General features: G+C 35.9%; 3 protein-coding genes and 1 pseudogene across 7 annotated transcripts; 1 reads left to right on the top strand and 3 right to left on the bottom strand.

Annotated features, from left to right (window-relative positions):
• The first annotated feature begins 7,867 nt into the window (after positions 1–7,867).
• LOC104904073 (RNA pseudouridine synthase 4, mitochondrial) lies at positions 7,868–18,859 on the top strand. Of its 3 annotated transcripts, none has more exons than XR_008967613.1 (5): positions 7,868–8,220; positions 10,851–10,939; positions 12,851–12,964; positions 13,080–13,227; positions 13,997–14,311. XR_008967613.1 is itself a non-coding variant. In XM_057391897.1 (4 exons), the coding sequence occupies exons 1-4, from the start codon at positions 12,890–12,892 to the stop codon at positions 18,048–18,050; spliced, it is 300 nt and encodes a 99-aa protein (XP_057247880.1). In that variant the 5' UTR covers positions 11,375–12,889; the 3' UTR covers positions 18,051–18,859. The 3 variants fall into 3 exon arrangements, 1 of the variants encoding a protein (XP_057247880.1); XR_007269686.2 differs by having other exon boundaries at positions 7,873–8,220; positions 13,123–13,227; XM_057391897.1 differs by lacking the exons at positions 7,868–8,220; positions 10,851–10,939 and adding an exon at positions 18,020–18,859 and having other exon boundaries at positions 11,375–12,964; positions 13,123–13,227; positions 13,997–14,085.
• LOC109136141 (uncharacterized) lies at positions 17,566–22,548 on the bottom strand. The gene is made up of 2 exons (XM_057391896.1): positions 18,334–22,548; positions 17,566–18,044 (listed from the first exon to the last, which is right to left on the bottom strand). The coding sequence occupies exon 1, from the start codon at positions 22,288–22,290 to the stop codon at positions 20,323–20,325; it is 1,968 nt and encodes a 655-aa protein (XP_057247879.1). The 5' UTR covers positions 22,291–22,548; the 3' UTR covers positions 17,566–18,044; positions 18,334–20,322.
• Positions 22,549–43,457: 20,909 nt separating this feature from the next.
• LOC109136140 (splicing factor 3B subunit 6-like protein) lies at positions 43,458–44,332 on the bottom strand (annotated as a pseudogene).
• A 10,377-nt stretch (positions 44,333–54,709) lies between these two features.
• Positions 54,710–70,334, bottom strand: LOC104904071 (glutamate receptor 3.2). 3 transcript variants are annotated; one of them, XM_019251982.3, is made up of 8 exons: positions 69,864–70,334; positions 65,530–65,607; positions 65,212–65,433; positions 62,692–64,028; positions 62,314–62,591; positions 62,176–62,207; positions 61,684–62,078; positions 54,710–55,294 (listed from the first exon to the last, which is right to left on the bottom strand). In XM_019251982.3, exons 3-8 carry the CDS (start codon positions 65,417–65,419, stop codon positions 54,875–54,877), a joined length of 2,670 nt encoding a protein of 889 aa, XP_019107527.2. In that variant the 5' UTR covers positions 65,420–65,433; positions 65,530–65,607; positions 69,864–70,334; the 3' UTR covers positions 54,710–54,874. The 3 variants fall into 3 exon arrangements, with proteins under 3 accessions (XP_019107527.2, XP_048492196.1, XP_010690551.2); XM_048636239.2 differs by having other exon boundaries at positions 69,871–70,334; XM_010692249.4 differs by having other exon boundaries at positions 65,212–65,607.
• Between the last annotated feature and the right edge of the window lie 1,755 nt (positions 70,335–72,089).

Below are 72,089 nucleotides of genomic sequence, written 5' to 3'. Positions count from 1 at the left end.
TCGGACTGGATAGATGAACGACTCGACAAAGGGGGAGGGGTCTCCATTGGCCGAGTGGGTAGGACATCACTCGGATGAGGGGCTAATGAGCCCCATGCTGTCCGAGTGGGTGCCTTTTGATACTTAATCATTTTTTACTAAGTATGAAAGTGGCTCGGTCCATGAGAGGGGCCTCCCTTGGCCGAGTGGGTAGGATTCCACTCGGATGAGGGGCCAATGAGCCCCAGGCTGTCCGATTGGTGCCTTTTGATACTTAGTTATTTTTTACTAAGTATGGAAGCGGGTCGGTCAAGGAGAAGGGACTCCCTTGGCCGAGTGGGTAGGACGCCACTGGGATGAGTGTTGTTAGTTTTCCTTCCCTGCGAATCTAGTTACCTTCCTCCATCTTCCCCCATCCCAGTCATTCTAGCTCTTCCTTCGCATCTATCGACGGTAGTAGTCCTGCCTATTCGTGGTTGCCGGCAGCAAACTCCAGTTGTGTTAGTCCCCTTTTCCCAGTTTGAAGTCGCCGACCAAGCGATTCCACCCTATTAATTGTGTCAGTCTCCCCTTTCCCCTTGATTGTCGGGCTACCCCTCCCCCTCCCCTGTGTAGCGTCAGTTTTTCTCTTCCTCGTTAATTTTAGGTCTTACTGGTAAGTCGGTCCCCCTCCCCTTTCCGTTTTCCTTTGTTGTGGTCCTACCTCCTTGGTCAGTCCCTTTTTGCAAACCCTCATAATGAGTTAGTGTAACACCCCCAAATTACTCACTTTTAAATAAATAATTTGATAAATAATATTTGAGTAATTTAGGAGTATTACCGCCACGTGACTAACACGCTTTCGGCAACCAACTACTAACTAACCAAAATAACTTGCAGCGGAAGACTTTAACCAAAAATAATAATACTTCTTTATTAATAAAAGTAAATATTGTCTCAATACTCAAAATAAATAAACACTCTAATCTAGGTGAAGATCCCCTTCCTAGTATGCTCCCATGCACATCCAAAATTCACCTGCAAATCTGCTACCAAAAAGGTAAACAAGGCAAAGCCAAATAGGAAAAAAGAAATTAGCGTCAGTATAAAACTGAGTACGAAATGTACTAGATAAGTAACACACTTGTTAGTTCGTAACGATTTCTCATTTCCAAAACTCCATCTCAGTAATTCAAGAATAACTCTTTAAGAATAAACTTTTTCAAACACTTAATAATAATTCAAGAATAACATTTTAAGAACAAACTCTTCCAAACACTTGAATAATAATTCAAGAACAACAAGAACAAACTCTTTCCAAACACTTGAATAGTAATTCAAGAATAACCTTTTTAAGAATAAACTCTTTCCAAACAACTTGGATTAAAAATAATCCTGAAAACAATTCCTCTTCTTATCTCCCCTTCTATTTTGCTAAGTGTGCACACCCCCCAAGCTAGTCATCCCATCACGGAGCTATATCAAGGGGTAACTATAATTGCCAACAAGTGGACTTTGAATCTCTTGATATTAATCAAGCGGAAATAATAATAATATGACTTGTAAGTCATGAATAAACCTCCTTTCCTCATAAACAACTTTTTGAACATTCAAAGTTCATAAAAACCAATCAACCTTTCCTTGTAAAAATAATTTAAGTTTCCAAAAAGGATAACAAAACTTCTATATAAAATGATTGATAAAATCATTCCTTCTTTCACTTTCAAGAGTGAATAATAAAACATTGTAACCATTTTAAACCAAATTTCTAAACCAATCCAACCAATAAAATCAATAAACAACTTTATCATATAAACCACATTTTAAAAGATCTAGCACATAACGACCTTGATCTTGCACAAAAATATACTAGTATCTCCACTTAGTCTTAATCTTGAACGACTCCTAACAAACCAATAATAAAAATCTAATAAGTAACTTATCACATGAACTTAATCATGAATGTAAACATGAATAACCTATCATGAGCATAATATTTTTGAGTAAGAAACATGGAAAATCTTTTTCTTTTCTTAACCCAAAGAGAATTAGAACTTGAATAAGAAATATAAAACTAGAATAGATAAGAAGAGAAAGAAGAACCTTGAAGTATGGATTCTCCAAAGTTTTTGTGTGGAAAAGATGGCTAAAGTGTGGGGTATTTATAGGAGTAGAATAGGTAGAGTACTTAATTTTGAAAATTAAAGAGTTTGTAACCTTCACCATAAATTAGGAGATTAAACCAAGATTTGTAACCTTCATCATAAATTTGAAAAAACAAAACTCCCCCATTTACTTCACAATCCCGTCAAAAATAATGGCCTAAAAAAAAATTTTTTTTTTTTTTGTTTTTTTTTGAATAATTTTGACTAGGATTTAAAACCAAAAGTTTAACAAATCCAATTTTGGCGCCATCTTCCGCCAAAATAATTTTAAACGAGTGAAACTGCTAAAATACCCTTTGCTTAAAATATTTATTTTAGAAAATAAATATTTTAATTAATAAATAAATACTTGAAAATATGGGGTATTACAGTTAGGGACGAAAATCCAACGAGTTTGATGTAGTGGCAAAAATTACAGCATTTCAGCAGCAATGGAATGAAACTGTTAGTTTTTGGGATGGTTCACGGGTTAATTCAAGAATCGAAGTCGATTTGCTAATTTGGATCAATCTCTCCTCAACAAATAAGTGCTTAGGCCACAAAAATCTTACCTAATAGAGAGATAGTTGGAAAGATGACAAAACCTTATACTTTTCATTACAAAACCAATAAAACAAAAAAAGAATGGATTATTTTGTGAAAGAATTTTCGGGCCTATAATTTCTTTTCCATCGATACGACCTGCAATTTGGATTGTAATTCCTTTTGTATCATCTCGTTCGGTTCTTCGATAGCTTTTTTCATTGCTTTTCGAAATGATACCCTACTCTTTAGTTGTCCAGCTATTAATTCAACAAGAATAGTAGTAGGGTGTTCATAAGGTTTTGCAATTCTTGTAATAGCAATGTTGAGTTTTTAGTTCACACAATTCAATTCTTTTTGTACATTTAGTTTTAGGTCTTCCACCCTTAGTTCTATTTTATATCCTAACGGACCGATAGACTTGAACCTTAGCTTGTTCCTACATGACCTGATCAATTTGATCAGGCACTCGCCATCCATTTTCATTGTTTAATTCTTTGACAACACGAAAAAAACCATTGTTCAACTCTTTGACAATCCCTTAGGAGTTCTAACCAGGGAGCGCGCAAATCCCAAAAACACATAGTTTCTCCCGCAAAAATCGCCTTTTCAAGTCGGAGAATCTAATATTGCTTAGAAGCAATATCAATCAAACAGATCAAAGAGTTATGATGTTGGATCGTGGAATATTTATCTTGACAAGAAATTATCTACGTGCTAAAATATGAACGCAACATACAACTCTCTGTTCTAGAGCGCTCTCCAAGTGTGCTCGTTCCCCCCTTCTTCCTTCTTACCATGGCAAGTCTTTGTGAATAACTCCGATGAGAAGAAAAAGAAGGCACTAAGAGACTCATATTGCAAATCCCGGGTATTTGTTATCAATCCAAATTGGACCATAAAGAAATTTCAGTTTATAACGGCACCATAATATTAGATTGGGGAGGAAGATCAGAATTAGAGATTGATAGAAAAACAAGGATATGGGCTCGGGTGAGTAGGAAACATATTCGTTTCCTATTTGATCCCTTTGAACTCCATATTCAAATCTATGATCGGATCTATGCATTAAAAAGAATCGATTCAATATATTTATGGAGATCCGAACCCATTTTTTCGGATCCTAGTTGAATTGAATCTGAATTTGATTGTCACGTCGTAAGATAATATAAAAATTGGGAATCTTTTTTGAATGATTTTTTTTGATTTTTTTTATTTATCGTATTATATCAGACATATTTCTACTCTATGCTCCCGGAGTTTAATCAAGAGAGAATATTACTACTGTGTAAACAAAATGTTTGAGAGTAAGCATTACACAATCTCCAAGATAATTATATCATCTACCAAGATATTTATTGAGGAGGCCGAGACCCTTTTAAAAGAAGCTATTCAAGAACATATGGAACGCTTTCTAGTTCAGGAACACGTATGAAGAAATGGCTGCTATTAATGAGATAGCTAAGATGCCGATTCGGTCTATTGATCTTGATTCACCTCCTATTCCACCTCCTATTCAGTTGACGGTCAGTATTTGCATCATGATACTGTTATTGTGTGTTTTTCTCTGTTTTCCTTTGTGTTGTTATGCTAAGTATTATTACTAAATGGGTGACTGGAATATGGGTTGATGAATATTAAACCATTTACTCATTTAGCCATTTAGGTAAGATGGTTTTGCGATAAGAGAGGTGAGACCCATCTATTCTAGAGTTTCAGAGTTATATATGTTCACTTGTATTTGGAGGTGGATTTTATGACAGTATACGCATGTAGGTCATGTGGCTGATTTGTTGATGGTTATGTGGAACTGGAAGTCGAAGAACTTAGCCTGAGATGTTTGCCGCCACAAGGCAAATTTGATGAGTTTATTGAGTAGTTAGGATGGAATCCCATGTAGGTTTCAGGCTCAAATTATTGGGTAAGCACTTTGTCTGTAGGTCAAGAGGTTCTTTTTTCCCCTTGGTTGGATCATGAGTGATCGTTTGATTGATATTTATAAAAGAAGAGAAGGCGGAATCCTTGATGTCTGCTAGTCAGTTGCTATTTGAGAGAAGCAGCATATAAGATTCTCCTTCATTGACATAATTGCCGTTGTTTTCCTCTTTTAACTTTTCACTCTTCCTGTATTCATGGAGCTTAACAATCTCCAAAGCAAATAACTGAATAAGCATAGGTTCATATTATACTCACTCCATTCTATATTAATTAACGCAATTCGACTGCCACAAAGTTTTAGTAGTTTTATTTGACTGTTATTTTATTCTTGGTGGCAGTATAGCTTTGTTTTCTATTGAATGTCTTACCGTAATTACGGTTTTGTAGATGGAAGTTGGAATTCAGAATTGCCTACATATTGAGCTTGAATACAATAAAAGCAAGTAAGTTGACATTTTTAATACTTTGTAAGTGTAACCTTTAGGTTATTAGGTATCGTTTTGAGATGTGCTTTTGAGGTAAAAGCAAGCATTATATTGTGCTTGATACATGCCCCAGTTTCATGTGAATTGATAGTGCTTTTGATTCAATTAGTTTGCCTATTTTCGGGGTTGTTGGAGCCTGTGTTTGTAATGATATACCTCTATGATCTTTTTATCTTTTCCCAAACAAAAGTTGGCAATGAAGTTTAGATAATTTAGTAAGTTTAATCCCAAAATTAGCTTACTATATGAAAGTCTTAACTGTGTTTTATCATAATGATTTTAAGCTTGAGAATCCTACCTTGAGCTCGTAGATATACAAGCATTTTAGGGATCGTTTGGTTCAAGATATGAAATGGAAATGGAATAGATACAAATAGAGGAGGGAAATGGTAACAAAAATGATTACCTTTATTGAGTGTTTGGTTCAAGCAAAGGAATGGAAATGAAAGGTAACCATTAATTTCAAGTAATGGATTTTGTTACTTGAGGGGGGAAAGAAGCTAAGGTAACAAATTAGGGAAATCCATTACCATCAAGTAATGGTAAGAGATTGATGAGGGGTTGAACCAAACAAGACGAAAGGGATTTGGTAATTGATTCCGTTTCTTGAGATCCAAAAATAGTGATCGAAACAACCCCTTATTCTTTTCAAGGCTCAAGGTGTAATGAAACATAAAGCTTATAATTCCCTCCTCATGAAGGGAATACCTAAAGCATCAATGTTTAGGATTTGACAACTATTTGTTTAATATATGAGTAATTGAGGTTCGTTTTGAAGGATTAAGGGTGTGTTCTATTCAACTTATTGGCCCTGAACTTATTGGACCTTATCTGAACTGAACTTATTGAACCTGAACTGAACTTATTGGAACTTATTAAACCTGATTCAACTTATTGGACCTGATTGAACCTGATTGGAACTTATTGATCTTATTGAAATTTATTAGACCTTATTGACCCTGGTTGAAACTTATTAGACCTTATTAAACCTGATTGAAACTTATTTGACCTTATTAGACAAAAACATTGACCATGAATAACATAAATATTACCACTAACGTAAATACTACTCCTCAAATTTTTTTATGAAGTAATAATTATTATAATCCGTCCTTTAAAAAATAATGATTATGAATTATCTCTTATGATAATTAATTTAACAAAAAAATTTACTATTTATATATTTGCCTATACATAACTTTCACCACTAATATATCTAATAGTCTTGTTTTGATTTTATAAAACACTAGTAGAAAATCATGTTATCTCTAGTTATTTAAAGACGAATTGCAAAATATTATAATTATAATTATAATTATTATTGTTAACCTTAATTATTTGACCATGATTATAATATTATTTAATAGCAATATAAATAATCAAATAATAGACAATAATACAAGTATAATACTATACATTGTGGTACTTTAATAAAAAATTCTAATAATAACATAATCAACTAATAGTAATATGAATAATAAAATAATAGACATAATACAAATAAATAATAAAATAATAGACATAATACAAATAAATAATAAAATAATAGACACTAATACAAGTATAATACTATATAATCATTGTGGTACTTTAATTAAAATTCTAATAATAACATAATCAGCTAATAGTGATATGAAATTATGAATAACAAAATAATGGACAATAATACAAATGTTTATTAAACATTGACTATTTGGACCTTATTGGACCTTATTAGACCTGATTGGAACTTATTGGAACTTATTGTACCTGATTGAAACTTATTGCACCTGATTGAAACTTATTGAACCTTATTAGACCTTATTGGAACTTATTGCCCTTATTAGACCTTATTACAACTTATCTGAACTTATCTGAACTTATTGGACCTGAAACTTAAATTTTTAAGTTGAGCAGAACGCACCCTAAGTATCAAAATTTTGTTATCGAAGTAGAATGAGGGCTTTACTTTTATTAAGCTAAACTTGATCCTCGTTTAATATATTACAAATGGCTAAACTCTTTAGGTAATACTGTAATATGTGACTAATGAAATAGATATTTATTGGTTAAATTCCAATATAAGCTTGAGAAGACTTGGAAGGAGGAACTAGATTTGTTTGATTTCACTTCTTTTAGAATAATTTATATATAATATTATTAACTAGATGATTATATATCATTTTTGCATCGATCAATCATACTAGCATAGTCCTACCTATTTAATAGAGGTCAATTGTGATTCACTTATACCCAATTAGTTTGGTCAAAGCTTGTTTAAGACTGGTCCGAGTGAGGTTGAATCTTGAATTGTAATATTCGTTCTATTCACGTGTTGTGATTCATGAGCAATTTTAAATTCTCTTATATACTTTTTGATCATCATATAGACCTTTTGATCATTTTGTTCCTTATTGTAGTAAGTGGTAAAGGTTTCGAGACCTTTTTTAAAACTTATGATAATTTTATTGAGATTTGCTGTGTAAAACATGAAATGACACCATTCATTATGTGACTGATAATAAATGACAACTTGGAGTTCTTGACTATGCTTCTCATAATAGCTCAATTTATTATATACTAGTAATAGAGTTGAAATTTTGTTACAAGTTGAACTTGTAATTAGTGTTTGGACAACAACTTACAAAGCGAATAGTAATACTTCGTAGTAGATATAATACCTAAACGTTCAATTATGTCAAATTTCTACTTCAACCTCTCCCGTAAAAAACAAAGTACATCTTATATTATACGCTACTACTGTATATTTACCATCATATTTTGTTGGTACAAAAATTAAAAACTCTCAAATAAACAAAGATGTGTAAAAAAAAAAATATTGAATGTGCCGTATATATATAGTTGAGACAAACCCCCAAATTTCTCTTACGGTATCCCACAATCTTAACAAAGACTCAAAGAGAAAGAAACATACAAAAAAATAACCGTTACACAATTTGCCCTAACCCTCGATTACATTTTCCATGTCTCTCTCTAACATTTAGATTCATCCATTTTAGTTACATACGTCAAAACTTGAGATGAAAATCAACACATAATTTCATTTCGTATTTTCAGCATCGAAGATAAGAAGAGTGAGAGAAAATAAATTGAACATCTGGTTTTTCGGCGACATCTGAAATTTGGATCTCCCAAAAAAATAAACTTTGAAGGTTTGTTTACGATTAAATTTTTATTATTAGTTTTAAGATTTAAATTATGTAGGTTATATGCCCATAAATTAGATTTCAGAAATTTGTATATGATATAATTTTATTTACTTGGTAACGTAAGATTATTAGAGAGATATTTGGATTTTGGGGGTTCAGTGTGGGATACGTTATTGCGTTTTGATTGAACATATCTCTTAGGGCCTGTTCTCTTCGGCATAAAACAGCTGAACTGAATTGAATTGAATTGAACTGAACTGAATTGAACTGATCTGAACTGAACTGATCTGAACTGAACTGAACTGAATTGAACTGAACTAAAATGAATAGTGATATGTGAGAGTAAAAGTATTGTCAAGAGCTGAACTGAACTGGTCTGAACTGAACTGAACTGATCTGAATTGAACTGAATTGAACTGAACTGAACTGAATTGAACTGAATTGAACTGAATTGAAAATAAGCTGGGGAGAACAGGCCCTTAATTTTAGTGAATTGTTGAGGATTTGGGTTTAAGCTTTTATGTGATTTTGCTCAATTCTTGATAATTTGGGTTATGATTGTATGTGATTTTGTTCAATTCTTGATCGTTTGGGTTATGATTGTATGTGATTTTGTTCTCTTAACATTGCCTCTGTTCATTGAACCTTTATATCTTAACATTGCCTCTGTTCATTGAACCTTTATGTTTCCTCCTCTTCTTGCTATTTTAGTACTCCTTTCCTGTGGTCAAAGTTGATTAAGCTGTAATGAATATGATGATTCTCTGGGTTGATCTTTGAGTTGGAATCTCCTAGTAAGAACACTCTAATTCTTATGTAATTTATCTGCCTTCTTCAGGTGTACAAAAAATATACTATATGTTGTTGCTTATCGGACTAGCATTCCGCGCCTGTAAATTTCTTGTATCAATTTAAGTACTTACTAGAACTTGTTGAAACTTAGGTGGTTTCTTTAGCTTATATATATTGAACTTCTACGGCTCGTCTGGTCGTTGGTTATAAATGGTGGTAATGGGAATGAATATGTGTAAAGTTGTGAAGAATATCATTGCCCTTTCCCATGGTAATGCTAATTTATCCTAAAATACCTACTTTTCATCTAAAATTTCCATTCCCATCCAATACCACCTTGTAGGTGGTAATGAGTTGTAATAAAAATTGCTTCCCCTTGGAGACAAAAACACAAGTTTAGGGGTGAGATTGCTTGCCCATAGAGAAAAATGCATCCCTATGGAGATTTTAAGGGTGCTTCCCTAATAACATTACACTTAAATTTCATTTACATTACCACAATTTATCAACGATTACCAAACGCGCCGCTAAATGTTTGTTCACTTCAACATATATTTCTATATTTTTCTGAACTTTCTGAACTTATTTTGTTCTTTAGTGCATTTTTTTGACTCTCTCTATCTGAATGTCTTTTATTTTTTCTGAAAATGTAAGATAAGTTGAAAAGAATAAACTTTTAGGCCTTAATTATTCAAATTTAACTTGTCTGAATTTCTCTTTAATTATCTGTACTTTAATTTTCTAAAACTTCTCTGAAATTGAATTAAGTTGAGGAGAATTACACCCTTAGTTTGCCTGTTCATGCATAGTTTTTAATTGTGTGCGTCGTTTATGTGAAACTGCCATTACTAAGGATGTAAAGTTGTAAACGTACTGTTTTTGATATTTTTCTAAGATCTCTGGACCCTATGGAATACGATCTTGGTACAATGTCACTTGTTCTCTGGTTGACGTTGATTTCACATTTTCTTTTTTGCCTGTGCTGAGTGTTCATGCTAATACTTGTTCTTACTCAATTATGAGTAAGTTTCTGTGGGAGGAGAAGGATGTTTGATCCAATTGGTAGAAAAGGAACTTGTTGGGTGGTGAACTAGGTTTAGAATAAGATTTATTTCCTTGAAGAGGTTTAGACTTTAAAGATCAAAGCTCTTTTGACTGTTAGTCTGTTCTGTCTTGAAGCTACAACTACTCTTTGTTCTCTTGAAGCTTGACTTGTCATTGATTTACGTAAAGTACTTATCCAATGTGGTGATGATTTAATTCTGTTTTGTATTGTTTAGCTTAGCTACTTACATGCTTATTTCTAACAGTAATACACTGCAATATTTACTATAGCCTATAAATGTATAAAATTATATCTATTATAACCTCAGAATATTTGCTTGCAACCTATTCTAAAATTAGGTCTAGATAACTATTTTATCTCAATTTATACACAAAAATATTCGTGCTAATTTAAATCGTCATTAATATTCTACTCTAAAATGATCCAAATCCATAAGGGAAAAACCGGATTATAAAAACATTGAAGTTAAAGAACGAGAATATATGAGGTATCTTATGCGTTCATGACTTTTGCTCTGTATCTTCTCATTATTTCTGAATATTTCACTTAATTAGGGTTCGGTTTCAAGAAAAAATTGCCGTATTTTCCCGATCTAACTTCCCTTTTGAATATTTAACTTGTTTCCTCTAATCTCTATCTCCGACCTTACCTGGGGTGTCTGCAATTTTCATCTGATTTGAGAAAATGGCATTTTAGTCCCATTTGTGATTGGTCATCTAGATGTGACAGTTGGTTCTCTCTTGAAATGGAACCTGATCTACTGATGTATGCACAGATTTTAGGACACCAAGATGAAGTGTGCGTCTTGCAATTTTCTCATAATGGTAAATATCTAGCATCAGCATATCAGCTATTATATGGGAGGTATACACACTATCTCTCTTCCTTTTTCTCTTTTTCCTATATTCCAAGCAAGGGGTCTACACACAATATCAACTGGAATTTTTTTTCATTCTTTAATACTTAGTAACTAGGCCATTAAGGGAGAAGCTGCATAAGTTTGCTTTCAAAAGCCTTTAGTCCATTGCCCTCGTTTGTCTCTGATGATCCCACCAAGGCCCACTGGTGAGGAGATATCCCCGAAAGAGGCATCCGTTTTGATCATGGAGGAGAGAATCCCATTTGAATTAAGTTGGGGAGATGTTTGAGGGGGGGGGGGGGTTAGGTGTTTGCATTTGAGGTTGGAGGACATGCTTTGCAAAATCCCAAAAATCCCAAGCCAATAATGGCTTTTGGTGATTTAACATCAAAGCTAATGTGTACAAATTTTCTGATGATATGTAAAATTTGGGATAGAGTTCTGTGCTTTACTATTATAGTTTATGCTACTTGGGTTCCTCTGCATGTAGTAAATTAGAATGTGGGGAGAAACTGTGTGAGAGAAGAGTAAATATAGTTGGCTGGGGTAACAAAAAGTGAGAGCTGGAATTAACTTTTGTCTAATTTCTATAACAAATATTATTGCTTGCTTCTTCCCATTTTTAGCAATGCGGAAAAAGTCACTAAGGTGTTTACAGTTCTAAAAAAAATGGAATTTATTAAAATCTTTAATTGTGAGTTAGTAAGTTTGTTACATCCTTTCCTGTTATAACAGAAACAACCTCTTTGCCATCTTCCAGCGCAGGGGTGAACTAAGCTCTTTACGTTAAAGCTCCTTTGTTACCCTGCGGTTTTTGTTGTTAGGATTAATGGGGGTGATGGTATCGTAAGTCGTCATGTGCATTGCTGCTTGCTGATGCTCTTGGTTGGCTAGAAGCCTAGAACACTTGGTGGATTCAGTGGTTGTTGTGTGAACAATAATTTCAGTATGGAACTCATGAACTATTGTGTCAACCTTGTGAGTTGTGACTAGTGGCAAGTGCTGAAATGTATGAACCTTTCTGGAGAATGTCAAGAATACATTCTGTATATCTCTCAATTTTTTTTCTCTATTTGGTTCTTCGACCTGACTTCTTAAATCCTTTATCCCACTAAAGTTTTACCCATAGAGCTATTGTTAGCTAACTGAATTGGTATTCTTTAGGCGGAGTTGCAAATTTCTGTACATTCAGACTTTTCCGGTGAACCCAGGTGGGGGGTAAGAAGTAGCCTTTTGAAAAGGAATGATGAGAAAACTATATATTTATTTATGAAAGAACTTGGTCTCTTTTGGAAGATGTCGAAATATATACTACTATTTCATGTGCACTGTTGTAAGAACTCACTAGAATTTGTAAGAAACAGCAAGTTATTTGCAGAATTGGATTAGTTTAAGGCAGAATAGAAGAGATATGGTTGTATTGATAGAAAAAGCTGATGATTTAGGATCAAATACAACCTACTTACATTTGGGAGGTAGAAACTGGAAACTTCCCTAAGGTGAAATTCTCCCGCTAACTTTCTGAATGACCTCAAATACAAACCTCCCCTTACCACTGATCATCTCAATTTCCCTTCCTCACCTCTGCTAACTTACCCATTTCATCATTTTCCAAACTACCCCTTTCTACTTCTTTTGTAAATCATTTCTTTTTGCACTTTCATCGCTGCCCCATTTTACTTTGCTTTGCATGTGTCATCAAGGGTGATGGATTATGCAAATCGAACCACTGAATGACTTTATGATGACATGGTGCATGAAAATTTCTGAAGCTTATTGAATATGCAAGGTTGAGTAGAAGCAAACTCTGAGCAATTATCAGTATTTAAAAGTGTGAGAACAAGGTTGAAACATCTTCAGTGTCTTGCTTTCATGTTTACGTAAGCCTGTTGTTGAACAGTTCATGTTTCTTTAAGGTCCACAGACTCGATAGCGATAGTAGTGGAGTCTTGGTGATGGGAAGAACACAAACAAGCGCAACAATTCTTCACTCAATTTTTCGCGAGAAAACTATTGGTATATCAGAAGATGTAAGTTGCTGTATGTTTCAGTTTTAGTAATGTCTGCTTGACAGTCATCAGATAATATCTAATTCAAGAGCTGTTTCTGTTTCCTGAGGATTTTTTTTTGTCTTCATTGCTTTAGGATTAACCGTGATAATGAAGCTAAAGTTATTTGTTATTTTCAGCGAGAGATTGACTGGGGAAAGAAAATCCTACAGAAAAGATACTTGGCCCTTGTCTTTGGGGTTCCTAAACAGTCCAAAGGATTGATCTCAGTACCACTGGCAAAGGTGCTTGCTCTTGCCCTTAACCTCTTACATCAACTATTGATCTTATGCCTACTCAGTTTCCTTATTTAACTTTTATACTCTTAACACGTAACCAGAAGTACTTGGTACTAGTTAGTAGTTAGTCTTGGATCAGGTGTACACAGCCTGTGTTGCTCTGTTACTTTTTCCCACTCTTTGAAGCTGTCTCAAGTATAATAAATTTGCAGTGATGCTTTGGATTAATTTTTAAGCTGGTCACTAAACATCCGATCTTCATAAAATGTTCTCCCTTCAATCCTAATTAATCTACACACTTTGCTTTTCATTATAATCAAGGAAAAATGACAATGTATGAGAGATGGAGAGGAAAAGTATGAGACCGAAGAGTAAGTTACTAGAAAGTAGATCACATGGGGTTCGATTGGCAAAAGGTGTGTGGGCCCACATTCTAGAAAGTTATAATAACACTTTGTAATATAAAAGGAAGCGATTCCCAAAAAGGAAAGTATGTAGAATAAAAAGAAACGGAGGGAGTATCAACTAAATACTTAGAATAAAAATTAGTTACCCTTATGCAATTTACATCTGATTGCCGTATTTTCCCGATCTAACTTCCCTTTTGAATATTTAACTTGTTTCCTCTAATCTCTATCTCCGACCTTACCTGGGGTGTCTGTAATTTTCATCTGATTTGAGAAAATGGCATTTTAGTCCCATTTGTGATTGGTCATCTAGATGTGATAGTTGGTTCTCTCTTGAAATGGAACCCGATCTACTGATGTATGCACAGATTTTAGGACACCAAGATGAAGTGTGGTACTTGCAATTTTCTCATAATGGTAAATATCTAGCATCAGCAGATCAGCTATTATATGGGAGGTATACACACTCTCTCTCTTCCTTTTTCTCTTTTTCCTATGTTCCAAGCAAGGGGTCTGATAGTCACAATATCAACTAGAATTTTTTTTCATTCTTTTAGAATAGGGTCCCTGTTTTGGGGGCCCAAATTACAGAAGACCTCACTTTGTCTCATGGTGACATTTAGAATAGGGTCCCTGTTTTGGGGGCCCAAATTATTAAAATACATTTAAAAATCTAAACTGAAGCTTGGATAATGGCAGCTCCATGCCTCATGGTGATATTTAAAATACGTTTTTTTCCCCATAACCCTATTCACTTGTTCCGCCAGCAAAACCCAACTCACAGTCATGACAGATTTTGACATATTCTATCTTCCCCCTAAATTTACGAGATTTTCTCCTTTCTCTTTCTGTAATTGGAGCTTTTATACTTTACTGTCTACCCGAAAAATAATTTAATTAATTTCACTCCCTCAAGAAATCCCTTTTTAATCAGTATTCAATAAACAAGAGGCTCCAATCTTCTTTATTTGGGCAAGAAGAAGAGTACCCATTAGTAATCTCTCATGAATATTGCAATAAATCGACAATGTAAAAATAATTCAAGATGCAACATTCTCTTTTGTTTAGCATTTCCTTGACCTCTTCTAATTTATCTTAAGCAAAAGTTGGGTTATCGACAATGTAAACATAGTAGCTCAATTTTGGTGAATAAAAATAATTCAAGTAGCTCAGTTTTAGGGGGTAGGTAGGGAGGTAAGGAGGTAGGGGTAGGAGGGGATAAGGGGTAGGGGGTAGGTAGGAGGGTAGGGGGTAGGTAGGAGAGTAGGTAGGAGGAGGTAAGGGGTAGAGGTAGGTAGGGGGTATGGGGAGGGGGTAGGTGGGGGTAAGTTGGGGTAAGGGGTGGGGGGTAAGTTGGGTAAGGGGTGGGTAGGGGTAGGACGAGGGGGTAGGGGGAAGGGGGGTAGGAGGGGTAGGGTAGAGGGTAGGACGGGCGGTAGGGTAGAGGAGTAGGACGGGGGTAGGAGGGTAGAGGGGTAGGGGTAGGGGTAGAGGGGATAGGTGGGGTAGAGGAGTAGGACGGGGGTAGGGGTAGAGGGGATAAGTGGGGTAGAGGGGTAGGACGGGGGTAAAGGTAGAGGGGAAGGAGGGTAGGACGAGGGTGGGGGTAGGTGGGGGGTAAGGGTAGAGGGTAGGACGGGGGTGGGGTAGGAGGGGTAGATGGGTAGGAGGGGGGTAGGGTAGAGGGGAAGGAGGGTAGAGGGGTAGGGGTAGGGTAGGGGTAGGGGTAGGGTAGGGGTAGGGTAGAGGGTAGGACGGGTTAGAGGGGTAGGACGGGTTAGAGGGGTAAGACGGGGAGGGGGTAGGGGTAGAGGGTAGGATGGGGGTAGGGGTAGAGGTAGGACGGGGGTAAGGGACGGGGTAGAGGGGTAGGACGGGTTAGAGGTAAGACGGGGAGGGGGTAGGGTAGAGGGGTAGGATGGGGGTAGGGGTAGAGGGTAGGACGGGGGTAGGACAGGGTAAAGGGGTAGGACGGGGTAAGGGGGGTGGGGTAGGGGGTAGAGGGTGGACGGGGTAGGGGTAGGGGGTAGAGGGGTAGGACGAGGTAGGAGGGGGTGGGGTAGGAGGGGGTAGGACGGGGTGTAGGGGTAGGGGGTAGGACGGGAGTAGGGGTAGGATGGGGTAGGGTAGAGGGGTAGGATGGGGATTGGAGAGGGTAGGAGGGGGTAGGGTAGGAGGGGTAGGATGGGGGTAGGGGTAGGGTAGAGGGATAGGTGGGTAGAGGGTAGGACGGGGGGTAGGGGTAGAGGGGGTGGGGATAGAAGGGTAGGACATGGGTAAGGGTAGAGGGTAGGATGGGGGGTAGGGGTAGAGGGGGAAGGAGGGTAGACAGGGAGTGGGATAGGACGGGGTAGGAGGGGGGTAGGGGTAGACGGGTAGGGTAGGACGAGGTATGGGGTAGAGGGGTAGGACGGCGGTAAGGGTAGAGGGGTAGGAGGGAGGGTAGGAAGGGGGTAGGACGGGAGGGTAGGACGGGGGGGTAGGGGGGTAGAGGGGTAGGAGGGGGTAGGGTAGGAGGGGGTAGGGGGTAGAGGGGTAGGAGGAGGGTAGGGGGTAGGGGGTAGAGGGGTAGGAGGGGGGTAGGAGGGGTAGGAGGGGGTAGGAGGGGTAGAGGGGTAGGAGGGGGTAGGGTAGGAGGGGGTAGGGGGTAGAGGGGTAGGACAAGGGTAGGGTAGAGGGGTAGGAGGGGAGGGGTAGGAAGGGGTAGGACGGGGGTGGGGGGTAGAGGGGTAGGAGGTAGGGGTAGGAGGGTGGGGGTAGAGGGTAGGAGGAGGTAGGGGGTAGGGGTAGAGGGTAGGAGGGGGTAGAGGGGTAGGAGGGGGTAGGGGTAGAGGGGTAGGACAAGGGGTAGGGTAGAGGGGTAGGAGGGGAGGGGTAGGAAGGGTAGGATGGGGGTAGGAGGGGTAGGAGGAGGAGGGGTTGGGTGTAGGACGGGGTAGGGTAGGATGGGGGGTAGGAGAGGTGGGTAGGGGTAGGGTGAGGGGTAGGGTAGGATGGGGTAGGAGAGGGGGGTAGGGGTAGGATGGGGTAGAGGTAGGAGGGGGTAGGGGTAGAGGGGTAGGAGGGGGGGGGAGAGGGGTAGGAGGGGGGTAGGGGTAGGGGTAGGAGGGGTAGGGGGGTAGAGGGTAGGAGGGGGTAGGGGGTAGAGGGCTAGGAGGGGGTAGGGGGTAGGAGAGGGGGGGGTAGGAGGGTAGGTAGAGGGGTAGGGTAGAGGGGTAGGAGGGAGGGGTAGGAGGGGTAGGACGGGGTTAGAGGGTAGACGGGGGTAGGAGGGGAGGGGTAGGGTGTAGGACGGGTGGGTAGGGTAGGGGTAGGGGTAGGGGTGTAGGACGGGGTAGGAGGGAGGGGTAGGGGTGTAGGACGGGGTAGGAGGGGTAGGGTAGGATGGGGGTAGGAGAGGGGGTAGGGGTAGGGTAGGGTGGGTAGAGGGTGGGTAGGATGGGGGTAGAGGGGATAGGTGGGATAGAGGGGTAGGACGGGGGGGTAAGGGTAGAGGGGTAGGAGAGGAGAGGGCTAGGTAGAGGGGGAAAGAGGGGTAGAAGGGTAGGACGGGGGTGGACGAGGTAGAAGGGGGGTTAGGGGTAGATGGGGTAGGACGGGGGTAGGGGTAGAGGGGTAGGACGGGCAGGGGGGTAGGGGTAGGTAGGAGGGGGTAGGGGTTACCACTCAAATACACCCAAGTGTACATTTCAAAAAATAATATACCATGCTCATGGTACAAATATTCTCATCCTCTTAACCAACAACAAAAAAAATCATCCCAACGTTTTTTCTCTTTCTCTCTTACTTTTTGACCCATCCAACTATATTTCTCTCTCTTATTCTTTACTTTTTATTTTTTTGAAATGTAAAAATGAAATATATTTCATATAAAATAAGCAAAATTAGAGAAAATTAATAAATAGTTGGAATTTTTTTTAACGAGCTATTGGTGTAATAAAAGATATCTCACTTTGTATTTTCTAAAATAAAATCGTTGCAATATTTTAAAATCCACTCAAAATGTGACACTTGGCATCTCTCATCCTAAAATCTTATTCATCATTTCACTCATCCCATGTATTTTTTTTCTCCCAATCCACTCACCTCACAATCTTTTTTTCAATTGTGACTAAGAGCACTTTTTTCATGATCATCAACTTGATCTTTATTCTCAATCATGAATAAGAATGCTCTTATACCACATACCACACACGCAATACGTAATTAACAATACACACACATACTCATACCCTATACCTAATACATTTACAGAAAGAGAGAAGATTATCTACAACACTATCATGACATGTAGATGGAATAGAGAACAAAATAGAAGTCTGCTGTAGCAGTTGTTATTCTCTTAATGGCCTCCAATCCCTCTTGAAAAAGGCGTAATTTTTTATGACCAGGATTAAGTTCCGGACAATGGGAAACCTGTAAAATAGAGACCAATGTCAACACCGAATAGTTCATGCCTGACTACTACCTAATGATATCTACTTGTCTACATTGCCTAAACTTGCTGCAAAACAGCATAGGTATGAGAATCATAATAACAAGCCTTGCATCACTGCATGGACAATATATCTTTTGTCTAAATTTTCTCTCCACCATTGAAAACTAGTTCAGGGCCCGAGCCATGCTCAGTTGTTCATACTAGTCATCTACTAATCAAATTTTAGTTACATATGCAATAAATTAAAAATGTAACATAGATCAATACCTCATTTTCATCATAACAATATGTTATAACAATAGTTGCAGATTCATGAAGATCGTTGGTTGCAATAATGCAGTCATCATTAGTGGGTGTCTGCATGATATGTTTCAGACGAAATTTTAGGAGCAAAAACAAGATATAGTGGTTACTGCTTCACTACATTATATAGATAAATCAAATTAGAAATAATTATAAGGTGACACTAAGAAAAGCAATAAGAACTATTTCACAGTATATTTCAGAAGAAATGAATAGCATGAATGAGGATAAATTGCTATCAAACTTGTAGTGAAAAAAGAGCAAACATCATAGAAAAATCATTCATGATTGCAAAAACCAAATCTTCCTTTTTCCTTGGAGGTGAAAAAACACCTTGAACCCAAACTGTGACGAACAATCATATGAATATAAGGCATGAGGGAAGCAACATAATATAAAACATCCATGAAACTTTACAACTGTTTTGATAACCTGTAGGACTTAGTAGCATAACTCTGACATAAACTTAACCATCTCGCTTCTTCTAACACCCAGGGCCAGAAAAAAAACAGCACAAGCACCGAATTTTGAGGCACTATGACTCATATTCTAGGAGTAATTTCAAGACAATAGATTATTGTGACTAAGAAAAATTACTTGTTACTTATTAAGTGCTAGAGGTCTAATAAGTAATCCGACTTCTACATGTTAAAGGTTACAACCAAAATCCTTGTATTGATGCAGTACATGTGTCTATAATTGTTGATACAGTGATACCTCTATTTGTTTACAAGCATTTCACAACATAAAAGTTTCGACGCTTCTACATCGAGAGAACAGGAACACTGAATCAATGCAGATTCAGTTAGGGATGACTGATAGAAAATAAGAGCAGTTCAATTGAAGCCATAAGACATGACTGTATCTACTTGAAGTTATAAAGAAGATTGTCTTGACACTCAGAATAAATACTACCATATACCTCCAGTCCTCTACCTTTGTCACTTGCATTCATGAACTTCCTAATATCTTCAACTACATACACTGGATAGGGATAATCCAAGTTGTACTTACTCTCCATCTAGAAATAATTGTGATATAGTCCCAACTCCTCAATCCTCATTTTTATAGATATAACAGGATGTTACTAATCCTCAATTATTACTGAACTATTATCACTCTCTTTCCATCACCCAACCAAAAGTAAGATGTTCTTCATTACATACTCGGACGCCAATGCTTTAACTTTTACTAAATATACCATACAAAAAAAATATGGATCTGCCAAGCTAACATTAAGCTTAACAATACACCAAAGCATAAAATAGAAGCTCAAAATTTTTATAGATATAACAAGATGTTACTAATCCTCAATTATTACTGAACTATATTATCACTCTCTTTCCATCACTCAACCAAAAGTAAGATGTTCTTCATTACATACTCGGACGCCAATGCTTTAACTTTTACTAAATATACCATACAAAAAAAATATGGATTTGCCAAGCTAGCTTAACAATACACCAAAGCATAAAATTAGCATAAACTAGAGGCTCAAAATTTACAACAAGATGGGAGCTTGAATATACACATTTACTCCTTTCTATACCTTGTTCGTACTCTCTTTTTAGTGCCAAACTAAGTTCTTGGTAATACATAGAAAGTCACACTAATCAATCCCACTGGCATTGCATTGCTCTAGTAAGATACTGCTATGAACTGACATAGCTTGGACACTTTAATGGCAGAAATTAAGGAAGAAAATGAGTATTTGATTGAAAAACAGAAAATTACAGCAATATAAAATGATAGTTACAAGCTTTCGAGAGGCTTGTTCTCTCCCATTGAACTTCAAAAGCTCACCCAATATTTCCTTAACAATTTTCAGCATACTTTCTTCTCTCTCCTTAACCCTATATATAGAGTAATTTTCTTAACAAAACTACCTAGATTACCCTTACCCTAAAATATCAGTTCATAGCATTACCGGCCGCCCAAACTTCCACCTTGTCCTCAAGGTGGATAGTAATCAGCGCTGAATTCCCGACCTCGGCAGCAGTTGACATTGTTTTGTTGGAAATTGATGCCCGGCTTCCATTGGCGTTCAAGCTCCTCTTTGGTGAGTGTTGTAGGTAAATGAAAGCTGTCTTGAAAGAGTATAAAGTTATGGTTGAGGTGGGAGGAAAAGATGGATACGTAACTTTGAATTTGGTGCGGGAAAGTTGGGTTTGGTGGTTTGGGTGTGGAAATATAAGCGGGAGGGGTGAGGTTAGTTTTAGACGTAAGGCTCTCAAAAGTGGGTTTGCAATTTGGTGGCAGATTGGGCTTAAGGGAAGGAAAATGGAAAATGAAAAACTGGGAAGAGAGATTGGGTTTGGGCTGAGTAAAATTATAGGTGTAAATGGGTTTCAGACTTGGTGGGAGGAAAGTGGGTTTAGAAATAAAATATCCACATGGGCCGCTAGGTTCTGGGTTGGAGGAGTGAGGGTGGTCTTTTTTTAAAACTTGGATAGAGTGACATAACAGAAAGTTGGACTTAGATTTTATAAGCCCATTTATAATTTTGACCTCATGAACTGAATAATGAGGTGGCTGTAAAGGGTAGAGCCCAACTTCAGACTTTGCTTTACTAAATAAAATAAATTTGTTGTCTTTTTGACAGAAAAAAGGAAGCACGTGCCTAGCATTAGGGGTGATGTCAACTTTTTGGGTTTTGACCAAATTATCCTTACCTTCCTCATTTTGATTTTTTTCTACCGTGAAGCTTCTCCCATACACCTCTTCCTCTGTAAACTTCTTGTGCAATCTCCACTGTACTCCATACACTCCACCTCCAGAATTTTCGCCGGCGAAGACATAGAGAGCACCGCCGGTGCTCTTACCCGAGTAGTGTCCAGTTCCACCACCAGACCCACTTACTTCCGATCCACCCTTCACAAACTCCTCTTCTGCCGTCTTCAAGTCACCACAAGTTCCACAGCCGACGAAGGTTAGCCCATCGCCGGAACTTACTCCGGCAAAATAACCGGGTCCACCGCCTGACCCACTCGCTGCAGCAGCCCCTTTTGAAAAGCACTCTCCTCTATTCCAGCCACCGAAATTTTTTCTCAGGCCACCATATGAGGCGGTTCCAACACCGAACTTACCAGATCCGGCAGAATTACCCGGACCACCGCCAGATCCACATTCTGCCGCCCCACCACGCTCGAATTTCCCTCCATGTGGTTCACCTGCAACCTTATCAAACCCACCACCGCACCTGCCACCGGTGAAGCAGCTTGGTGTCGTTCCATTTTTGCAGCCCTTGAGCCCTCCTTCATCTACTGTTCCCTTTTGCTCTGAGACTTCTTTTGTTGTTAACCCCACCATGAAACTTCCCTTCGGTTTTGATTCAGGTGAGATCGCGATGAACATGGTGTGACAGTCCACATTGGAGGTTGCCTGAATCTCTTTTGTTCCTTCCACAACCTTCTCTTGCCACACCAGATTTTCTTGGTTGCTTTTTGGCACCACCAGTTTACCATTACCCTTGGTACAACAACCCGTAATATCACTCATTCCACCATGACTGTAACTCGGGGAGATATTCTGGTGCTTGACCATACCATCCCAACCCCTCTGAGTTGTCATCGAAGAATTGAAGCTCCTCAACAAGTGCTTCTTCATTTCCTGCCACCCATTGAACGGCCATCGCCGATGTTCTTCTTCGAACCATTGTTGTGCGTCGCCTGCAAATGCGATTATGGCCGCCTTAAACTTCGACTCCTCATTTAATCGGAAGAAATGGACAAAATCTTCCAAATCCTCAATCCATTCATCCAGGTTTTTTCCATTAAACTCAGGGAGTTGAAGCTCCCGTCGGATTCTCGCTTCTTCGTCGAGATTCGAGATACCTCGATCCCTTTTGCGTGTCATGTCTGCAAACTCCTCTCGGATCCATATTTCCATCTGTTTCGCTGCACCTTTTCCGGCGAACTCCATTGACGATTTTTTTTTTTTTTTTTTTTTTTTTTTGAAAACTCGAAAATCAACACTCTATTCTCCCAGAATTGTTCTGCTCTGATACCATTTGCTATGAACTGACATAGCTTGGATACTTTAATGGCAGAAATTAAGGAAGAAAATGAGTATTTGATTGAAAAACAGAAAATTACAGCAATATAAAATGATAGTTACAAGCTTTCGAGAGGCTTGTTCTCTCCCATTGAACTTCAAAAGCTCACCCAATATTTCCTTAAACAATTTTCAGCAACTTTCTTCTCTCTCCTTAACCCTATATATAGAGTAATTTTCTTAACAAAACTACCTAGCTTATTTCCTAAGCTACTCATTAAGATAATACCTAGATTACCCTTACCCTAAAATATCAGTTCATAGCAGATACTGTCTAAATCTAATCGATCTTTGCTCAGCCCACCGCTCAGCCACAGTTATCACACAGCAAAAGCATGATCAACTATAATGTTAACATGTTATCTCTACAATCACCACTTTGTTATACTCTCCATTTATATAGTCAAGCATCTAAAATCCACTTTAAACTTCAACTACTACTCCTACAATGTAGCTGCTCATTCAAATGAAACATAACCCAGATGCAAAGCATACACATACATGCAAAAGCAATGATAAAAAAAAAAACACCCAAATCACAATTGAAGCAGCAATTATCTAAAACTTCCACATTGTACAACAAAATTTCAGTCAAAAACTACCCAATAACAATAGATTAATCAAACAACACATTAAATTTTATTTTAAAAAACCAAGAATCTTTATGAAAGAAAAGGAATAAATTAGCATATACACTTGATGAAAATCATCAATTAATGAAAGATTGAAATGCAAAAACTGATAAAAGGAGCCGAAAGCACCAAAACCCAGCTCAAAATCTTCATCATTTCTTGAATCAGAATTGAAACACAATGCAATTTTTTCTCTGAGATCCCAGGTGGATTCAGTCAAGAACCCAACATTTGAATTGATAATAATAACAACCCAGAAAACCCAGTTCAATTAAAAAGGCATCAAATTTCTCAAATTTTTGCAACTGCGTATTATTATTATTACTAGTTTACTATTATTGCATTTAGAATTCCTTGCCTTGCACCCCACACTTCCCCTAGAAAAAATAATGAAAATAAATTAAGGACTCAATCAAAAACTCTTCGATAATATAATTAGTGAGATACGACTTTAACAGAGCAAATCGAAAAATTACCATGAGTACTGCAATATGCACCCCCTTGCAAACATAATTGAAAAACAAAGCTTAAAATCCTGCTAGGGGGAAAAAAAATCAAATTTTTTCGAGAAATACCATAAAAAATGCCTCAGCTAACTCTTCTCAAATGATCAAATCTCAAATTTAGGTGAATAGCTAAATGCATCCTTCAACTACCTTCCTTAACAAAGTTATGTGGAATAGAAAAAGGAACAAACACCCAATATCAATAGCACCTTAAGTACATGATGGGGTTCATATGTAACACACACCCACATATTTCCCGTTAGATAGTAAATCCGAGTTTGAAGATAAACAAGAAATTGTACAACTCTTCCTCAAATCAATTTGGACTAAAAAATACAACCTTGTAGTTGCTCCATATTTTAATCACACTCCAACATATAAAGCACCAGTTTTCTCACTTCGATAAACAATCACTCAAACCCACAAATTTAATACTAGAAAAGAAGCACCCAGGAATCAAGTGACGTACAACACGCACTGAAACACAAGTATATGTTCTACATAATGTCATACTCCTCAAACTTACATATTTTCAAGGTATTGCCAAAGGCCTAAAACTTCACAATTAAACATATAATAGAGTACATTGCTTTTCATTCGAACTCTGACTCATCTCCGTTGACAACTATTTTGCATAATGCCTCTTACAAGCAATAGAGTAGTCCACACAATAATTTATCCTCAAACATACTATTATAACAAATCCACTTAGAACTAATTCCTTTCATTTCTCAAAATCTACCTCCCTTTAGCATCATATACCAACTTTTAATAATCCATGTATGCAGCAAACTAGAGAGACATACGCTCGCTTCAATAAAAACCCCAAGGACCTCGACATAAGGAAAAAAAATAGTAACATATAATCCAAAACCCGCCACAGAAAAGCTTTGTTGATTTTATCATGCTACCATAAAAATGAACATCTCGCGTTGAAGAACAACTGAACACACTAAAGATGTCTCTAACAAAGCTTATCCTAGCATTGCTTACCTCCGAACAAAAAAATGATCATTTAAAGATTAATGTAGCAGTAAACCCATAATACATAATACTCTAACATTTAAACAAAATATATCCATAGTTCCAAAACAGATTACTTAATCATACAAAATGCTCCACAACTACACGATTCATAATTTGTGTTCCATCAACACAAATGAAGCCAGTGCTCTTTGAATTAATATTTTAGCCCAAATCACGTCTTACTAGTCTCTTAATATATTACCATCAAAAGCCATAGGAGAGATATAGTTTCAAATCCCAAAGACCCGCAAATCTCTACTCCAACTAGCTTTCGAGCCTCTAACAATTACAAAATTTACCATAAGTCAAAAAACACATTACTTCCAAACAATAATTTATCCTCAAAACAGCATGTTATAACAGCTCCACATAGAACCTCTTCCTTTCATTTCTCAAAAACTATCTCATCTAACATCATTCAAGATCCGAAGACACTAAAGATCGTCTCTCAAAAAGCTTACCCATAAAGAGAAAATGTCCATTTAAATATCAATGAAGACCACAATAAATACATAGTACATCATGTTGAACACTTAAACAAAATATATTCATAGTTCCAAAACAAATTTCTCAATCATCCAAATGCTCCATAGATTCATAATTTATATTCCATCAAACACAACCAAAGTTAGTTTTCTTTGAATTGATACTTATCCCAAATCACTTTCTACTAAAATTAACATATTTCCATCAAACCCATATAAGAGATATACTTCCAAATCTCAAAGACATGCAAAATCACTACACCTACTAGCTTTCAAAGTTCAAACCTCTAACAACTACAAAACTCACCATAAGTCACATAACACATTACTTCCTCACAATTATTTATCCTCAAAACATCTCATTACAACAGCTCCACTTAGAAGAGATTCTTTTCATTTCCCATAAACTACAATCCACAACAAATTTCTCAATCATGCAACATGCTCAATAACTACACGATCCATTGTTTGCGATTCATCAACACAATCAAAGTCGTTTTCTTTTAATCAATACTTATCCCAAATCACTTCTTACTATTCTCCAACTAGCTTTCAAACTTCTAACAACTACAAAATTCACCATATGTAAAAAAAAACACACATTACTTCCTCACAACAATTTATCCTCAAAACATACAATTATAACCGCTCCACATAGAATAGGTTCCTTTCGTTTCTCATAGACTACCTCATTTAACATTATACTTAACTCTTAACAATCCACGTGTCTAGCAAACTAGAGACATACGCTTCAAATCCCTTCCAGTTCTCAAAAATATACAACTCTATCAACTCACAACACATAAAAAACCAAGGACCTTACCTACTTAAGAAGAAAAAAGCAGTAACATATGATCCAAAATCCACCACAAAGAGCCATTGATGATTCGCTATGATACCATATAAATGAACGACTCACATTATTCAAGAACCCAATGTTCATGAACAACTCAACACACTAATGACGATCTCTCAAAAAGCTTATCCAAGCATTGCTTGACCCCGCAAAGGATAATGTCCATTAAAATATCAATGAAGGTCATAATAAACCCACATCATGTAGACCATTTAAACAAAATATAACCATTGTTCCAAAACAAATTTCTCAATATTGGAAAATGCTCCATAACTACACGATTTATAATTTATGCCCCATTAACACAACTATCCTGAACATAATACCATCAAAAGCCATTGAAGAAATATACTTCCAAATCTCAAAGACCCCCAAACTCTACTCCAACTAGCTTTCCAACAACTAACCATTACAAAATTCACTATAAGTCAAAACACATATGTGACACATCACAATATTATCCTCGGGACAACCTATTAAAACAACTCCACATAAAATAAATTCCTTCATTTCTCATAAATTGTCTCATTTAACATCACATACCAACTCCTAACAATCCACGTATCTAGCAAAGTAGAGAGACATACGCTCTCATCAAAACCTACTTCTTAGATATAAAATCCTATCAAATGACAACGAATTAAAATCACGAAGGACCACGACATCCTTCAGAGGAAAAAAAAAGTAACATATATTCCAAAATCCACCACAAAAAGGCCTTATATGATTCCGTAACGATACTATATCACGTTATTCAAGATCCTACGTTGAAGAACTAAACACACTAAAGATGGTCCCTCCAAAAGCTTATCCTAGCATTACTTATCCCCACACACGAAAAAGTCTATCAAAAGATTAATGTAAACCACCATAAACCCATAGAACATCATGTTCAACATTAAAACAAAATATATTCATAATTCCACAAAAAAATCTCAATCTTGCAAAATGCACTATACGTACACGAATCATAATTTGTGTTCCATCAACACAACTAAAGTCAGCTTATTTGAAATAATACTTATCCCAAATCACGTCTTACAATTCTCAACATATTACCATCAAAAGACATAGGAGATACATACTTCCAACTAGCTTAGGCCCACAAATCTCTATTCCAACTAGCTTTCAAATCTAACGGTTACAAAATTCACCATAAGCCAAAACACACATTACTTCCTTAGAAAAATTTATACACAAAACTGCTTATTGTAACATCTCTACTTAGAACATATAACTTTTATTTCTCATAAATTACCTCATTTAACATCATATACTTCCTCTATTTTGAAATAAAATAATTCACTCAAAAAGCTCACATAAAAAAGAGAAGTGTTTGAAAGAAGTACTAACTCTTTAACAATCCATGAATCTATCATACGATCGCTTCAAAGCCCTTCCAATTTTCAGAAATTTTATCAACTCACACAAAATCCTAAGGACCTTGACATGTCTAAAAGGGAAAGAAACAATACTATATAATCTTAAACCCAACACAAAAAGACCTTGATGATTCTATCATGATATCATAAAAATGAACCCATTTTATTCAAGATCCCAAAGTTGAAGAACATCTTAACACACTAAAGATTGTCTCCCGAAAAGCTTATCCTAACATTGCTTATCCCGGCACAGGAAAATATCCATTTAAATATTAATATAGACACAAAAAACTCATGTACAAAATATATCCATAGTTCCAAAAAAATATCCAATAATCCAAAATGCTCCATAAACACACGATTCATAACTTTTGTTCCATCAACAAAACAAAACCCAATGTTCTTCAATTAATACCTATCCCAAATCACTTCTAACTATTCTTTACATATTTCCATCAAAAAGCCACAAAAGAAAGATACCTCAAAATCTTAAAAACCAGCAAACCACTACACCTACTAGCTTTCAAACCTCTAACAAATACAAAACTCACAATAAGTCAAAACAAACATTACCTCCTCACAATAATTTATCCTCATAATATCCTACTATAACAACTTCACTTAGAACAAATGCTTTTCGTTTCTCATTCTACCTCATTTACATCATTTACATCACTTAACAATCCATGTATCCAGAAAACTAGAGAGACATACACTCGCTTCCAAGGCCTTGGGATTGTCAGAAATATACATATCTAAAAACTAGCACCAAAAAATCCCAAGGACCTCGACATGCCTATATATATATATATATATATATATAAATAATATCCTAAACCCACCATATAATATAATATCCAATTACGTCTTACTATTCTTAACATATTTCCATCAAAAGCCATAGGTCAGATATACTTCCAAATCTACTTCCAAATCTCAAAGACCCGCAAATCTCTACTCCAACTAGCTTTCAAACCTCTAACAATTACAAAATTCACCATAAGTCATAACACATATTACTTCCTCGTAATATTTTATCCACTTACAACAGAATCCTTTCATTTCTCATAAAGTACCTAATTTAATATCATATACGAACTCTTAACAATCCACGTATCTAGCAAATTAGAGAAATACGCTAGCTACACAAAACCCCAAGGACTTTGACACGTCTAAGAGAGAAAACACAGTAACATTTAATCCAAAACCCACCACAAAAAGGCCTTGATGATTCTGTCACAATGTCGTATAAAGGAACAACTCACATTATTCAAGATCCCAATGTCGAAGAACATCTGAGACTAGAGATCATCCCTCAAAAAGCTTATCTTAGCATTCTTATCCTTGCAAAGGAGAATGTAAATTTAAATATCAATGAAGACCATGATAAACCCATAATACATCATGTTCAACGATTAAACAAAATATAACCATTGTTCCAAAACAAATTTCTCAATATTGGAAAATGCTCCATAACTACACGATTTATAATTTATGCCCCATTAACACAACTATCCTGAACATAATACCATCAAAAGCCATTGAAGAAATATACTTCCAAATCTCAAAGACCCCCAAATCTCTACTCCAACTAGCTTTCCAACAACTAACCATTACAAAATTCACTATAAGTCAAAACACATATGTGACACATCACAATATTATCCTCGGGACAACCTATTAAAACAACTCCACATAAAATAAATTCCTTTCATTTCTCATAAATTGTCTCATTTAACATCATATACCAACTCCTAACAATCCACGTATCTAGCAAAGTAGAGAGACATACGCTCTCATCAAAACCTACTTCTTAGAAATAAAATCCTATCAAATGACAACGAATTAAAATCACGAAGGACCACGGCCTCCCTCAGAGGAAAAAAAAAAGTAACATATATTCTAAAATCCACCACAAAAAGGCCTTATATGATTCCGTAACGATACTATATCACGTTATTCAAGATCCTACGTTGAAGAACTAAACACACTAAAGATGGTCTCTCCAAAAGCTTATCCTAGCATTACTTATCCCCACACACGAAAAAGTCTATCAAAAGATTAATGTAAACCACCATAAACCCATAGAACATCATGTTCAACATTAAAACAAAATATATTCATAATTCCACAAAAAAATCTCAATCATGCAAAATGCACTATACGTACACGAATCATAATTTGTGTTCCATCAACACAACTAAAGTCAGCTTATTTGAAATAATACTTATCCCAAATCACGTCTTACAATTCTCAACATATTACCATCAAAAGACATAGGAGATACATACTTCCAACTAGCTTAGGCCCACAAATCTCTATTCCAACTAGCTTTCAAACCTCTAACGGTTACAAAATTCACCATAAGCCAAAACACACATTACTTCCTTAGAAAAATTTATCCACAAAACTGCTTATTGTAACATCTCTACTTAGAACATATAACTTTTATTTCTCATAAATTACCTCATTTAACATCATATACTTCCTCTATTTTGAAATAAAATAATTCACTCAAAAAGCTCACATAAAAAAGAGAAAGTGTTTGAAAGAAGTACTAACTCTTTAACAATCCATGAATCTATCATACGATCGCTTCAAAGCCCTTCCAATTTTCAGAAATTTTATCAACTCACACAAAATCCTAAGGACCTTGACATGTCTAAAAGGGAAAGAAACAATACTATATAATCCTAAACCCAACACAAAAAGACCTTGATGATTCTATCATGATATCATAAAAATGAACCCATTTTATTCAAGATCCCAAAGTTGAAGAACATCTTAACACACTAAAGATTGTCTCCCGAAAAGCTTATCCTAACATTTCTTATCCCGGCACAGGAAAATATCCATTTAAATATTTATATAGACACAAAAAACTCATGTACAAAATATATCCATAGTTCCAAAAAAATATCCAATAATCCAAAATGCTCCATAAACACACGATTCATAACTTTTGTTCCATCAACAAAACAAAACCCAATTTTCTTCAATTAATACCTATCCCAAATCACTTCTAACTATTCTTTACATATTTCCATCAAAAAGCCACAAAAGAAAGATACCTCAAAATCTTAAAAACCAGCAAACCACTACACCTACTAGCTTTCAAACCTCTAACAAATACAAAACTCACAATAAGTCAAAACAAACATTACCTCCTCACAATAATTTATCCTCATAATATCCTACTATAACAACTTCACTTAGAACAAATGCTTTTCGTTTCTCATTCTACCTCATTTACATCATTTACATCACTTAACAATCCATGTATCCAGAAAACTAGAGAGACATACACTCGCTTCAAAGCCCTTCCGATTGTCAGAAATATACATATCTAAAAATAGCACCAAAAAATCCCAAGGACCTCGACATGCCTATATATATATAATAATATATAATATATATCCTAAACCCACTATATAATATAATATCCAATTACGTCTTACTATTCTTAACATATTTCCATCAAAAGCCATAGGTCAGATATACTTCCAAATCTACTTCCAAATCTCAAAGACCCGCAAATCTCTACTCCAACTAGCTTTCAAACCTCTAACAATTACAAAATTCACCATAAGTCATAACACATATTACTTCCTCGTAATATTTTATCCACTTACAACAGAATCCTTTCGTTTCGCATAAAGCACCTTATTTAATATCATATAAGAACTCTTAACAATCCACGTATCTAGCAAATTAGAGAAATACGCTAGCTACACAAAACCCCAAGGACTTTGACACGTCTAAGAGAGAAAACACAGTAACATTTAATCCAAAACCCACCACAAAAAGGCCTTGATGATTCTGTCACAATGTCGTATAAAGGAACAACTCACATTATTCAAGATCCCAATGTCGAAGAACATCTGAGACTAGAGATCATCCCTCAAAAAGCTTATCTTAGCATTCTTATCCTTGCAAAGGAGAATGTAAATTTAAATATCAATGAAGACCATGATAAACCCATAATACATCATGTTCAACGATTAAACAAAATATAACCATTGTTCCAAAACAAATTTCTCAATATTGGAAAATGCTCCATAACTACACGATTTATAATTTATGCCCCATTAACACAACTATCGTGAACATAATACCATCAAAAGCCATTGAAGAAATATACTTCCAAATCTCAAAGACCCCCAAATCTCTACTCCAACTAGCTTTCCAACAACTAACCATTACAAAATTCACTATAAGTCAAAACACATATGTGACACATCACAATATTATCCTCGGGACAACCTATTAAAACAACTCCACATAAAATAAATTCCTTCATTTCTCATAAATTGTCTCATTTAACATCACATACCAACTCCTAACAATCCACGTATCTAGCAAAGTAGAGAGACATACGCTCTCATCAAAACCTACTTCTTAGATATAAAATCCTATCAAATGACAACGAATTAAAATCACGAAGGACCACGACATCCTTCAGAGGAAAAAAAAAGTAACATATATTCCAAAATCCACCACAAAAAGGCCTTATATGATTCCGTAACGATACTATATCACGTTATTCAAGATCCTACGTTGAAGAACTAAACACACTAAAGATGGTCCCTCCAAAAGCTTATCCTAGCATTACTTATCCCCACACACGAAAAAGTCTATCAAAAGATTAATGTAAACCACCATAAACCCATAGAACATCATGTTCAACATTAAAACAAAATATATTCATAATTCCACAAAAAAATCTCAATCTTGCAAAATGCACTATACGTACACGAATCATCCATCAACACAACTAAAGTCAGCTTATTTGAAATAATACTTATCCCAAATCACGTCTTACAATTCTCAACATATTACCATCAAAAGACATAGGAGATACATACTTCCAACTAGCTTAGGCCCACAAATCTCTATTCCAACTAGCTTTCAAACCTCTAACGGTTACAAAATTCACCATAAGCCAAAACACACATTACTTCCTTAGAAAAATTTATCCACAAAAACTGCTTATTGTAACATCTCTACTTAGAACATATAACTTTTATTTCTCATAAATTACCTCATTTAACATCATATACTTCCTCTATTTTGAAATAAAATAATTCACTCAAAAAGCTCACATAAAAAAGAGAAGTGTTTGAAAGAAGTACTAACTCTTTAACAATCCATGAATCTATCATACGATCGCTTCAAAGCCCTTCCAATTTTCAGAAATTTTATCAACTCACACAAAATCCTAAGGACCTTGACATGTCTAAAAGGGAAAGAAACAATACTATATAATCCTAAACCCAACACAAAAAGACCTTGATGATTCTATCATGATATCATAAAAATGAACCCATTTTATTCAAGATCCCAAAGTTGAAGAACATCTTAACACACTAAAGATTGTCTCCCGAAAAGCTTATCCTAACATTGCTTATCCCGGCACAGGAAAATATGCATTTAAATATTAACATAGACACAAAAAACTCATGTACAAAATATATACATAGTTCCAAAAAAATATCCAATAATCCAAAATGCTCCATAAACACACGATTCATAACTTTTGTTCCATCAACAAAACAAAACCCAATTTTCTTCAATTAATACCTATCCCAAATCACTTCTAACTATTCTTTACATATTTCCATCAAAAAGCCACAAAAGAAAGATACCTCAAAATCTTAAAAACCAGCAAACCACTACACCTACTAGCTTTCAAACCTCTAACAAATACAAAACTCACAATAAGTCAAAACAAACATTACCTCCTCACAATAATTTATCCTCATAATATCCTACTATAACAACTTCACTTAGAACAAATGCTTTTCGTTTCTCATTCTACCTCATTTACATCATTTACATCACTTAACAATCCATGTATCCAGAAAACTAGAGAGACATACACTCGCTTCAAAGCCCTTCCGATTGTCAGAAATATACATATCTAAAAACTAGCACCAAAAAATCCCAAGGACCTCGACATGCCTATATATATATATATATATATATATATCCTAAACCCACTATATAATATAATATCCAATTACGTCTTACTATTCTTAACATATTTCCATCAAAAGCCATAGGTCAGATATACTTCCAAATCTACTTCCAAATCTCAAAGACCCGCAAATCTCTACTCCAACTAGCTTTCAAACCTCTAACAATTACAAAATTCACCATAAGTCATAACACATATTACTTCCTCGTAATATTTTATCCACTTACAACAGAATCCTTTCATTTCTCATAAAGTACCTTATTTAATATCATATACAAACTCTTAACAATCCACGTATCTAGCAAATTAGAGAAATACGCTAGCTACACAAAACCCCAAGGACTTTGACACGTCTAAGAGAGAAAACACAGTAACATTTAATCCAAAACCCACCACAAAAAGGCCTTGATGATTCTGTCACAATGTCGTATAAAGGAACAACTCACATTATTCAAGATCACAATGTCGAAGAACATCTGAGACTAGAGATCATCCCTCAAAAAGCTTATCTTAGCATTCTTATCCTTGCAAAGGAGAATGTAAATTTAAATATCAATGAAGACCATGATAAACCCATAATACATTAAACAAAATATATCCATAGTTCAAAAATAAATTTCTCAATCATGCTAAATGCTACACATTGACACGATTCATAATTGTGTTCCATCAATACAACCAAAGTCAGTTTCTTTTGAATTAATACTTATCCCAAATCACTTCTAACTATTCTTAACATATTTCCATCAAATGCCACAAAAGAGATATACTTCTAAATCTCAAAGACCCACAAATCACTAAAACCTACTAACTTTCTACCTCTAACAACTACAAAACTCACCATAAATCAAAACACACATTACTTCCTCTCAATAATTTATCCTCAAAACATCCTATTATAACAGCTCCACTAAGAATAGATTCCCTTCATTTCTCATAAACTACCTCAATTAACATCATGAACCTACTCGTAATAACCCACGTATCTAGCAAACTAGAGACATACACTTGATTCACAGCCCTTCCAACTCTAGGAATATACTTTTCTATTAACTTATAACACCTAAAACTCCAAGAAACTCGACATGCCTAAGAAGAAAAAAAATGACTTCATTATTCTATCATGATACCATATAAATGAACAACTCACCTTATTCGGATCCTAATGTTGAAGAACAACTGAACAAACTAAAGACGGTCTTTCAAAAAGCATATCCACGCATTGCTTAACCTAGGCCACGAAAATGACTATCAATGTAGGTCACAATAAACCCATTGTACATTATGCTGAACATTTTTTTAAAAAAATATCCATTGTCCAAACCAAATCTATCAATGATCCATATACACGTTTCATAATTTGTGCTCCATCAACACAACTAGTCAGTTTTCTTTGAATAATACTAATCCTAAATCATGGCTTAGTATCCTTAACATATTTCCATCAAAAGTCATAGAAGAAACATACTTCCAAATCTCAAAGACCCGCAAATCTGTACTCCAACTAACAATTACAAAATCCACCATAAGTCAAAACACACATCATTGCATCGTAATAATTTATCCTCAAAACATCCTATTATAACATCTCCACTTAGAATAGATTCCTTTCATTTCTCATAAACATCCTCATTTAACATCATATACTCCAAACAATCCACATATCTAGCAAACTAGAGAGACATGCTCGCTTCAATGTCCTGCCGGTTTTCAGAAACATACAAATCAACTATCAATGTAGACCACAATAAACCAATAATACATCATGTTCAACATTTGAACAAAATCTATCCATAGTTCCAAAACAAATTTCTCAATCATCCAAAATGCTCCATAACCACTCGACTCATAATTTGTGTCCCATCAACAGAACTAAGGTCAGTTTTCTTTCAATTAATTCATATCCCAAATCATTTCTTACTATTCATAACATACTTACAAATCTCAAAGACCCGCAAACCATACAACTACTAGCTTTCAAACTTCTAACAAATACGAGACTCGACGTAACTCAAAACACCAATGACTTCCTCACAATAATTTATTATCAAAACATCGTATCAAAATATCTCTACTTCAAACAAATTATTTATTCCTTAGAAACTACCTCATTTACATCATATACCAACTAGAAAGAGACATACGCTCGCTTAAAAGCACTAATATACATATTTATAAGCTAGCAATACATAAAAACCCCAAGGACCTCGACATGCCTAAAAGGGAAAAAACATATAATCCAAAACCCACCACAAAAAGGCTTTGATGATTCCGTCATGGTACCATAAAAATAAACACTTCATGTTACTTGAGATCCCAAAAAACCTAAACACAGTAAAGATTTGTCTCTAAAACAGCTTATCTTAGCAATGCTTATCCCCGCACGAAAAAAAGTCCATTTAAAGATCATTGTAGACCACAATGGACCCATAGTACATTATGTTCAACATTTAAACAAAATATATCCATTGACTAAACCAAATTTTCAATCATGCAAAATCATCCATAACTACACGATTAATGATTTGTGTTCCACCAACACAATTAAAGTCGGCTTTCTCTGAATTAATAGTTATTTCAAATCACTTCTTACTATTCTCTAACATATTTCATCTAGAGACAAAAGAGACATATACTTCTAAATATCAATGATAAGCAAATCTCTGCTCCAACTAGCTTTCAAAGCTCTAACAACTACAAAACAGACAACAAATCACTACTCCAACTAGCATGCTTGAGAGACGTGTGCTCGCTTCAAAGCCCTTCCAGTTTTCATAAACATACAAACTCCATCTACTTAAAAGACATAAGAATCCCAAAGACCTCGATATACATAAGAAGAAAAAAAACAGTAACATGTGATCCAAAAACCCACCACAAAAAAGGCATTGATGATTCGTCAACATACCATAACGATAAACACCTAAGTTATACAAGATCCTGAAGAACAACTTAACACACTTAAGATTGTATCTCAAAAAGCATATCCTAAGAGTGCTTATCTAGCCGATTTGAATATCAATGTAGACCACAATAAACCCATAGTACATCATGTTCGACATTAAAACACATAATATCATAATTCCAAAAAAAAAAAAAATCTTAATCATTCAAAATGCTTCATAACCCCACGATTCGTAATTTGTATTCCATCAACACAATTGAAGTCAATTTTCATTGAATCAATACTTATCCTTAACCACTTCTTACGATTCTTAACATATTCCCACCAAAGGCCATAGAAGACACATACTTCCAAATCTCAAAGATGCAAATCACTACACCAAGTAGCTTTCAAATCTCTAACAACTACAAAACTCACCATAGGTCGAAACACACATTACTTCCTCTCAATAATTTATCCTCAAAACATCCTATTATAACAGCTCCACTAAGAACACATTCCCTTTATTTCTCATAAGCTCCCTCATTTAACATCATCTACCTACTTTAAAAAATCCGCATATCTAACAAACTAGAGAATAGAATACAATTGCTTCAAATCCCTTAGTTCCGTCAACTTATCACACATAAAACTCCAAGAACCTCCACATGCCTTAGAGGGAAAAACACCAACATATAATCCAAAAATCACGACAAATGGGCCTTCATTATTCTGTCATGATACCAAAGAAATGAAGTCACGTTATTCGGGATCCCAATCCAATGTTGAAGAACAATTTAACACCCTATGCTCAAACAGCATAACCAAATATTGCTTACTCCCACAAAGTAAAATGTCCATTAATAGATCAATATATACCACAATAAACCCATAGTACATTATGTTCCACGTTTAAACAAAATATATCCATTGACTAAACCAAATTTCTCAATCATGCAAAATGATCCATAAAACTATATAATTCATGATTTTTGTTCCATCAACACAATTAAAATCAGCTTTCTTTGAATTAATACTTATCCCAAATCACTTCTTACTATTCTCTAACATATTTTCATTTAGAACCACAAAAGACATCCTCTAAGATCCACAAATCTCTACTCCAACTAGCTTTCAAAGCTCTAACAACTACAAAACCGACAACAAGTCACCAAATAACTACTCAAAACATCCTATTATAACAGCTCCACTTAATATAGGTTCGATTCAATTCTCAAAAACTACCTCATTTAACATTATAAACCAACTCATAACAATCCCATATCTGGCAAACTCAAGAGACATACGCTCGCTTCAAAACCTTCCAGTTATCATAAAATATATAATTCCATCGAAATAAAAGACTTAAAAATCCCAAGGACCTCGACATACATAAGAAGAAAAAAACACTAACATATGATCCAAAACCCACCACAAAAAGGCATTGATGATTCGTCAACAAACCATAATAATAAACAGCTCACGTTACTCAAGATTCGAATGTTGAAGAACAAATTAACATATTGTCTCTCAAAAAGCTTATCCCATCAGTGCTTATCTAGCCCATCTAAATATCAATGTAGACCACAATAAATAAATAGTACATCATGTTCGACATTTAAACAAATAATACATAGTTCAAAAAAAAATCTTAATCATTCAAAATGCTTCATAACCCCTCAATTCGTAATTTGTATTCCATTATAAAGTCAATTTTTATTGAATCAATACTTTTCCTTAACCACTTCCTACGGTTCGATTCTTAACATATTCCCATCAAAGGCCATAAAAGACAAATACTTCCATATCTCAAAAACGCAAATCACTACACCAAGTAGCTTTCAAACCTCTAACAACTACAAAACTCACCATAAGTCAAAAACATACATTACTTCCTCTGAATAATTTAATCAAAAAATCCTATTATAACAGCTCCACTAAGAACAAATTCCTTTTATATCTCATAAGCTCCCTCGTTTAACATCATCTACTACTTTTAAAAATCCACATAACTAACAAACTAGAACGAATACACTTGCTTCAAATCCCTCAGTTACATCAAATTATAACACATAAAACTCTAAGAACGTCGACATGCTTAAGAGGAAAAAATACCTAACATATAATCCAAAAATCACCACAAAAGGGCCTTCATTATTCTATCATGATACCAAATAAATGAACTCATGTTATTCAAAATCTCGATCCCCGTGTTGAAGAACAACTTAACACACTATTCTCAAACAGCATAACTGAATCCACAAAGGAAAATGTCCCTCAAAAGATCAATGTAGACCCAATAAACCTATAGTACATCATGTTTAACAATTAAACAAAATATATTCATTGACTAAACTAAATTTCTCAATCATGCAAAATGATCCATAACTACACGATTCATATTTGTGTTCCATCAAAATTAAAGTCGGCTTTCTTTGAATTAATACTTATCTTAAAACACATCTTACTATTCTCTAACATATTCTATCTAGAGCGAAAAAAGACAAATACTTCCGAATCTCAAAGATCCGCAAATCTCTACTCCAACTAGCTTTCAAACCTCTAACAACTATAAAACAGACGGCAAATCACTACTCGAGCATCTTTCAAACCTCTAGCAACTATAAAACTCCCCATAAGTAAAAAAAAAAATACTACTTCTTTACAATAATATATCCTCAAAAACATCCTATTATAAGAACTCCACTTAAAATAGGTTCGATTCACTTCTCAAAAACTAACTCATTTAACATTATATACCAACTCCTAAAAATCCACATATCTAGCAAACTAAAGAGACATACGCTCGCTTCAAAGCCCTTCCAATTCTCATCAATATAAAACTCCATTAATTTGAAAGACATAAAAATCCGAAGGACCTCAACATACATAAGAACAAAAAAACATTATTATGATCCAAAACCAACCACAAAAAAGCATTGATGATTCGTCAACATACCATAACAATAAACAACTCACGTTACAAAAGATCCTAATGTTGAAGAACAACTTAACACACTAAAGATTATCTCTCAAAAAGCTTATCCTAGCAGTGCTTATCTAGCCCATTTAAATACCAATGTAGACCACAATAAACCCATAGTACATCTTGTTCAACATAATAACAAATAATATCATGGTTTAGAAACAAATCTTTGAACCATTCAAAATGCTTCATAACCACACGATTCATAATTTGTATTCCATCAACACAGCTCAATTCAATTTTTATTGAATCAATACTTCTCCTTAACCACTTCTTACGATTCTTAACATATTTCCATCAAAGGCCATAGAAGACACATAATTTCGAATCTCAAAGACACATATCACTACACCAAGTAGCTTTCAAACCTCTAACAACTACAAAACTCATTGTAAGTCGAAACACACATTACTTCCTCTCAATAATTTATCCTCAAAATATCCTATTATAACAGCTCCACTAAGAACAGATTCCTTTTATTTCTCATAAGCATCATCTACCTACTTTAAAAAATCCACATATCTAACACACTAAAGAAAATACAATTGCTTCAAATCCCTTAGTTCCATCAACTTACAACACATAAAACTCCAAGAACCTCAACATGCCTTAAAGGGAAAAACACCAACGAATAATCCAAAAATCACCACAAACGGGCCTTCATTATTCTGTCATAATACCTAATAAATGAACTCACGTTATTGGGGATCCTGATCCCAATGTTGAAGAACAACTTAACACCCTATTCTCAAATAGCATAACCAGATATTGCTTAATACCACAAAGGAAAATGTCCACTAAAAGATCAATATATACCACAATAAACCCATAGTACATCATTTTCAACACTTAAACAAAATATATCCATTGACTAAACCAAATTTCTCAATCATGCAAAATGATCAATAACTACACGATTAATGATTTGTGTTCCACCAACACAATTAAAGTCGGCTTTCTTTGAATTAATACTTATTCTAAATCACTTCTTACTATTCTCTAACATATTCCATCTAGAGACACAAAAGACATATACTTCTAAATATCAACGATACGCAAATCTCTACCCCACCTAGCTTTCAAAGCTCTAACAACTACAAAACAGACAACAAATCACTACTCCAACTATCTTTCAAACCTCTAGCAATTATAAAACTCCCCATAAGTAAAAAAAAATAAAAAAACACACTACTTCCTCACAATAATTTATCCTCAAAACATCCTACTACAACAGCCCCACTTAAAATAGGTTCGATTCAATTCTCAAAAACTACCTCATTTAACATTATATATCAACTCCAAACAATCCAGGTTTCTAGCATGCTTGAGAGATGTGCGCTCACTTTAAATCCCTTCCAGTTTTCATAAACATACAACTCCATCTACTTAAAAGACATAAAAATCCCAAGGACATCAACATACATAAGAAGAAAAAAAATACTAACATGGGATCCAAAACCCACCACAAAAAGGCATTGATGATTCGTCTAACATACCATAACAATAAAAACTCACATTATTCAAGATCCCCATGTTGAAGAACAACTTAACACACTAAAGATTGTCTCTCAAAAAGCATATCCTAGTAGTGCTTATCTTGCCCATTTAAATATCAATGTAGACCACAATAAACCTATTGTACGTCATGTTCGACATTTAAACAAATAATATCATAGTTCAAAAAAAAATCTTAATCATTCAAAAATGCTTCATAACCCAATGATTCGTAATTTGTATTCCAACACAACGAAGTCAATTTCCGTTGAATCAATACTTATCCGTAACCACTTCTTATGATTCTTAACATATTTCCATCAAAGGTCATAGAAGAAACATACTTCCAAATCTCAAAGACAAAGATCACTACACCAATTAGCTTTCAAACCTCTAACAACTACAAAACTCACCATGAGTCAAAACACACATTACTTCCTCTTAATAATTTACCCACATAACATCCTATTATAACAACTCCATTAAGAACAAATTCCTTCTATTTCTCATTATCTCCCTCATTTAACATCATCTACTACTTTTAAAATTCCACATATGTAACAAACTAGAGAGAAGATACTTGCTCGAAATCCCTTAGTTCTATCATCTTAGAACTCATAAAACTCCAAGAACTTCGACATGCCTAAGAGGGAATAACACCTAACATATAATCCAAAAATCACCACAAAAGGGTCTTCATCATTCTATCATGATACCAAATAAATGAACTCTTGTTATTCAAGTTCCGGATCCCAATGTTGAATAACAACTTAACACATTATTCTCAAACAACATAACTAAATATTGCTTAATCCCACAAAGGAAAATGTCCATTAAAAGATCAATGTAGACCACAATAGACCCATAGTACATCATGCTCAACACTTAAACAAAATATAACCATTGACTGAACCAAATTTCTCAATCATGCAAAATGATCCATAACTACACTCTACACATATCGTAATTTGTGTTCCACCAACACAACTAGTCAGTTTTCCTTGAATTAATACTTACCCCAAATCACATCTTACTATCCTCTAACATATTTCTATCAAAAGCCATAAGAGATATATATACTTCCAAATCTCAAAGACATGCAAATCTCTACTCCAACTTCCTTTCAAACCTCGCAATTACAAAATTCACCATAAGTCAAAACACACATTACTTCCTCGCAAAAATTTATTCTCAAAACATCTTATTGTAATAACTCCACTAGAACATATTCCTTTCATTTTTTATAGACTTCCTCATTTACAATCATATACCAACTCTTAAAAATCAATGTATCTAGCAAATTAGAGAAAGATACTATCCCTTCAACGCCCTTCCAATTCAATCAACTTACAACCCATCAAAACCAAGGACCTCGACATGCCTAAGAGGGAAAAAAAACAGCCACATAAAATACAAAACCCGCCACAAAAAGCCCTCAATGATTCTATCATGAACATATAAATCAACAGCTCACTTTATTTGAGATCCCAATGTTGAAGAACTGAACACACTAAAGATCATCTCTCACAGAAACTTATCCTAGCATCGTTATCCCCACACAAGAAAATGTCCATTTGGAGGTCGATGTAGACCACAGTAAACCCATAATACATCATGTTCAACACTTAAACAAAATATATCCAATAGTACCAAAACATATTTATCAATCATGCAAAATGCTCTACATTTACACGATTCATAATTTGTGTTACATCAACACAAGTGAAGTAAGTTTTCTTTTAATTAATACTTATCCCAAATCAACTCATACTATTCTTAACATATTTCCATTAAAAGACACATTTAGACATATACTTTCAAATCTCAAAGACCCACAAATGCTTTGTACCAACTCACTTTCAAACCTCTAACTATTACAAATTTCACCACAAGTCAAACACACATTACTTCCAAAGAGCTTACCTTCGCATTGTCAAATCATGGAGCTCCATCCAATTATAAAATCATATTGTATCCACAACACTGAAACCCCATAATGAAACTTTTACACTATACATATCATTTATGTTTGAATTCATTAATTTCACAAAATATTCCATAACCACCTACGATAGGTTTACTACCAGTTTGAGCTCATCCATCCAATTTTCACGCTTTCACCGAGTTCTATGATTTTCCCTCATCATACAACCACATGGAAACATGACTCTATAATGTATAAACCACCATCAAACAACAGAAGTGAAGTTTTTGGCTTAAGTTCATCACTTACGCTTTATTCACGTATCTCTTACTAAGACCAATCAAGCAATAGCAAGGTAATCAAATCTGACAGATTTAAAGGTGATTAATGAAGGAGCACTTAATGAGATAATAAGTCAAGATGACACCAATCAACTACCATTCTAACATGTAAGAAAAGCTCTAAATCATTTCTCCAAACCACTTCCCATTCTACGAGGTAAATAAGCTCTAATAGATGGAGACGTTAGAAATATAACATGATACTTACAAAAGCTTAGGCCAAATAGAAGTTTAAAGATGCACCAAAACATCAACTACATCTACCAAACTCTAGAATGGTATCTAACTATCTATTTCACCCAATCGATTGTACAAGAATCAACAATTATATAAATTAAAATGTCGCCCTTGAAATGATTTATTTTATAATATAGTTACAAACCATCATGGTAACCACAAACAAGCCTGCTTTCCTCCCAAAATATGTTTTCCTTACAAACATTTAAGAGCCATTAAGTTCCTCAACTATAACACCCATCCAGAGTACATCCATTCCACCTATTCCACCCAAATACCTATATCAAGTAATGTACAACATGCACTACTAAACTGGATAGACGTTGTTGCCGTGTTTGATGAAAACACATCATGATATTGTCAGTTAAAGAGCAACAAATGCCCAATTTCATAGTTTATACTAGCAAGTCAATACTACAATAGTAAGTAGTAACAATCAATTCCGAAAATACAAAAAATTCAACCAACCACAATTTACATTCATCCCAAAAACCCCGCATAAAACTAACCCCAGAAAAATAAAAACAAAAAACACAACAATCAAACAACAACAGAAATAATCACTTATCTTTAGTAGAAACTCCATATTTCTCCTGCAATTTCGTGATTTCCTCTTCCTTCTTTTTGAAATCAACCTTCTTGTTCATCTTAGCGGGTTGATAATACAGCACAATGAGAAACCATTAGCACAGTACATAAACCCAGAGAGATGATCGACGGCAGTTTTAGCGTCGCAAATATCCTCGTAAACTACGAACGCAGTTCCTCGAGTATCCTTATTAGTTCCGACACCAATTTGTCGAATTGCTCCGTACGTTCCGAAAATGTCGTACATTTCTTCGCGGGTGATGTTGAAGGGAAGATTTCAAACTTAGAGAACTCTGTTAATTTCTGGAGGTAGACGAATGTTAGCTTTCCTTACACTAATCGACATTTTTTAGGGTTAAGGTTCGTAAATTTGAGGTCTGATGAATGAAATTCTGAATTTTCTTTGAGATTTTTTTCAGACAATGTTCTAACGTGATGAGTTAGGGAAGAACTGGTATTTAAAGATGGAAGATATTGAAAGTAAGGCGGTTTTGTGAAATTGCTTTGTCGCTTAAAATAAACGCATTAAAAAAAATTCCCGTTAGAGTTCTTATTAACGCGTTAAAAAAAATGACCATTGTAATCTGGAGTAAATTTGCTCAACGAGCCCACTAACGAATGTCTTGTGGTGCTAGAAAAGAATAATAATTTTAGGTATAATTGTGTATTAATTATAAAACTCGTTATTCTATTATATTTTATATGTAATATAATTATAATTACATTTTAAATTATGCAATATTAATAGTTAGACAAATTTATATATATTAATTTGCTAATGTAAAAAATTTAAAAAGATTGTGAGTGATTTTTAATATTAATTTTTTTTAAATGAATTTTGAGCAAAAGAATACACATAATAAGTTGGTTTGACTAAATCAAAGAACATCAAAAGTGATGAGTGTTTTAGACTTTTCATGTGGACATTATGTATACCATCTTCTCTTGATCTCTTATATATTAAAAAAAAAAAGATCAAGTGGCCTTTGTACGAGAACAGCCTAGAGAAAATTCATCTTACCACGAGTTCCCGAAAGGTAGGCCCAAAAAATTACAAACAGTGATTTATAATTTTTTATTGCATTGTGTTAATATGAATAACAACATATGCTATTTATCCTACAGTCACACTCTAAATTCTAAAATATTGTGTTTTTTTTTTAAGGAGCTAAAAAATTGTGTTTTGTCCCATTGAATATTGAAGTGATACTTCACACCATTTTCTTTGAACAAATTAACTTCCAGTTGTGTTTTCCTATAATTTCTCCTTCCTACATGAATATGTAGGAAGAATAACACTTTATAAACATAATAATTTCTGCAAATTTATGCTCCGATGTCATTATACTTTAGTTTACAATTTATTTTTATGTCAGCATAGAATTGGTTCACAAAGTGGTTTATATTGGTACTCATTTTTAGTACCAACTAGTTATTAGGTCCGGGCTATGCCCCGGGTAAGAAAATTTTCATTTATTAATATTGTACTTTGATATGATATCACTAAATGCAATTTCTAATTTTTTTATTGTACCACGTGGCACCATTCCCGGTTTACGCACGCCTTTTAATATATTCGTATAGATATCAATATCCATTTTTAGTACCAATTTTTTTTGGCCCATTCAATTGCTGAACACAATTTTGTAGTGGATATTCAACGCGTTTGGCTTGAGAATTTCCCTGAATTTCCAACTGATTTACCAAGTCAGGATATGTTCACCTTTTCAATTAATAGTTTATGTTAGATACATCATCTTTTCTAATTGTTAAAAATTTTTACGATATGATACATAAAGTGTATAATGGTCAACCGATACCGAATATATATAAATACAATAATATCTATGGTGATATCAATTAAATTAAACCACTACTTATACCAATTTTATTTATTAGAGGCAAAAAGAAGAAATCTAAAGGCAGGGACGGACCTATGAAGGATCTTGGGTGGCACAAGCCCCACCAAATATTAAAAAAGAAATTCGTTTTTTTCTTCACGTTAAACATACCAAAGAGTTAAAAAAAAAAAGGCTTTCCGCGCCTCTAAATCACAAAATGAAGTAATGTTATAGCATGTTATTCCAGGCGTACAACTAGTATTAACATGAATCATGAATGATCAGGGTCGAACAACCCCCCCCCCCCCGGTCGTTCAGCTTTTAAGTTTCTAGTTATATTTTTCTCAGTTCCATTTATAGAATATTAATTTGGGTGTGGGGTTCATTACTTGTAAGCCATAGTCCTTTTTCATTTTATGTCCAGTTTTTTGCATTTAACCATAAATTTGCCTATCATATACTAACATTTGTTTCTTAATAAGTGCAACAGTTTGACTCTAGATATTGTGAGCAATACTTCATGTACTAGGTATTGTGCGACGTGCTTGTTGTGTGCACAAACTTAAGTTTAACACAATTATAGAATAAGGAATGATAAGTATAAAAAAAAATAAGCAAAGATAAGTGTGGCAAACTTATAAAATAAGGTTTAATAAGTTTAATTAGATTTAATAAGTTTAAATAAACAAAAATATGTTGAAGAAAACGGACTCTAAAGTTCACTACTAATTATTTCTTATTTCTAGTGAATTTAATTATGTAAACAAGATTAATTGTGGTAGTATTTAGTATGACAGTGTATCCGACCGATGAAATAATTAGTTCACATTTATATTAATAGATTAAAAGGCGTTACTAAACAAGGAACGGTACCATGTGTAGGTTGTAGCTCTCCTTTAAGAATTTTTAATTTATGTAATTCACGTACAATTAAAAAATTAGAAAATGCTTTGAATAAGATTTGATCTCATAACTTAAAGGTCATATGTTAAAGTGTTAACCACTAAACCAAGTCATGTTTAGTGTTAATATTTTAAAGTATAATATTAATAAATAAAAAATATCATTGTACGAGGCATAGCTCGAGCCTAAAAACTAGTTATGTATAGAATGGGGTGGAATGGGGGTGTATAATTGTATATTGATTATATATTTAGGTGAGGTTATATTCACTTCATTTTTTTTGTAATAAAATATAATCTATACTTCTATACATTAAAAGGTGTTCATAATAAAATTCGTGTGTCGTGGCACTCTTATTTAAGGCTATAACGCAAATGCTTTATTTTCAATTTAAATCTTCAAATTAAAAAAAAATAATAGTGTGTAGTTACAAGGTATCTAACATGTGACCTGTGAAATGAAAAGTGAAAGGTTAACCATGAATTCAACATAACAACATAGTTTATAATTTCTAAATAAAAAATCATAAGGTCTTATAATTATATCTTATTAAAAGATTTACATAAATAGTTATATACCTAACTTATTTATGATAATAACAAGAAATTATTATAGATATAAACTGCTACTCCAATTCATTATAAAAAGAGAGTTAAGCTATTACTTTCATCCTCAAATGTTTATTTTTCAATATATCATACAATTATTATATATCATGTCATTACCTTTTTACTTTTCCTTATTTCACAAAAAATTAAGAATAACAACAACCTGGAGCATTGCTCGAGACACTAACTAGCTTAGTCATTAAAAAAAATAATGGACGTTATTTTCAACTTCTATGAGAATTTATGAACCAATCAGAAGTAATTAACTTACAATTATTTATTATTAATTGCTCGCTATTTGATCTTGATTCATATGGTTCTCCGAGACTCCGACTGCTCAGAATGTTATGAAAAGAGGCATGCTTATGTGCGCAGCCACAGATATGGCAGTATGGGGGGGTTCATGTAGAGGTTTATGTTTAGAGAAGTGTTTGTGGAAAAGAGAGAGTGCAAGAAAGAAATGAGGGGGTAAGAATATCTGGGTTTATGTTTAATAGGAGGTTAAGATGGGAGGGAGAGTAAAATAAAGAATTGTAATTAAAAAAAGTAACACTCAACATGGAACACACAAAAAAATTGGTTTAGGTTTCATTATGCAAAAAAATAAAATTAATTTTAGAGGTAAGTTGCAAAAAAATGAGTATGAAAAATTGTTTCACATTGAGTGACTATAAAAAGTTGTTTTTGAGAACTATAATTTCTCATCAACTTCCAAAAGAAACCAAAAATTGTTTCTACCATATTGCATTATCAACAGTCAACACTATATATGAATGTACTGTATCAGATCATTAGACGTAATTCAAGAACAAGGTTTGCTTCCCACTTACTTGAAAACAAAACAGATTTTGATAAACTTAATCTAGTCCAATGATACAAGGATGAGGAGCTAGCTCATGTGGTAGAGCGCTCCCCTCTAATCTCTGAGGTCAGGGGTTCGATCCTTACCCCCAGCATTTGTTGGGGTATTTCCTTAGCATGTTTTGCATGCATTACTAGCCAATGTGCTGGTAGTTCCCACAAGGCTAGTAGCCTTGGTAGGGGTTAGCCCTTGGGCTCACTTAATTTCCCAATCAAAAAAAAAAAAAAATCTAGTCCAATGATACAAAACAGAGTTCGATAAACTTAAACTTCTCAAATGATTCAAAACAGAGTTCGATAAAACAAACAATTCAAATGAAAGAAAACACTAGCACTGCAGCAGTCTCTCATCAAATTCAGAATGGCATTATTTCCTAATTGGAGGACGCAAACCAAGTAGGAATAGGCCAAAATATCTGCTGATGAGCACTAGGAGTAGTAACAATCTTACAATCTTCTAAGGTATAAATTCCACAATACCTGCTAAACATTTGCAACTCCGATGTGTAGTAGTCACTATTGTAGACAAATATTAAGATGTAGAAAGATGAGATAATCAGCTGCTATAGTCCAGCAAGAATCAATGCAGATTGTTTGGTAGGTAGGAAGCTTTAAAGTGGCGGCTCCTCCTTGTGGTATTGTGTTTTTATATATTTCAGTGTTGTGTCATGTTTCTATTACATCAGATATTTATACTAGGAACCTTTCCCTAGGTTATAATCCCTAGGAGGATCCTTTACACATCATCCTAAATAAAGACAAAGAACTTTACTAAGGCCATGTGCATATCACATGTGTCTATGGAGCTCATTCATTCTATTTTCCTTTACACTCCATCTCAAGATGAGAGTGGATAGGAGAGAACACTCCCATCTTGCTGAGAAGCCTGCCATATTGATTAGCTGGAAGAGCTTTGGTAAGAACATCAGCTATTTGATCTCTGGAAGGAACATAGGAAGTTTCAATAACCCCTTGCTTGACTTTGTCTCTGATGAAGTGACAGTCCACTTCTATATGTTTGGTCCTCTCATGGTATACAGGATTAGCAGCTATTGATATTGCTGCTTGATTGTCACATTTCAGCACAGCTGCAGGAAGGTTTTTGAGACCAAGCTCTTTCAAGAGAGACACTAACCAAGTGATCTCACAGGTTGTAAGAGCCATGGCTCTATACTCAGCCTCTGCTGATGATCTAGCAACAACAGTTTGCTTCTTTCTTTTCCATGATATAGGAAAGGATCCTAAGAGAACACAATAGCCAGTTGTAGACATTCTGGAAAAAGGACATGAGGCCCAGTCTGAGTCACAGTAGGCAGTGAGTTTAGCTGAGCTGTGACTTGCCAAGAGAATCCCTTGTTCAGGAGCCTATTTGATGTATCTTAACACCCTTCTAGCAGCTTGCATATGCACAGATGTAGGCTGTTGCATGAATTGACTGAGAAGCTGAACTGAGAAACTAATATCAGGTCTAGATAGAGTAAGATAGATAAGCTGACCCACTAGCCTTCTGTAGGATTCTGGATTAGACAAGAGAGCTCCCTTGTCATCAGGTTCAAGCTTCATATGAGTGTCTAAAGGAAGTCTCAAGGGCTTCTGTTTGTCTACACCATACTCTTTTAACAAATCAAGAGCATACTTCCTTTGTGAAATAAAGATGCCTTGAGATGTCCTAGAGAATTCCATGCCAAGAAAGTAGCCTAGATGTCCCAAGTCCTTCATGTGAAACTGAGAGCTAAGAAGCCTCTTTACCTTCTCTATTTGAGTGATATTGTTGCCTGTGATAATTAAGTCATCTACATAGATGAGAATGGCAGTGAAGGTGTTGTCAGTTTGCTCAATGAATAAAGAGTGATCTGCATACGATTGAGTGAAACCAAAAGACAATAAAGCACTAGACAGCTTGGCAAACCACTGTCTAGGTGCCTGTTTAAGGCCGTACAGGGCTTTTTTAAGTTTGCATACTAATGGTCTACACTCCCTCTGATTTGATACACTAACAGGAGAAGTGTAACCAGGAGGTATATGCATATATATGTCTTCATGTAGATCACCATGCAGAAATGCATTTTGCACATCCATTTGACAAGTGTGCCAAGAGTTCATTGCAGCAACTGCCAATAGAGCTCTAATGGTGCTTATCTTGGCTACAGGGGCATAAGTATGAGTGTACTCAATGCCTTGTTTTTTACTACATCCTTGAATCACCAGTCTTGCTTTCTTCCTTTCCAAACTGCCATCAGCTTTGTATTTGGACTTATAGACCCATCTGCAGCCTATGGCCTTCCTGCCAGGTGGGAGAGTTGTGATATCCCAGGTTTCATTATCCTGAAGAGCCTGTAACTCTTTTGTCATGGCCTCCACCCATCCAGGTTGAGATGCTGCCTCATAATAAGATGTTGGTTCTTCACTTTCCACCAACATAGTTACCATGTTAGCAAAATTCACATGGACATTTGTAGTTACAACTGGAGCAGCAGCTTCAGCTTGGTCAGTGTGAGTTTTAGAAGTGGTGACAAATTCACTTTCCACCAACATAGTTACCATGTTAGCAAAATTCACATGGACATTTGTAGTTACAACTGGAGCAGCAGCTTCAGCTTGGTCAGTGTGAGTTTTAGAAGTGGTGACAAAATCATTTAGCCAAGTAGGTGGGTGTGTTTGTCTAGTTGATTTTCTGAGAGCAGGCTGAGGTTGAGAAGGTATAGAGAGGTTATCAGTAGCTTCTTGGGTTGTGATATGAGTGTCAGTAGGAGTGTCATCATCAGAAAGGATAGGTTCAGTCTGAAGGATTGTGTTTGAAGGTAGGCTAGGCATATTGAAAGGTAGAGGGTTCATGAATGATTTAGGTTGAGTTGACTGCATAGGAAAGACATGTTCATAGAATTTCACATCTCTTGAGATAAATTGTTGTTTAGTCAACAGATTTTCAAGCTTATAGCCTTTTTGGGTGGTAGGATAGCCAAGAAATACACAAGGGACAGCCTTGGTAGAGAACTTGTCCTTATGTCTATCAGGATTGTAGGCCATAGCTAGACATCCAAATGTCTTCATGTGAGTGTAATCAGGAGGCTTGTTGAACATCTTCTCATAGGGAGTCTTATTTGCAATAACAGTGGAAGGCAGCCAATTAATAATATGAGCTGCTGTCATGACACAATGGCTAAAGGGGGGCCATGGAACCTGAATCATCTTGAATTTCATAAGATCTACTCCAAAAAGGGGTCTCAATGTTTCTATATCTGTAACACCCCTCTGGGGACCACGAGCCCGCTAGTAGATATTGTCCTCTCTGGGCCCTAGCCCGCAAGGTTTTGCTTTGGAGTGGGAACGGCTCACCCAAAAGGCCTCTACTAGGTTGAGGTATCCACCTCTATATAAAGAAGGCTTTGTTCTCCTCAACTTCCGATGTGGGATGGCTTTTACTCCCTTTCTGGGTGTTACAGATGGTATCAGAGCCAGGACCCATTTCGATGTCTTGTCGTGCCTTCGAGGACGCAGACACCCCTTTAAGGGGGGTGGGGAAAGGGAGTAAAAGCCATCCCACATCGGAAGTTGAGGAGAACAAAGCCTTCTTTATATAGAGGTGGATACCTCAACCTAGTAGAGGCCTTTTGGGTGGGTCGTTCCCACTCCAAAGCAAAACCTTGCGGGCTAGGGCCCAGATAGGACAATATCTACTAGCGAGCTCGTGGTCCCAGAGGGGTGTTACAATATCTCACAGGGGGAGAAGCTCAAACATAGTGGCTGATACTTTTGCAAAACAAGGCCTCGCTCGCAATTCGGATTTTGTTGCATGGCTCTAGCTTGAATTGATGATGATCTGTATTATTTTGCTAGTTTTGTGATATTTTGTTAGTTTTATGTCTTAGGCCTTATAGGCTGAAAATAGCTCATTTGTGAACATGTATGTTAACCCCAGTCGTTTCTTTTTGGGGATATTCCGCCTTGAGCGAGCTATATAAAATCAAAAACTATCAAAAAAAACAATTAGGGAAATTAGGGGAAACAACAGAAATTAGAGAGACTTACGAGGGATATAAAGCTTCACAAGCGAAGCAGGAAATAGTGTCCACCATTTAGCTAATTAGCTTTGAAAGCGGGTCATTCCCAGATAGAAATAGACAGCACCTTCTTCTTGTAGAGTGTATCGTGTCAATTGCGCTTGATCTTTAGCCCAATATTCTGATTTTCTATTCATGAAATTGACATTTGTGCCTCATTATTTTTTTCTTTCATATGTCCCACCTTATCTTCATTTCCCTATTATTATCCTTCTTTTCTTCACATATTCACCCAAAGTTCAACAAGTGCTTTTAATCTTGATTCATGGTATATGAAGCATAGACATATTGATAAGATAGTGAAAGAAGAAGACGCATTAGTTAAGGGGGAACATGAAAAGGTTGGAAGAAACACTAATGCTTGAAAGAATGAAAGTACTGTTTCATACTGTGCGGGGCACAGTGCCATGAGATGTATCTAGAAGAAAATGAGGTTCGAATTAACTTATTTCACCTTTGATATCTTATTGATTGACTCTAGTAATATTGTATGGTCTGACTCTCTTTAAAAAAAAAAAAAAGAGAGAGAGAGAGAAGAGAAGAAAAGAAAAGAAGAAGAAAAGAAGAGTAAGACACTTGTGTTAGATAAATCTTAGAGTTCAATTCATAGATGGAAAAAATATTATCAAAGGTTTGAAGATCATTCATTTTGGATTCCAGTATATCCGAAGATTAGTTATATTTGAAAGGAATAGATTGTTCAGTGGCACAGTGGCACCACAGTGCCACAGTGAAGAAAGTCTTATGATGTTGATTTGCGAAAGTTGAAAATGGAAAAAAGCAAGGGTTTAAGCACTTGTTGAGCCAATTACCATTTCAAATCTTTAAGCTTGCATTACCTATCTCCATCTTACATTCTTAGCTATAACCATGATCCTTCATGATTATTTCTTGCTTCATAAATTCGGATTGTGAGTTGGATTATATTTTTGCTTAATGACTTCGGATTGTGAGTTGGATTATGACATAGCACCAGCATCCTTAGTATCTATTGCTTGAGCTACTTGAATTATTTTACTAACTATATCTCACTTTGACTTGCTAAACATGTTGATGCTCTCCTTTTTGATAATGTCAAAAGGGGGAAGATGGGTATAATACTTAGACTATTGAATGAAATTATCTTGGTTACCAAGTTACTTGTGAAAAAGTATGTGAATGATATTATGTTACTTTCCCTAATGTGATTAATGATGCATACTTTGAGGGGGAACAAGTGATTATTCTAACAATATTATATTTGTGGTTTGTCATCATCAAAAAGGGGGAATTTGTTGTGCATATACGTGTTTATGTTTTGATGATGAAAATTAATATAATATGTTATAGTATGAAAGTATGTAACAGTTGCAACAGATGCATGAAGAAAGGAATTAATAAATGAAGACTTTGAAGAAAAGAAGAATCAAGATTGAAGTCAAGTTTATATGTTCCTTAGAATAGTTACTTTGTGATTAAAAGTAATATGCTCAACTTGGTGATATGCTATGTGCTAAATATAGAATATAAATTAGTATAATTATTATTTTCTTAGAGTTAAGAAATAAATAATTATTGTTAATTTATATGTCTATATAAAAAGGAAATTAGTTTTCAAAATAAGAAAAAGATTTTCATAAAAAATGTTTTAGAAAAGATTTTATAAAAAACGAGTTTTAGAAAAAGTATTTAATAAAACCATGTTTTATAAAGTAATTTTGAAAAACGAGTTTTAAAGAATTTTAGAAAAAGAAATTTTCGAAAAAAAACGTGTTTTACTAAAACGTGTTTTGAAAAAGGTTTTAAAACTGAATTTGAATAAAACGTGTTTTGAGAAAATATAAAATCATATTTTATTTTGGAAAATATCTTTTTGATAAAAGAAAACAAAATTTGAGTTGAAAAGAAAATCTATTATGGAAAACTTATCTTTTTAAGGTTAAAGATAAAGATGGAAAAAGATAAAGATTTGTTTTTCTAAAAGAGAATTAAATTCCTTAATTTAAGGAATCAAAAGAGATCTTTTGAGACCTAGTCGTCCTAACTATGTCCTATAAAAGGGATTCATAATTCACTTTTAGATATCATGTTTTCAGAGAGAAAAATCGAACTTATTAAAAGCTGAAAACAATTTCCTACGGCACTGAGCATAGCACTGAGCGAGTCAGATTAAGTAACTCTCATTCGATTGTAATTGGCCTCAAAATTGCTTGACTAAGAAGCACATAATTGAGGATCGTCTTCTTTCTGTAATTTTACCATTATAGAGAGTGTACACACTTAGAGTTAAGTGTTGGGGGTCACTACTAGGGCTAGTAGTGAGGGAAGTCCTATTGTATCAAGAGTTTGATGTTTTAGGATTGAAAGAAATAAAAGAGTTTTTGTTTCTTGTGGATGTAGATCTCAGAGGTGAGATTGAACCACGTTAAATATTGAGTGTTGATTTAATATTGTTTTAGTTTATTATTCACAAAAACTCAAATTAGCGTTTCACGAGTGTTTGGCTCAGAGCCTGGCACTGAGCCGTAAGAGAGTTTTTGCGAAAATCGATTAGATGGCACCACTCAATTCAACCCCTCCTTCTTGAGTGTCACCTTGTATTCCAACAACTTTCATACCAAACTTTTAAGGGTTCGCGTCAAAAAAAAAACTTTTAAGAGTTTATTTTTTAAAATATTATGCAATTACTTGTCATGTCATGATGTCAACTTCCCTATTAAAAAACAAAAGTAACAATGTGGGATATCGCCCGCGATATTCAGTGGTTAAACTATGATTTGGTGAAAAATTAAATTTCTTACGTATTCCAAACAGTGCCATTACGATTATTCCCTAGATAAGTTTCAAAATCTTGGCTTTTAGATCATTAGATAGACTTTCCCTATTCAATCTCCGTCATTTCAGTATGATAAGCTGGGATTGATGCAGACATACGTTTCCTCTTCAGCCTTCTTTGCGACAAATCTTCCTTCTTAGCAGCAAATGACAAGAATGTCTTCAGACGTGCAGAATGAGGGCTGCCTTGACTTAAAGGTTCCGACTGTTGAGGCAAATATTGGTGGAATTTGTACAACATCAAGCAGAAGTATATGATAAGAGCGAGTATACAAGCAACACCATATACAAGGAATAGCCCGACGAAGTTGTCCAGCTTAAGCTGTTCAGAATCATTTACAGAATGCTGACAACCTTGTTCTTTTTGTAGCCAAAACCTCGTCATATTTTGCAGGCTCCCGTTTTCTGATAGCTCCAGAAGGGCTGTTGACATGTCGAGAGCTAATGGAGAATCTCTCTTGAATACCTGAGATTAACAAATGGAGCCCGTGAGAGAAAACAAAGAATATATTGTGTCTATCACTCTATCAGGAAAGAGAACTGGCCCAAGATGCAAATCATTATAATTAACTACTAGAGGTTAACGGCTAAAAAGTTCCCTCTAGGTCTCCTTTTAGGTTCCTTGGGAGGGTTTTCTAGGCGATTGTCTAGGGTTCCCTGTGGGGCGGCGTTTCTCGATTCTGAATCGAGAATTGTACGTGGCTTTTGATGGCGGAACGTTTCGGTGACATGGTAACTAATAAGAACGATCTCACCATTACTTCTTTGAATGGGGAGAGTAGTAATAATACTATCAGCGGTTCCGATGATAACAGTCAGAATGGCGGCTCAAAAATAAACAACCAAAAACCTAATGAGGAGGTGATTGAATGGAATGAGGATGATGGGGATGATGAGGAGGCACGTATCGAATTAGGGCTGGTTGGAGAAATATGGACTAAGCGTAGTATAAATACTAATGCTTTTATGAACACAATAAAGAAAGTATGGCAACCCATACATGGACTGGATATTAGTAATCTCGGGGAGAATAAGTATGTTTTCCAATTTCACCATTGGCGAGATAAGTTGAGGGTGGTCGAGGGCCAGCCCTGGCATTTTGATCGGCACGCAATCTTGCTGCGGGATATAAGTGAGGCTACCAAGCCTTCTAATATGGTGTTGCATGAATTGCCCATGTGGGTTAGGGTTTATAACTTACCCTTTAAAGGGCGCTTGAAAAGAGAAAATGTGGAGGCCCTAGGCAAGAAGATAGGGCGATTTATTAAAGCGGATGTGTCAGGATCAGTGGGAATTGATAAATCGATCCGACTTCGTATCAACGTGGATGTGAGGAAACCACTAACACGTAAAATTAAAGTTAAGATGAGGGGAGGAGAGGAGGATTTCTTTGAAGTGAAGTATGAGAAACCACCCCTTTATTGCTTCTATTGTGGCTTAATGGGGCATGGAATCAAAGACTGCCCCGATTGCCGAGATGAGGAGGACCCGAAGGTGAATTATGGGGGGTGGCTTAAGGCGTCACCATGGAAGCGGATGCGGGAGGGGATGGAAAATGGGAGTAATGAAGGAGTGAGTAGCTGTGCGAGAAATCTTTTCATTACGAGACCAAAGAAAACCCCGGGAGGGGACGGGTGCCCAAGGGTGAATGAGATGGTAGGTAAGCTGAGTGTGTGTGGTATAGATAGCTCGGAGAATCAGGACCCTCCGGATCAAGGTGTGAGGGGAGAGAAGCAAGTAAGTGAAGAGGAAGAGTGTGTGCAACAAGCTTCTGTAACTACTGGGGATGGTTGTATATTACAAATCCAGGAAAATATAGGAGTCCCAAATGAGGAGGAGACTGTTGGTACCAAAGAAAAGGAGAACTCTGAAGGGTTTTTTAATGCAGGATTGTCGAGCATGTTATGCAAGAAAAAAGGGTGGAAAAGAAGAGCGAGAGAGAAGGAGGGTGGAGGTAGCGAGGGGATAAAGTGGAGTGGGGAACGCAGGAAATGGAGGGAAGGGGAAGATATGAATGATGAACCCCTGGAAGGGGAGACTTGTGGAATAAAGAAAAAGATCGGACTTGATGGAAGTCTGATGGCGTGGAATGATGTAGCTCTTTTAACGACTGAGGAAGTGGCGAGCCCCACTAATAGGGCTCTCGGTGAACAATGAGTGACACCCTTGTGTGGAACTGCCGGGGATTGGGGAGCATGCCGGCAGTCAATGCGTTACGACGCATTGTGATACATGAAAAACCTCAAATTATTTTTTTACAAGAAACAAAGCTACGGCAAACAGAAATGGAGAGAGTTCGTCAAAAATTAAGGTGTAAGGGCATGTTGGCTGTTGATTGCGTGGGTGAGGGACGAAGGAGAAGGGGGGGTCTTGGACTTCTATGGATGGAGGAGTGTGAGGTGGACATACAAACTTTCTCCCTAAACCATGTTGATGCGCTTATAAAAATAGGAGGTGGGTGTGAATGGCGGTTCACTGGGATATACGGTTTCCCTGAAGCGGAGAATAAGAAGAAAACGGGGGATCTTTTGAGAAGTCTGCGAACTACGGAAGAGCAGCCGTGGGTGTGCGGAGGAGATTTTAACATGATGCTATGGTCGACGGAAAAAAAAGGGGGTAATGATTTCAACTACGCGGAGTCAGCTATATTATGGGAAGCCTTGGATTACTGTAGCCTCGAAGATTTGAACTTTGTAGGGTACCCTTACACTTGGACGAATAATCAGGGGGGGATGGATAATATCCAAGAGCGCCTGGATCGATTTGTAGCAAATCCCAGTTGGAAGGAGACCTATGGAGGGTCTTTTGTTACCCATCTTGAAAAACGCAAGTCCGATCACCTTCCACTCATCCTTAGGGCGCGTGAACATCTTCGACCGGAGAGGGGGAAAAAGAAACAACGTTTATTCCGCTTTGAAGAAATGTGGACTCGGGAGAACGAGTGTGAGGAGGTTATAGAAACAGCGTGGAGGGGTGATAATGGAGTTAGAGGGAAGGTGGCTAGTGCAGCTCGGGAGCTCCGTGAGTGGAGTAGATTGCGGTTTGGTGATTTTGCTAAGGAGATGCGATGCTGTAAACAACAAATGGCTTCGTTGATGGAAATGGAGCAAACACCGAACATTATTAAACAAATGAAGGACATTGATGCCCGGATGGACGAATTAGAAGTAAGAGAGGAGATTTATTGGAAGCAGCGAAGCCGTCAAGAATGGTTGAGACATGGGGACCAAAACACTAGATTTTTCCACTCAAAAGCAAAACAAAGAGAGCGGCGAAATAAAATTAGTAGGCTGAAGGATGCGGCTGGGGTGGTTCACAAGGCAGAAGAGGAAATAGCTGAGGTGTTAGTGCAATATTTTGAGGGTCTGTTTTGTGCAAATGGGAACATTGAGACGGGACCAGTGATAGATAAGGTGCAAAGGAAGCTGTCGCAGGAAATGGAGTCTATGCTGGGCGAAAATTTTCGGGAGGAAGAAGTTGTTGAGGCTTTAAATCAAATGCACCCCACTAAGGCGCCGGGTCCAGATGGAATGTGTGCATTGTTCTACCAAAAATACTGGAACACAGTGGGTGGTGATGTCACAGCCACAATACTGGACTTTTTGAATAATGGAGGTAATATTGGTTCTTTAAATCAGACTTACATTGTTTTAATTCCGAAAAAAAAAGAATGTGAGTCTCCTGGTGATTTTAGACCAATAAGCTTATGTAATGTCATCTATAAAATTGCCTCCAAAGTGTTAGCAAATAGGATCAAAAAAGTGTTACCTAGTATTATAAATGAGTCTCAGAGTGGTTTCGTTCCGGGAAGACTCATTACTGATAATATTCTAGTTTCCTATGAATGTTTCCACTATCTGCGGAAAAAGAAGAAAGGTAGAGAAGGGTATATGGGGCTCAAGTTAGACATGAGTAAAGCGTATGATAGAGTGGAGTGGACTTTTCTGGAGGAGATGATGTTGAAACTGGGGTTCCCAGGGAGTTTCGTTCGAATCATTATGGAGTGTGTATCATCGTCCATCTTTTCGATACTACTGAATGGGCAGCCTACCCGACAATTCCGTCCATCCCGGGGTCTTAGACAAGGGGATCCGTTATCCCCCTTTTTGTTCATCATATGTGCGGAGGGTTTCTCTTCCCTTCTGAGAGAAGCTGAGGCTAGGAAGGAAATCCATGGTATTAAGATTGGTAAAAAAGTTGATGCTATATCCCACTTGTTTTTTGCTGATGATAGTTTGTTGTTTACCCGTGCAAATGAAGAGGAGGCCGAAAAGCTTTTGGAGATTCTGGACACTTATGAAACTGCTTCGGGACAAAAATTGAATATGGAGAAATCTGAGGTGACTTTTAGCCGAAATATCGCACACGAAAAGAAACAAATTCTTCAGATGAAGTTATCATGTAAGGCCGTCGAAAGTCATGAAAAATACCTAGGTCTACCAACTTTTGTGAGTGGATCGAAGAAAAAAGTGTTTCAGCATATTCAGGAAAGAGTTCTAAAGAAGTTGAAAGGGTGGAAGGAAAAATTTCTATCACAAGCGGGAAGAGAAGTTTTGATTAAATCTGTGGCGCAGGCTCTCCCAACATATGCAATGCAATGTTTCCGGCTCCCGGTGACGATGCTTAATGAAATTGAAGGGCTATTCCGGAGGTTTTTTTGGGGCCAAAAAAAAGATGAACGGAAGACGGCATGGGTTGGGTGGACAAAGATGTACGCAGCGAAAAAGAAAGGTGGTCTGGGGATGAGAAATTTACAAGCCTTTAATGAAGCACTATTGGCTAAACAGGCCTGGCGAATTTTGAAATTCCCAAACACGTTGATGACAAAAATTTTAAAAAGTAAGTATTTCCCTAATACTACATTTCTGGAAGCAAAAATGAGCCCGATAGCTAGCTTCACGTGGAGATCCATCTTGTCTGCCCGGGACTTGCTGAAAAAGGGAGTCAGAAAGGTAGTGGGACAGGGGAATAGTGTGAATATCTGGGAGGATCCGTGGGTGCCCAACATTCCTAACTTTCGACCTCGGACACCGGAGAGGGGGATTACAGAGGGCCCGACATGGGTAAGTGAACTCATTAGCCATGGGAGGTGGCAGCAGAATATCCTGCAGGAACTGTTTCTTCCATGGGAGGTTGAAGCTATCATGACTATCCCGATAGCTCGTAATGTAGGAGAGGACAAATGGGCGTGGAATTGGACAACCCATGGTGGATTCACTGTGAAGAGCGCGTACTACCAGGCTATGGAAGCCAAGCAAACGCAGGCTCCGTCGACGTCGAAGAGTGTAGGGGGGAGCATATGGAAAAGGTTATGGCATTCGAGCCTTCCGACAAAGATAAAAAATTTCGGGTGGAGGGTCCTTCACAATGGTATTGCAGTAAAGGCGAACTTAGTGGTTAGAGGCATGGGGGAAGATGGGCGATGCCCGGTCTGCGGAGAGGGAGACGAAACAATCAATCATGCCTTAGCTCTCTGTAGGGATGCGAGTAGTATATGGAGACTTTCGCCTTTGAGATTGGAAGTACAGGAGTTGGAGGAAAAAAATATGTCTCAATGGTGTGAGAAACTTGCGACATCAATCATAGAGGACTCTTGGTGGGAGATTTTTTGGAACTTATTATGGGGTATATGGTTGCGTAGGAATGCGTGGATATTTGACCGCAAACAAGTGAGTGTGAAGGAGGTGATAGACAAGGCTATGCGTCTCACCATGGAGCACCAAGCTGCGAAAGAGGATGGGAAGGATAGTCTGCGACGGGAGGGGCCTGGACAGAAAACATGGAATAGACCCAGGGAGGGAAGCTTAAAACTCAACACTGATGCTGCTGTGTTGACTGGAGGTCTGATTGGGTTCGGTGGTGTGATCCGGGACTCGATGGGGGAAGTATGTCTGGCTTGCTGTGGCAAAATGGAGGGCAGATTCGCGCCCGATATAGCGGAGGCAATGGCGATCCGGGAGGTGTTGACTATCGCGGGAGCTGCGGGTTTTAGAGAAATCATTCTGGAGAACGACTGCCTCAAACTTATCTCTCAGTTGAAGAAGCAGGCCATTGAGAACTCGAGCTTCGGGAATATTGTGAAAGATATCCTAGATTATGCCTTGTCCTTTAACGTTGTATCGTTTAATCATATATGTCGGAGTGGGAACATGGTAGCTCATCATTTAGCGCATTTGAGCTTGTCTTTGAATAGCACTAAAATCTGGATGGGGGAGTATCCCCCTGAGATCCATTCATTTGTATTAACTGATTTGGAGTTTGATGAATAATATGTGCTGAATGTTTCCCCGTCAAAAAAAAAAAAGGAAAGAGAACTGGCCATATAGGTGATCATGGGTTGGGTGGGGCCAGGTTTTCGCCAAAAAAAGTGGTCGTTTTGAGCCAAGGGGTTCGGTTTGGCCAAAAGTTTATGCCCAAACCGTGGGACAATCGAGCTAGGTTCTATTGGGTCTAAAGCTAGTTTAGACTAGATACTAAATTTCAGGGCCTAACAATCATGCCAAAGGCCATAAGATTGTACAAAATTAGGACTGGACCCAACCAAGAAAATCAGGACAATATTTTCAGCACAAAACCATGCTTTTCTTGAGGGCGAGCAGCCGAGCACAAGTTGATCAGTTCTAAAACTTGGCTATTCCCCTCCAACAAACGAATTCCTTGCAAATGATACAAACTATAATCAACAAATTCATTAAACCTTATTAAGACTAAGTGATTGCAAACAAAAAAGAGCACAATGCAAAATGAGATTGCATAATTCCAACTTCCAAGTGACTGACAGCACAAACATATTGATAAAATTAAAAATGCAAGAATTTCATATAATTACTTAAACTCCAGGTTAGTGATACTCACAAATCCCCAACCACTCTTAGTGAACTGTGGGCCTGAAATTGCAAATTGGCAGTAGTTGGAAAGAAAAAGATTGGCATATGGTTGTTCATCAACCACAGCAGCAACTCTTCCTGATTTGAGAGCCTCAGCATAATCTTCAGGGGAATTTAGAGCCTCAAGCCTTGATCTGTGGATGTTAAGTTCCTCATTCAGATAGTTTTCTGCATAAGAGCCTACTTGAAATCCTATCTGTGCATTGCTAGTAATCAACGAGTCAATTCCTTTGATAGAAAATGAAAGTTGTTGGACAGTCAGGAAAGAAGTCAAATTAGCTGTATAGCTTGACTGGATGATCAAAACCACAAACAACCATATTGCGAGAACGATCCGACCAAGCGTGCTTACAGTGTTTTCTCCTAAATGTTAAAAAGGATTCAACAAAGTTCATAAGATTTAGCAAAATATATAACAGTTCACAATAAGTATCAGATATATTGAATAGAAGAGACTCACTGTGAGCAAAAAAAAGGGTTGAGAAACTAAACCTGAAAATTTGAGAAGAAAACTATGTGAGACATCCATCATGAAGAGAAGCATAACTGAAAGTATCTACTTATCTTCTTAATGCATAATTGCATATTATAAATTTACCACAGCATTGTCTTAAGCTGTTGCCTGGGAGGCCCGCGGAATTGATCATTTATTCTGTGTTCTAGGATCCAAATAACTGTACCTACTACAAGAAAAAATACACCTGTAACAGCCCACATGAGTGGTGTGAATGGCCCTAAGAATGCCCAAGAGCTAGAGACCAACTTTTTAACAGGGGCTATAACGACCAACCCTAAATCTGCATATGGCTGAGTGAAGTCTACAATCATTGTGCGGTTGGTTATAATTGCAATGTCTCCAACAGCAGCATCAAATTCCTAAAACATCCCATCTGAAGATCAGTACATAATCAATGCCATTATATGCTTTATTTGATCACTAGAAGAATATACAATGTAAAATGTTGATAATACTTACACCCATTGTGATCTTTTTTATAAGTTCGTTATAGCTGGGATTTTGATGCCCGTCTCCAAAAAATATGAATTCATAAGGAACTGAGTACGGGAGCAACTTTACAGCAGCCTCGAAAACATCAATGCAATATCCATGAATAGCATGAGTTAGATTGTCTTGATAAACAAAATTTAGGAAGCTGACCCGTTGGGGAACCCCAATTCGCAATTTTCTCCCATCACGTGGGAAAACCCATCCGCGAGGCTGCTTCTTAGTTCCTCCAGGCCATACAACACTGTATAGTTTCTGACTGGCAAATGAACGGTTTGGTGGCCTTTTACGAAGAATCTCTGGCGGTAAAATAGATAACCCGGAATAGTTTGACCAGTATCCAATCCTCCTCATTTGACTACCAACTATGTTAAGGACATCAAAAGAAGGGTTAACCAAAACTCTATCTGGATTGTATCGAATTGGGCCCGTAAGACCTGTCATACTGGTTTTCAGTATGGTCTTAAGCAATTCATTTCCTCCATCAAAGATACTTAAAGCACTTAAGTCCATGTTGCCTCCTCCAACAGCAGTCAAAACCGGATCATTTGAAAATGAAATATTGTTGCCTTGACGTAGAAATGCATCAATTGCACGAGCAATCAACCAAACAGTGTCATAGGCATACAACCCATATACATTCAACCTAGTTGAGTCTTTGCTCAAGTTGTTCCACCTCGCAATAAATGCCTTTTTCCTGGGTGAATCAGGAGTATGCGAACGAAGAGTCATTACCCCTTGAGTAATTTGGTAAGTCTCTGGCTCTGTCTTACAATCTAAGATGGAGGAAAGCCATGCAGTTGTTATCCAAACATAGCCATTTCCTATCATGCCAAGATCCTCAGCTGCCTTGAGAATAATTGGACCAAGAATAGGCAAAGTATGCACTACAAGCACTCTAGATTCCATCATTTTCACCTTTGCTAATTCCTGCTTTACGATGCTCAACTTTCCTCTGATATCAGGAGGAAGAATTGCCTTGTAAGAGATCTTGGCACGCTTCTTTGTGAGCTTTTCACCCAATGCAGTGATCCCATTTCGACTGTGTTCCTCATCAGTGAAGATTGCTATGACTTGGGTCCATCGGTAGTAGCTAACCAATTCGGCAATGGCAACCATCTGAAACAAATCATTTGGGGCCGTTTGGAAAAAGTAGGGATATTGGATAGGTGATAACGTAGGATCAAGAGCGGTGAATGACAAAAGAGGGACATGAAGTTTGTTTGCTAGGTGAGAAAGCACATGTGCCATCATGGATGTTTGAGGACCAATAATAGCAACGGTATCTGTCTCCATGAACTGCAATGCTGTAATAAATGAATAAATGGATATTAGGCCATCATAATTGTTAATGCTTGCCTAAAATATATGGTTGGAACAAAGAACTGAAGAAGTAATGAAGGAGAAGTGAAGATATATATATGCCTCTAGTGTTCTTTTTCTAACCCAATGAAATCTTTAATTTTCCTAGCAATCAAGACGCTTTCCTTGTTTTCATCCATTTTAGACTAAATCTCTTTGGCTAGCCTTCATATGCACGCGATGCGTGCGTTAATTTCAAAATTTGTTATTCTATTAGATACTCCATTCGTACTTTATTTATGATTAAACTTAAATGTGAAAAATTCAATAGTTAGATGAATTTAGATATATTAATTCGCTAATGTAAAAAAATAAAAAGGCTGTGAGTGATTGTTAACATTAATTTTTTGTGAATGAATATTGAACAGAAAGAACAAAAATAATGAGTTGGTTTAACTGAATTAAAGAGTATCAAAGGTAGTGAATCCGAACCCACTATGTAAAGTTTTCATCAAACTCCACAGAATCCGAACCCACTTACAAGGCATAAATTAACATTAATTGCCAACAATGTTAGATTGACTTATCGTAAAAAATTAATTTCTTTTAGGAGATGAAGAAAATTAAATTAATTATTAATTATTTCTAATAAATTAGGAATATTTGAATTGTTGATGGTTTTCTTTTTGTAATATTTTTTTATTTTTTAAATTAATTAGGTAGTTTTATTTTTTATTTTTTCATTAAAATAAGTAGTTAGAATAGGGATGTTATGAGGGTAAAATGAGATTTATAATATTTTGGTGTCCTACCCCACTTCCCATATAGAATAGAGATTAGATATATAACTTGCTACCCAAGATACAATAATCCTAGATAGAATATGATACATGCCAAAATATATCTTGGCTAGATGGATGAGGGATGATGGTTCTTTTACGGTAGAATTGTGTAAATTACTATTGTCGACAATAATCCTTTGATAGAATATGTATAATACATGCCAAAATATATCTAATTTCTCAAATACAACGTTAAAAGTCCTAGTGGTTTTACTCTTAATTCTTGGAATTTCATGTGTTGTATCCTCCATTATGGTTTTACTCCTATAGAAAAGGCCTAAATGCACAAAGCTAATGATGATCCAATATCTAAACAAGCAACTTAGTAGCATTGGTAGGAATTTACCTCCCATGACGCTGAGGAATCCATTATAATCGGAATCATGAATCTCGAGAGTCAGGTTACGATCACTGAGTATGCTGGGATCAGAATTTATATCATCCACAGCAGTTTCCATGGCGATCTTCGAAATTTTGCCGTTGAAGGTGCCCAAAGTAAATATAGCACCAAGGTTCACATTATCTATCTCAGAAGTGTCTTCTAGGAGCAACATTATGATGCAAAGAACTATCAAACATGGCACAACATGAGCTAGTTTCATAGTGCATATAGTGATGTAGATATGAAACTGGCCTTCACAAAATCACAGCAGTGTAAACACACCTGATAAGTCTTAGACTAAAGTTAAACAATATTATCATCTTCAGGAATCAGCTGTCTTTAATCCTCAGTCACTACTCACTACAAACCCAAAAGGAAAAGTAAACTCTGTAAGCAAGTTAAGATATAGAATAGCAAATCCTCAATAATTTACACATCTAAAGCAGATTCTACCTATATATAACAATTAGAAAATTCAGAAACCTATGTTATTAAAATTTAATTAGGGCCTGTAGTAAATAGAGCAAAGAAGAGAAAGTATACTCCTGTATCCGGTATGGGGAAACTTTTCTCATACCAGATACTTGATATGATTAGATGTAGCTCAGATATGATTTAATAGCTAACTGATATAATAAAATATTGTTAGGATATGATACAAGATTTCAACTAACAAGCCCAAAAAAAAAAAAAAAAAAAAAATTATAAATTTTTTAATATTACTTTTGTCATCAAAATTACATAAATGTCATGGTATTGGCACATATCCGGTATGGGAATATCATTGCTCGAGCAAAGAACACACAAGGTCCAAACTTCCACAAGCAGAAAGCAGAATTCTGATAAGAATGTGCTCAAACTGTACTATCCAGGACTATCCCATCTGAAATATGTGGAACCTAGTGCAAAGATGGAATTTGTGGTACTCTAAAAACTAAAAAGTCTTAGAAAGAATTTGAAACCTAAATATGCTAAACACAGAAAAAGAAAAAAAAGTATATCATTTGGTCAGCTAAAAGGAGTCTGATATTTGCTGGGTAATAAGGCACAAAATGGAACCAACTAGTCAGCTACCCAATTCATAGAAAACGGGAAACTTACGGCTGGATTTGCCAAATGAAGCTAATTACCCACATAATTACAATCTGACTTGTATGGACCCCGTTCATGTTAACATTAGTGTACACCCGTCTAAAAGCACGTATCAGAACAATCCACTATATCATTCAAAAACCTACTAATCATGCAAAAACTCTCTATATCATTAAGAAGCATACTATATCATTCAGAAACATACTACCTCCTTCATTTCGAATTAAATGCAACAAATTCATTTTTTCACCATTCAAACTTTTCACTTTGATTAAGATCTGTGATTTATACATAATGAAAAACATAGTCAAGTGAGATCTTATGAGATTCATTGACGTACTTTCATAAAATGTAATTTTTATTAATACGTAATTTTAGATATTTGTTGTCAAAATAATGCATCATGATGCGTAAAAGTGCATTTGTTGCATTTAATTCGAAACGGATGAAGTATATCATGCAGAAACTACTCATTTCTAAACAACCTATTATATCATTTACAAACCCACTATATCACTCATAAACCTACTATATCATGCATAAACTATATCATTTTTTAACCATCCATTGTATCATTCAGATACTCAATATATAATGCAGAAAATCATTATATCATTCATACACTCACCATATCGTACAAAAACTACATCTTTCTATATTTTGAAACATGTGTCAGGATATACTACACAACCTACATCTTCATGCATGTTAAAACAATAAAATTAACAAATCCTTCATGATATTGTATATAATTTCATTATATGTGTTCCGTTGATAAAATCCACTATATTGTAAATAAGGTTATATATCTCTATAAAACTCACTATATGATGTTAATATCAATCATGAACCCGATGCACACTAATCGGGTCCATTTAAGTTTTTTTTAACATAATTATTACCATACCCAGATAATTTTAAAGTGGAAATTACCCCTTTCCATAGTGTCCACAAAACAATTAATCCTTTTGTCTCAAAACTATTGCAACATTTTGACTTTCACATCTTACACGACAATTTTAATCATCAATATTTTCATCGTGCGTATTTTACTTTGAAAAAAAAAAGGTTTCATGTCTGACGAGGTCGAATAGCATTGCCACTCATGGGTTTTAAATCATAAAAACATATCATAAGTGATAATCGAAAAATACATGGGTCATGAGACATGATCAACTTTTACAAGATGAGAGAGAAAGTTAATAAGATTAGTGCTAATCATGTCCAATAAATTTGGTTTAGCTAAGCTCAGCTAAAAATAATACATTCTTAATTATCTTTTAGTAAAAAATATTTTTGAAAAATATACTTGAAATACTCCCTCCGTTTTCTAAAGATTTTCCCTCTTTCCGTTTAAGCGCGTTTCCAGAATATCTTCCTTCTTTTACTTTATTCCTTATTTGGAATTTTTTTTCCCTTTTTTACCCTCTCATATCCCTATCATATGGTCCACCATTACATTATTAATTCAATTTTACTCCATTTCTCTCTCCTACTTTAACCTATTTTTATTTGTTTATTTATCTTAACTACTTTCCCTCTCCTACTTTACCCACCCCACACAACTTGATTCTCATTGGTATCTGTAGTAACAGTAACAAGATCTTTAGAAAACGGATGTGGTATATACTAACTTTTGTTTATGAAGTATATTACACCATTCATCCCAAATTAGTTCTAACATTTGATTTATACGAGTAAAACTGACCTTAACTTTTTCACAAATATACAAAAAATATTATTAATTATTACGTATACTTTTGAAAATTCTTAAACTTGTCTCAATATATATATATATATATATATATATATATAATAATAATATTATTATATTATATATATATATATATAATATATATATATATATTTGAGGGAATTCATATATATTTTCTAGCCAAAATTGTCAACAACTACCTAATATATATCACTTTTCATAAACAACTACCTAATATAAACTTTTTTTTATACAACTACCTAAGTTAACAATTCCGTCAACGCAACACTACCAAAGACGTTAACTTTTGAAATTTCCGTCACATGGGCCCACCCTAAACCCCCTTTACCCTAACCCTAACTCCTTGACAGCCCCCACCCTTCCCCTCCACCCTAGTCGCAACACCACTCCGATCACCGCGGCCTCCCCCACGCCCTGCGCGTCCTTTCATCGCCGGCCTCCCCTATCCCCTACGTGTGCATTCATCGTCGGCCTCCCCCATCCCCTGCGCATTCGTTCACCGTTGATTCCCCCACCCTTCTTCGTTCTTCGTCGATTCCCCCGTCCCCCCTCTTCGTTCACTGCCAGCCTCCCCACCCCCTATGCAAAAATCTGACCCTCCCCCTCTCCGCTCACCGTCGATTCCCCCACCCCCTGCGCGAAAATCTGACCCATGCTATGCGCGAAAATCCGACACAACCCCTCTTCGTTCACCCACCCCTTGCGTGAAAATTTGACAGGTGATGCGACGGTGAACGGAGAGGGGGAGGGGGAGGGGGAGAGGGGTGGGGCTGAGGTGGGACTGGGGTGGGGGTTGGGCCTGGGACGGGGCTGGGTGGGTTAGGGTTTGGGATGTGACGGAAATTTCAAAAGTTAACGTCTTTGGTAGTGTTGCGTTGACGGAATTGTTAACTTAGGTAGTTGTATAAAAAAAAGTTTATATTAGGTAGTTGTTTATGAAAAGTGATATATATTAGGTAGTTGACAATTTTGGCTATTTTCTATGTAATCTTTTATAAATTATAATAGTACACAATTGAAAATATTATTGACTACAATCACGTTTTAGAGACTCTGAACAATCATATATAACAAATAATTTGGAACGAAGTGGAATAACAAAAGAATATAGTCAAAACTCAAAATAAAGCACTTCTTCCGTTTCATATTACTCGTTACACTTCTCACTTCACAAATTCTTAGGCAATTTTTGGAGAAAAAAGAGGTAGAGAATAAAAAAAAAAGGGATCCATGTGAGAGAGAAGAAATACAAAGAGTTTATTATCCAAAAGAAAATATAACAAGTAATATAAAGCTTTCCACAATGAAAAGTATAACAAGTATTATGAAACGGAAGAATTACGTAAGTAGAAATAAAGTCAAATTATTTCACTAACACTTATTTTTGATCCCCACCAGGGAACCCTTAAGAAATAAAGAAAATGATCTAAATATCCCGTAAGTTAGTCAGTCAGCTCAACCTCCCTCCGTCCCAAAATATAGTTCCCATTTTTATTTTGGGAGTCAAATTTTAAAAATTTTGATCAAATATTCTTACTAATATATTAAAAAAAAACATATTCATGAGGGGTCTTGTTAGATTCGTCTCAATGTATATATTCGTAATATCAACTTTTTATATTTTTTTACTAATAAGAAATATAAGATGTGGTATGTCAAATGTACGTTTTGGAGACTGTGCAAAATAAGATGGGAAATATATTTTAGGACGGAGGGAGTATAAAAGGAAAATCAAATACACATAACTTAATGAAATTTAAGAGGAAGAAGAAGATAAAGAGAGACTTACGACTTACGAGGGAGGAAAGCTCAAAGCTTCGCACGCGAAGCAAGAATCCACCATCTATACTCTATATAGCGCAGAAAGCGAGTAATTTCCAGATAAAAAGAGAAAGACAGCAAGTAACTTTTCTTCTTGGTAATTGGTATCGTGCCAACTGCCAAGTTTATTAAACTTCTCCTTTTCGGTAAAAAAAAAACAAGGAGAAAAGATCAGCTTTTCAGAATGTAATTGAAATCTTAAAAAACATGAGAGAGAAAACCCAAAAGAAAAAATTCATTACTTGCATTTGCAAGAGCCCAAAAAGCATGAATAATGAATTCAATGAGAAACATGTCCTTATTGTTTAAGTATATATTGATATGTGGAAACTTTTATATTGGCTTTGATTATATTTATAATATCTGCAACACCACTTTTTCGGCCGATATGCTATGCCTGATTGATATGAAAAAGAGAGGTTTTTGACATTTTTGGGGTGTTTGGCAATTAGAGTTTTGGAGTAAAAAAAGAGTTTTGAAACACTTTTAAAGGTCGTTTAGTTCGCTACTTTTGGGTTTTAAGAAAAGAAAACAATTACCAATTCTCTTTTTTTTTTGTTTGGTTCAACCCCTCATCAATCCATTACCATATACCATTACTTGATGGTAAGATTCCCCCAATTTGTTACCTTCCTCTCCCTCAAGTAATAAAATCCATTACTTGAAGTTAATGGTTACCCTTTATTTCTATTCATTGGCTTGAACCAAACATTCAATAAAGGTAACCATCTTTGTTACTATTTCCCTCCTCTATTTGTATCCATTTCCTTTCCATTACATATCTTGAACCAAACAACTCCTTAGAGTTTTGACTAGTCAAAAAATTTAAAAGTGGTGTTTGGTAAAATAAGGGTTTAGAGGAAGTTTTGGAATGAAAACTCTCAAAATGAAAAAGCTCTTAATATGAACTTTTTCTTTAGAGAATTAGGTAAAAATATGTTTGATGACTTTTTTATCTCTAATAATACTACTACATATTGTATTAAAATGTCTATACATGTCATTTTACTCAAACAAATAACAAATAACAATTAACCTCTTAGCAATTAGTTAATTGTTACCAAACATATTTATAAGAAAAAAGTTGTCAGCTGAACAAAAAGTTAAAACTCTAACAGCAAATTGTAAACTCTGAACTCTATTTGCCAAATAGAGCCACTACGAAATAAATATAGTTTTTTTTTAAGAGAACGTATTGTGTCGGACTCGTCCGACACAATATTCTCGTCGGACGACTTCAGTTAAAAGCACTTGTGCTTCAGTTAGACTTACTTGGGTTTCAGTTGATCTTTATTTTTTTTTCAGGTAGTCTTTATTTTTTTTCAGGTAGTCTTCATTTATTTTCAGATAGTCTTCATTTTGTTTTCAGTTAGTCTTCTTTTTTTTTTCAGTTGGTTTTTGTGCTTCAGTTAGACTTACTTTGGGTTTCAGTTGGTCTTTATTCTTTTTTAGGTAGTCTTCATTTTGTTTCAGGTAGTCTTCATTTTGTTTTCAGTTAGTCTTCTTTTTTTTTTCAGTTAGTTTTTGTGCTTCAGTTAGACTTACTTTGGGTTTCAGTTGGTCTTTTTTTCATGTAGTCTTCATTTTGTTTCATGTAGTCTTCATTTTTTTTCAGGTAGTCCATTATTTCTTTCAGTTGGCCTATTATTTTTTTCAGTTGGTCCATTTTTTGTTTCAGTTGGTCCATTATTTGTTTCAGTTGGTATACATATTACGAAACAAAGTCCAACTGAAACAAAACAAAGTCCAACTGAAACAAAACAAAGTCCAACTGAAAATGGAAAATAGTCCAACTGAAAATGGAAAATAGTCCAATTGAAAATAGAAAATACCAACTGAAAGAATAAATGGGAAGAAGATGTCAAAGAAGATCTGATTTTCTGGTGTGGCTCTAGTCTTCTTTTCTCCTCTTTGATGTACTGGATTAGAGATCTTGAAATTATCAAAAAAAAAAATATGCCAAAGAACCAAACAACAACAGCTTTTCCGGTGAAGAGATCTTGGTAATTGGAGTTGTTCTTGCCATTAACGTGCGCTTCTCTTTCTTCTTTTTCTTCTCAGATCTGGCATCTCCATGATCTTCTTCCATGTCTTCATCTTTCTTCTTCTCCATTTCTCTTTTAACTTTCGATGTCGGATGTATGAAGGACCTCACATTCAGCCATGAAACTCTCAAAAGCAACGTGACTGTGAA

The sequence above is a fragment of the Beta vulgaris genome, chromosome 9, assembly GCF_026745355.1.
Source record: "Beta vulgaris subsp. vulgaris cultivar EL10 chromosome 9, EL10.2, whole genome shotgun sequence".
In the NCBI taxonomy this organism is placed as follows: domain Eukaryota; kingdom Viridiplantae; phylum Streptophyta; class Magnoliopsida; order Caryophyllales; family Amaranthaceae; genus Beta; species Beta vulgaris.
This window is presented reverse-complemented; position numbering and strand designations above follow the sequence as displayed.

Coding starts and splice junctions, on each gene's coding strand:
- LOC104904071 (XM_010692249.4), bottom strand. CDS start 65,467: ATGAAACTAGCTCATGTTGTGCCATGTTTGATAGTTCTTTGCATCATA. Junction 62,208..62,313: donor CAGCTTAAGACAATGCTGTG/GTAAATTTATAA, acceptor TCAAATTTTCAG/GTTTAGTTTCTCAACCCTTT. Junction 55,295..61,683: donor CTAAGAGTGGTTGGGGATTT/GTGAGTATCACT, acceptor TGTTAATCTCAG/GTATTCAAGAGAGATTCTCC.
- LOC109136141 (XM_057391896.1), bottom strand. CDS start 22,290: ATGGAGTTCGCCGGAAAAGGTGCAGCGAAACAGATGGAAATATGGATC.
- LOC104904073 (XM_057391897.1), top strand. CDS start 12,890: ATGGGAAGAACACAAACAAGCGCAACAATTCTTCACTCAATTTTTCGC. Junction 12,965..13,122: donor CTATTGGTATATCAGAAGAT/GTAAGTTGCTGT, acceptor TGTTATTTTCAG/CGAGAGATTGACTGGGGAAA. Junction 13,228..13,996: donor TCTCAGTACCACTGGCAAAG/GTGCTTGCTCTT, acceptor ATGTATGCACAG/ATTTTAGGACACCAAGATGA.